General features: G+C 40.6%; 1 protein-coding gene across 1 annotated transcript; it reads left to right on the top strand.

Moving 5' to 3' along the window:
- Nucleotides 1-13,878: 13,878 nt before the first annotated feature.
- On the top strand, nt 13,879-56,338 carry LOC117346290 (vomeronasal type-2 receptor 26-like). The gene is made up of 4 exons (XM_033915689.1): nt 13,879-14,685; nt 15,855-16,082; nt 42,439-42,565; nt 55,452-56,338. The coding sequence occupies exons 1-4, from the start codon at nt 13,879-13,881 to the stop codon at nt 56,336-56,338; spliced, it is 2,049 nt and encodes a 682-aa protein (XP_033771580.1).
- Nucleotides 56,339-72,089: the final 15,751 nt, after the last annotated feature.

The raw sequence follows: 72,089 nt of genomic DNA, 5'->3' as shown, positions 1-72,089 counted from the left end.
CATACCAACTTACCACCTCTACCTCAAAGAATAAAACAGCCCAGGAATAAATGGGTCACAGTAAGCTCAGGAAGACTGCGACATGTAACACAGAAACATCAACCTTCACAAATATTACCTCTACATAATTCCTTCGCTCCACTAGTGCACTGCAATACTCAAGAAAACAGAAGGGAGGTGGGACTGGAACCAATGAAGGTAACTCAAGAGAACAAGCACACCCTAAGCACAAATAAAAAAGCCCAAAACAGAAAACTATTACTGTTGGGGGATTCCATCATCAGAGGCATTAATCTTGGAACATAAGGTGAGGAGACCAAAATAGTGAAATGTCTTCCAGGATCCTCAGCTACCAGGAGTACCAGGCAAATACAGGCTATAATTAAGGAAGAAACTAAGGATTTTAACACTGATGTTGTTATCCACCTGGGAACAAATGACCTGGCCAACAACTCCATACTTGCAGCACAGAAAGCTTTTCGGGAGCTTAGTGAGGGCGTGAAACCTTTTGTAAAGACTTTAGCTTTTTCTGAAATACTGCCTGCATATGGAAAGGGTGAGGAAAGAGTGAAAAACACAGAGGACTTTAATAGATGGCTCAAAGCCTGGTGTCATCAAGAAGGCTTCAGGTACATAGGAGGATGGGGAAATACATGGAAGGACAAGAAGCTATATTGTACTGATGGGCTACATATTACTACAGCAGGAAAAAGAAACCTTGCAGATAAATTTAGACAATATTTTTCTAGGCATTTAAACTAGAAGGTGGGAGTAGTGTATGTACGAAGGACAATTATAGAGACAACTCCCGGCAAAAGAAAAGATGTGATAGTAGTAAAGACTGAAAAATAAACAATATCAGCAACTCATTTTTTAGTATTGCAACGGAAAGAAACGAAACAAAAATCCATACAAAAAAAGGAGATTATCGCTGAAAAATAGCTGGAAAGCGATGACCACAAATGCTCGCAGTCTAAGCAACAAAGTTCATGATCTTCAAGCCCTGATATTAGAGGCAGATCTAGATATTGTTGCTATCACAGAGACATGGTTCAGTGAATCACATGGATGGGATGCAAACATACCAGGATATAACCTTTTTAGGAAGGACAGTTGGTCAAAAAGGTGGAGGAGTAGCTCTCTATGTAAAGATCAATATCAAAGTGACTGAAATGCAAGGGACCTGGGGAGAGGAAGAAGCGATATGGATCGCTCTGAAAAGAGAAGATGGAACTTCTATCTACATGGGTGTAGTCTACAGACCTCCGACTTAATCGCAGCAAAATGATAAGGATCTGATTGTGGATATCCAAAAGTTTGGAAGGAAAGAGGAGGTTCTGCTGTTGGGAGATTTCAACCATCCCAGGATACTAAGGGAGCTCAGAGAGGTTCTGGCGAGTCCTATTAAAGACTTGTTCAACAAATCTCTGGATACGGGAGTGATTCCTGGGGATTGGAGGAGAGCGGATGTGGTCCCTATTCATAAAAGTGGTCACAGGGTTGAAGCAGGAAACTACAGGCCGGTGAGCCTCACTTCAGTTGTTGGAAAAATAATGGAAGTGTTGCTGAAAGAAAGGATAGTGTACTTCCTTGAATCTAATGGGTTACAGGATCCGAGGCAACATGGCTTTACAAAAGATAAATCGTGCCAAACGAACCTGATTGAATTTTTTGATTGGGTGACCAGAGAGCTGGATCGAGGACATATGCTAGATTTAATTTACTTGGATTTCAGCAAAGCCTTTGATATGGTTCCTCATAGGAGGCTGTTGAACAAACTTGAAGGGCTGAAGTTAGGACCCAAAGTGGTGAACTGGGTCAGAAACTGGCTGTCGGACAGACGCCAGATGGTGGTGGTTAATGGAAGTTGCTCGGAGGAAGGAAAGGTGAGTAGTGGAGTCCATCAGGGTTTGGTGCTGGGGCCAATCCTGTTCAATATGTTTGTGAGTGACATTGCTGAAGGGTTAAAAGGAAAAGTGTGCCTTTTGCAGATGATACCAATATTTGTAACAGAGTAGACACCGAAGAGGGAGTGGAAAATATAAAAAAGGATCTGCAAAAGTTAGAGGAATGGTCTAATGCCTGGCAACTAAAATTCAATGCAAAGAAATGCAGAGTAATGCATTTGGGGATTAATAATAGGAAGGAACCGTAGATGCTGGGAGGAGAGAAGCTGATATGCATGGATGGGGAGAGGGACCTTGGGGTGATAGTATCTGAAGATCTAAAGGCGAAAAAACAGTGTGACAAGGCAGTGGCTGCTGCCAGAAGGATGCTGGGCTGTATAAAGAGAGGCGTAGTCAGTAGAAGGAAGAAGGTGTTGATACCCCTTGTGGCCGGGCCCGTCCCCGAGTAGGTAGGATGCCAGGCTCGGACCACAGGCAGATTTATTGTAGCGCCTTTTATGTGGCTGGATAAATTACAAACCTGGAAGTCGGATTGTCTAGGAACTGGATTCAGCTTTATTAAAGTTTTCAAAGACAAAAAAAACCAACAACTGAGAACAGGTAGTTACTTTTGCACACTCTCCAGAGCCAAGTATATGCTCAAGTCCTTGTGTCCTGCCTGGAGTTTCCAGGTTCAATAATCAGAGCAAGCTCACACAAAACCAAAAAGAGAAAAACAAAAAGGTTTGGGATTCCAAGCTCCCCGTCACATGCTTCAGTCACTGGAAGTCGTTCCCAGAGAAAAACAAAATCAATTACTTTCCTTTTACAAGTCCTCTGGAGATGGGGATCATCGTAGGCGACTCCATTATACGACATGTGGACAGCCACACCGCAGGAGGAAGAGAGGACAGAGTCGTCACCTGTCTGCCTGGAGCAAGAGTGAAGGATGTGACCAACAGGATCTCCAGGATCATAGATGGCGCAGGGGGAGAGGACACCGCTGTGCTTATCCACGTGGGAACAAATGATGTGAGCGGGCGGAAGTATGACAGGGAAGAGCTGAAGGGCCAGCTCCGCTCACTCGGAAGACAACTAAAGATCAGGGAGGTGAAGGTGGCCTTCTCTGAGATCCTCCCAGTACCAAGAGCGGATGGAAAGAGACAAGGGGAATTGCAAGTAATCAACGCCTGGATGAGACGATGGTGCGAAGAAGAAGGCTTCGACTTCATGCGCAACTGGACGGCGTTCTGGGGAAAAAGCAAGTACTACAGAAGGGACGGACTACACCTCAACAAGGAAGGAGCAAGAGTTTTGGCAGGCAACATGAAGAAGGCAATCGAGAAGGCTTTAAACTGAAAGATAGGGGAAAGCCGACAGTCGACCACCGGTGGATGGCACGGATAGCAGGATGCCCCGACGAAGAAGCCAAGGACTACTACTCCTACACAAGAGAAGACGACCTCACAGCCAATAAGGGAGAAAAAGCAGGAAGGGACAACTCAGACACAGGAGGGGACGACCACACAGCAAACAAGGGTGATAACACAGGAGCAGTAAAGATACCGTAATTGAAACTATAGGGACGGCCAAGAGTAGAAGGTCCAAAAAGGTAACACGAAGGGAACTTAGATGTATGTATACGAATGCTAGAAGTCTAGCTAACAAAATGGGGGAACTAGAGACAATAGCAAGACATGACATATTGGATATCATTGGCATAACAGAAACATGGTGGAATGAAGAAAACAAATGGGACACAGTACTACAGGGATACAAACTGTATAGAAGAGATCGAGTAGGGCAGAAAGGTGGAGGTATTGCTCTATATGTTAAGGAGGGAATAGATTCTGTTGAAATGGTTACAACAGAAATGAAAGAGAAGCTTGAGTCACTCTGGATCAAAATTCCTGGTCAATATGGCGCAGATATGAAAATTGGCCTTTACTATCGTCCCCCAGGACAGGCGGAGGAAACTGACTCAGAAATGATGGAGGAAATCAAACAAGAATGCAAGACAGGCAATGTAATTATATTGGGAGACTTCAATTTCCCAGGGATAGACTGGAAACTAGCAACCTCCAACTGTGCAAGGAGGCCAAGTTCCTGGAGGTGCTAGGGGATTGCTTCCTGGAACAAATGGTAAAAGAGCCGACAAGAGGCAACGCCACCTTGGACTTAGTCCTAAATGGCCTCACGGGACCGATAACAGAAGTGGAAGTCGTGGTTCCACTGGGAACGAGTGATCACAATATAATCAACTTTAAACTTGACATCGGGAAAGGGAAGCATGCCAAAACCTTAACCACCACCTTAAACTTTAAAAAGGGTAAATACGATCGCATGAGAGCCATGGTAGAAAAACGACTCGAGAAGATGGTGGACAAACTTGAAACGGTAGATCAGGCATGGTCCCTACTGAAAAATACTATCACAGAAGCACAAGATCTCTACATTCCGAGGATTTCCAAAGATCGGAGAACAAAGAGCAAAAGAGAACCGGCATGGCTTACCATACAGGTGAAGGAAGCCATAAAAGAAAAGAAGGACTCTTTCAAAAAATGGAAATGCATAAAGACAACCGAAGCCTGGAACAAACATAAAGATGATCAGAAGAAATGTCACAAGGCGGTGAGGGATGCCAAACAGGAATATGAGGAAAAAATAGCCCAGGAGGCCAAAAACTTCAAGCCTTTCTTTAGATACGTGAAAGGGGAAAAACCTGCAAAAGAGGCAGTGGGACCCCTGGATGACCAGGGAAGAAAAGGGTACATCAAGGAAGATAAACAAATCGCAGACAAACTAAATTCCTTCTTTGCGTCCGTCTTTACGAAGGAGGACACCTCAACAATACCTGAAGCGGAGAAAGTGTTTGCAAGAGAAATAGAAGACAGCCTCACCACAGTTGAAGTGGACTTAGACCAGATATACTATCAGATCGACAAACTTAAAAGTGACAAATCCCCTGGACCGGATGGAATTCACCCGAGAGTCTTAAAGGAATTGAAGGTTGAAATCGGAGAGTTATTGCAAAAACTTGCAAACCTGACAATCAGAACTGGACAGATACCGGACGACTGGAGGATAGCGAACGTCACGCCAATTTTCAAAAAAGGATCGAGAGGGGAACCGGGCAACTATAGGCCTGTGAGTCTTACGTCTGTCCCCGGCAAGATGGTTGAAGCACTGATCAAGGATAGCATAGTCTGGCACTTGGACGCACATGACTTGATGAAACCCAGTCAACATGGATTCAGGAAAGGGAAATCATGTTTGACGAATTTACTCCGATTTTTTGAGACCGTGAACGAGCAAATTGATAGTGGGAAGCCGGTGGACATAATATACTTGGACTTCCAGAAAGCGTTCGACAAAGTTCCACACGAAAGACTTCTCAGGAAACTACAAAGCCATGGCATAGAGGGAGATATACAAAGATGGATAGGCAAATGGCTGGAAAACCAAAAGCAGAGAGTGGGCATAAATGGGAAGTTCTACGACTGGGAGAAAGTGACTAGTGGTGTACCCCAGGGCTCGGTACTTGGGCCGATCCTTTTTAATATTTATATCAATGACCTGGAGGAAGGAACATCCAGTGAGATCATCAAGTTTGCAGACGATACAAAACTATGCCGGGCAATCAGATCGCAGGAGGATAGAGAGGAGCTCCAGAGCGACTTGTGTCGGTTAGAAACATGAGCGGAGAAATGGCAGATGAAGTTCAATGTGGAGAAATGCAAGGTAATGCATTTAGGCAATAAGAATAAGGAATACGAGTATACAATGTCAGGTGCAACTCTGGGGAAGAGTGAACAAGAAAAGGACCTGGGTGTACTGATAGATAGGACCCTGAAGCCGTCGGCACAATGCGCGGCAGCGGCAAAGAAGGCAAATAGAATGTTGGGCATGATAAAGAAAGGAATCTCGAGTAGATCGGAGAAAGTTATAATGCCGCTTTATAGGGCAATGGTCAGACCACACTTGGAATACTGCGTCCAACATTGGTCTCCCTACCAAAGAAGGATATAAAACTGCTGGAGAGGGTGCAGAGACGAGCAACAAAACTGGTGAAGGGTATGGAGAAACTGGAATACGAGGATAGACTTATAACACTAGGATTGTTCTCCCTTGAGAAAAGGAGACTGCGTGGGGATATGATCGAGACCTTCAAAATACTGAAAGGAATCGACAAAATAGAGCAGAGAAGATTATTTACATTGTCCAATTTGACACAGACTAGAGGACATGTAATGAAGCTAAGGGGGGACAGGTTCAGGACTAATGTCAGGAAGTTCTGCTTCACTCAGAGAGTGGTTGACACCTGGAATGCCCTCCCAGAGGAGATTATTGCGGAATCGACCGTCCTAGGCTTCAAGAGCAAACTAGATGCATATCTCCTTAAGAGAGGCATATAAGGATATGGTGGACTATAAATTACGCCAGGTGTACACCTGGCAGGGCCTCCACGTGTGCGGATCGCCGGACTTGATGGACCGAAGGTCTGATCCGGAGATGGCAGTTCTTATGTTCTTATGTTTGGGTTCTGCTGACTTTCATTTGATAGTTACATGTAATGACATAGAATAGGTTGTTGACACTCCTTGTACTTCCCCTGACCTGCCCACTTTTGTGATGGCTGGTAAATGCTGATATTTAGTGGCATTGCCCAGATAAGTGCTGAAGAATATTGGTGGATGAGTGGCCCTAAACAAGTTAGTATCCCCTTTTATTAAACTGCGATGGAAGTTTTTAGCACAGAAAGCAGCGCTGAATCTGCGCTGCTCCTGATACTCATAGAGTTCCTATGAATGTCGTGAGCAGTGCGAGGCATTCAGCTCAGCAGCCCGTGCTAAAAACTGCTAACGCAGTTTAATAAAAGGAGGCCTAAGTGGGCATGAGCTTCTTGAGTCCATTTAAATCACTCTGAGTGAAGTGCTTACATTTAGCTGTTAAATTATAGGACTAGGGGAATTTTGTGATTGTAGATTTCACTGGCTATCCATGCATACCCTTCACCGTTAAGTTGCAGATGTACTAAAATGTGTTACAGTGACACACTGAGCTCCAGCTTACATCATTCTAATGCATGAATAGAAAAGAACTTCCCATGCCATAAATTAATGGTATGTAAACTACAATTGTATTAAAAGTGTGCAATGAAAGAAAAACAGTGTACACTACCGATTATAGCATCAGGAGTTTTTGTCTCCCTATCTCTCTGTTGTTATTTTTCTAGATGGGGCAGACAAAGAAAATTCCATTTTCTAACTTTCTGCATCAGATAATTAATTCTGAATTTAAATCACCTTTCAGTGGAGGTAGAGAATGCAAAGCTTTTTGCAGAGGCTGGCTAACTTTTATAAATGTATTTACAAAGCTCAAAAATGCAGATGGTTCTGTAGTTGTAAATTTTTGGATGCTAATCCTTCTGTGAGAAAACTGAATGTGGAGTGATGTGAGTAGAGGAAGGGGTGATACTCAGGGGGACTACTGCAAATGAGTTTAGGGCTGCCAGTCTATCCCTTTCTACTTCCTTGCTCTTTTATTCCCGTCTCCTTTCTCCCAGTTCTGATACTTCCTCCCCTCTTTTCTCCAACCTCATCTTCTAACTTTTCCTCTTTACTTTCTCCCTTCTCCTACTCTTTAATTTCCCTCTTTTCTCATACCACACCCCATCATTGATTCCTTTGTTCTCACTTCTCTTTTTTATCTCTTCTTTTTTCTCTTCTCTGCTTTCTTCTCCTCTTCTTTCTGCTCTTTTTTTGCCTTTTCTGTCTTCTTATTGTCTCAGATGCATCTTCATCTATGGTGACTATCAACTTCCTCTAGCGTTTCTAGTGTTTCCACCTTGGTTCTGGTCTCATTTTATTAATAGTAGTGACAAACGACCACCAGCACTTTCAGACTTTACTGACTACTGCCTAGTGTTCAGCAGTTAGTTTCTGTGTTGGGTTAGATGCATATAGATGGGTAGAAAACAGAGGTGCTAGAGTCCAGTGAGCAAAGCTAAATCCATATGGGTAGGATATGCTTTTACTGCTAAGGCCTGAGAACACGGCAGGTATGAGCTGAAGATTTTGAAAAAAAACAACCAAAACCCCCATGGTGGAATAGGAGGTTAAAGATATCTGACACAATCTTTTCTTTCATATTATCAAACAAATATAAAACTTGTGACTAGTACTATTTCTAACCTTTATCCTAATCCTAATCCTATTTCACTTTTCTCTATCTTATTCATTGATTCTAATTTCATATTATCTGTCATTCATTGCCCTTACAGTCCTGTATCCTTGAACTATTACAACTTCCTGGCTTTTGTGTCTGCGGTGGAAGAGATTAACGAAATCTCAGAGCTCTTACCCAACCTCACACTGGGATTCCACATTTATGAACCTTACAACAATTTATTATTAATGTATAGAGCTGCTGTAAATATATTTTCTGGAATGGAAACCGGGATCCCAAACTACAGCTGCAAAACATCTGCCCCATTGGCTGCTGTCATTGAAGGTCTTCCAGCTGAGCATTCGAGTGAATTTTCCAGTCTTTCCAGGATATACCAGTACCCACAGGTCAGGGAAGATCTTAATTTTACTTCATATCCTCTTCTACATCCCCTTCTCAGAGAAATTAGTGTTCAGCAACACAAGACCAAATTATTAACTACTCACACTTAATAATGAGAAACTGCAAAATTGAAATTCTGATTTTGAAACAAAAGTTGTAAAATAGACTACATGAAATAATGCAGCACAGAAAAGACTATTCCAAAAGGTAATCTAACTCAGAACAAGTAGAGATAAAATGATTCCCAAAATAAAGTCTCAAGTCCAAGTATAGAGAGACGTGAAAAGTCATCAATTTAAGAAAAAATATACATTAAATTTTAAGAGGTAAACCTACCCTTTAACTTCTGAGCCTTGATCTCGTTCCATTAAGAAGCTAGATTTTCAAAAAAGAAAAAATCCAAAAAGTTGCAGATGGATGACCAAGGAGTAAAAGGGGTGCTCAGGGAGAATAAGGCCATAGTGGAAAGACTGAATGAATTATTTGCTTCTGTCTTTACGGAAGAAGCTGTAAGAGATCTACCTGAACTGGAAATGGTTTTCAAGGTTGATGTGGAGAAATTGAATGAAATCTCGTTGAATCTGGAAGTTGTACTAAGCCAAATCGACAAGTTAAAAAGTGATAAATTGCCAGGACCTGATAGTTTACATCCCAGGGTACTAAAAGGACTCAAACATGAAAATGCTGGCCTGCTGCTAAAATTGTCTGTTGTACCTAAAGATTTTAGGGTGGATATTGTTACGCCAATTTTTAAAAAGGGCTCCAGGGGATATCCGTGAAATTACAGACTGGTAAGCCTCACTTTGGTGCCGGGTAAAATGTTAGAAATGACTATGACAAATAAAATTGTGGGACGCATAGACAAACATGATTTAATGAGACGGAGACAGCATGGGTTCAGCCTAACAAATTTGCTTGACTTCTTTGAAGGTGTGAATAAACATGTTGATAAAGGTGAGCTGGTTGATATAGTGTATCTAGATTTTTAGAAAGCTTTTGATAAAGTTCCTCAAAAGTGCTCCTGAGAAAATTAGAGTCAGTTGTGGATTAGGAATTGGTTATCGGATAGAAAACAGAGGTTGGGTTAAATGGAAATTTTTCTCAATGGAGGAGAGTAAACAGTGGAGTGCCACAGGGGTCTGTACCGGGACCAGTGCTATTTAACGTATTTATAAATTATTGGGAAATTGGAACGACGAGTGAGGTGATTAAATTTGCAGATGACACTAAACTGTTCAAAGTTATTAAAACGCATACGATTGTGAAAAATTGCATGTGGACCTTGGGAAATTGGAAGACTGGGTGTCCAAGTGGCAGATGAAATTTAATGTGGGAAGAATAACCTGAATCATAGTTACCAGATGCTTGGGTCCAATTTGGGGGTTAAAACCCAAGAAAAGGTTCTGGATACCATTGTAGACAATACGATGAAACCTTTTGCGTAATGTGTGGCGGCAGCCAAAAAACAAACAGGATGCTAGGAATTATTACAAAAGGGATGGTTAACAAGACTAAGAATGTCATAATGTCCCTGTATCACTCCATGGTGCAACCTCATTTGGAGTATTGTGTTCACTTCTGGTCTCCTTATCTCAAGAAAGATATAGTGGTGCTAGAAAAGGTTCAAAGAAGAACGACCAAGATGGTAAAGGGGATTTAATTCCTCTTGTATGAGGAAAGACTAAAAATGGTTAGGGCTTTTCATCTTGGAAAAGAGATGGCTGAGGGGAGATATGATTAAAGTCTACAAAATCCTGAGTGTAGTAGAACTGGTACAAGTGGATCAATTTTTCAAAAATTACAAAGACTAGGGGACACTCGATGAAGTTACAGTGAAATACTCTTAAAACCAATAGGAGGAAATTCTTTTTCACTTAGAGAATAGTTAAGCTCTAGAACGCATTGCCAGAGAATGTGGTATAAGTGGATAGCGTAGCTGATTTTAAGAAATGTTTGATCAAGTTCCTGGAGGAAAAGTCCATAGACTGTTATTGAGAAAGACATGGGGAAGCCATTGCTTGCCCTATATTGGTAGAATGGAATATTGCTACACCTTGAGTTTTGGCCAGGTACTAGTGACCTGGATTGGCCACCATGAGCATGGTCTACTGGACCATTGGTCTGACCCAGTAAGGCTATTCTTGTGTTCTTATGTTCTCCCCAAACCTTCCAAATTGCTGTTAGTCTGCAATGCATCTAAATCTCAAGGGGGTGTGTTAGAAGTATGTCTTGGTGGGATTAGACAGACTATGAGTTGAATGTATTTCTGCAATAATTGAACATTATAGAGTAAGTCTAGGCACAATTTGGATATTTGAGGCTTGACTTGTTTTCCTAACAAAAAAGTTCCAAACAGGTGCTCACACTCACCAGATGACCACTGAAGGGATGAAGGCATGACTCCATTTTTTTCCCCTAGTGGTCATTGATCCCTACCTCTCCTAAAAGTTCCTGGAGTATCCTGGCAGGTGGTGCAGTAAACTATAGAGATGCACTGAGGACAAAGACATCTGAGAAATGGCCATTGTTGAAACAAAAAGATGGATGCTTTGTTGTTTTGAAATTGGTCATGTTCACTTCTGGATTTTTGTGTATGTTCCATAAAATATCTAAACTCAGATTTAGATGTCATATCGAAAATGTCTTTCCACATTACACTGTAAATGAGAAAGATAAAAAAAATAAAATATTTTCTTCTGATGTTGCAAAACACATCTACAGAGAAAACAAAGAAAAAGAAAGTTGTTCCAAGGCTAAAACTTTGGGTTTCAAAGTAAGAAATATGTTTCTCCTTTGCTGAGTAACAAATACATTGCCTGAAAAAATTTATATTATATGCCCTAAAAACAGCTCCTGCTTAGCCTTAACATATGTAATTTCAGGAGCTTCTATTATCCAGATCAGAAAGGAAACTTAGTAGCAATGTTGCATGTGAAGAAATTATAATTTAGGAGTCCTCCAGAAAAGCTGGTTGAGTGAAAGGTGACAGAGGATATTGATCATGGAGATCACTCTGAGGAAAGGGATGTTTCCAATGGTGTGCCTCAAGGTTCTGTTCTTGGGCCTGTTCTTTTTAATATTTTTATGAATGATATTGCTGAAGGGCTTTCAGGTAAGATTTGGGGATGATACCAAAATCTGCAATACAGTAGACACCCTGATGGTGTGAAGAACATGATGAAAGACCTGGCAAAGCTTGAAAAATGGGCTGGAATTTTGCAGCTAAAATTTAATGCTAAGAAATGCAAGGTCATGCATTTGGCATGCAAAATCCTGAGGTAATGGTACAATTTAGGAGGTGAAGAACTTATGTGCATAACAAAAGAGCAGGACTTAGGTGTGATTATGTGATGATCTCAAGGTGACCAAACAGGTTGAAAAGGTGACACGAAAGCTAGAAGGATGCTAGGGTGTATAGGGAGAGGTATGTCCAGTAGGAAAAAGGAGGTATTGATGCCCCTTTTTAAGACTCTGGTGAGACAATTCTGGAGGCTGCACCTTCAAAAAGATATAAAAAGCATAGAGTCGGTCCAGAGGAAGGCTACTAAAATGGTGTGTGGTCTTTTTCATAAGGTGTATGGGGACAGAAATAAAGAGCTCAATCTCTATACTTTGGAAGAAAGGCGGGAGAGGGGAGATATGATTGAGACATTTAAACACCTATATGATGTAAATGTGCATGAGTCAAGTCTTTTTCATTTGAAAGGAAGCTCTGGAATGAGAGGGCATAAGATAAAGTTAAGAGGTGATAGGCTAAGGAGTAATCTAAGGAAATACTTTTTACAGAAATTGTGGTAGATGTGTAGAACAGTCTCCTGGAAGAGGTGGTAGAGACAAAGACTGTGTCTGAATTCAAGAAAGCCTGGGATAGGCATGTGGGTTCTCAGAGAGAAAGAGGAAGAGATAATGTTTGCTGTGAATGTGCAGACTGGATGGCCATTTGGTCTTTATCTGCCATCATGTTTCTATGATTCAATTTTTCACATGGGATAGGGAAGTTTCCTCTTAATCTGGTCTCTCTCCTTGAAATCTCAGTACAGTTCTGCTTTTTCTGTTTTGCTTTTTACAGTAAAATTATGCACGTGGAGAGGCATAATAAAAAAAAAAAGTCTAAGTCCCTTTTTGGCCTAAGGCCTTAAACATTTGAAAGTAGAAGCAGGTAGAATGACCATTATCAAAAAAAAAAGTCCAAAAGGAGGTTTTTTTGATAATGGTCTGGTTCTACGTTCAGCTGTTTAAATGTCCAGACCACCACTAAGTCTAAACTAATAGCATATAATCAACCTAAAAAAAAGCCTAACTCCCAAACGCCCAAAACAAGAGCTTTTAGGCGTAGGAGGAGCCAGTCCTTTGCCTAAAAGCTTGATTCTGTAACCGGTGTCTGTCTAAAACAACACTGGTTACAGATCCCCCCTACAACGATCCGGGCAGGAGGGATCCCAAGCCCTCCTGCCCCGGCACCCCCAAACCCTCTGACACTATCAGGGCAGGAGGGAGCCCAAGCCCTCCTGCCCTGGCACCCCCAACCCCCCAACACTATCGGGTAGGAGGGAGCCCAAGCCCTCCTGCCCAGGTGAACTCCAAACCCCTTGACATGATCAGGCAGGAGGGAGCCCAAGCCCTCCTGCCCTCGATGCTAAGGCCCACACCTGAACCCCCAATCGCCCCCCCTGCTGACCCCCGAGCCCCCCCCTGACTCCACTTCCCTACCACCCCCACCCTCCCTCCTGTACTTTCAAAATCATTGGTCAGACGGAATGGTGCCAAGCCTGACAGTCCGACAGGCCAGCCATCGTTGAATGGCTGGCCCTAGGGCCTGATTGGCACAGGTGGCTCAAATCCCACCCACAGGTAGGGCCTGAGACACCTGAGCCAACTGGAATAGGCCCAGTAGGCTTAGGCCCCTCCTGTGGGCAGGGCCTTAAGCACATGGGCCCAACCCTTAGCATTTTTTTACTAATTAAGTTTGTCTGCTGTGTTCTTTGTTCTCATGTTTAAAGACAATAGACTGTGTTCAGTCCAATTCTTTATATGTGAGTTTGCAAACCATTGGACCCCTGAAGAAGGCGTGTTCGCCGAAACACCGACCATGTAGGGTCTGGTTGGATTTTTATCACAATATTTTTTAGCATTGTACTTTTTAAATTGAATTTTCATGGTTTTATATGTCAGTGTTTAGTAAATTATCTCCAGAACATCTGTATCCACAGTTTTTCTTTGTCTATGCGTCTAGAGGAAGGAGAAAGGCCTAAGATGGTTTTAGATATGTCTAAAACCAGCTTTGATTATGGGTACTTGGACGATCCAGCTTTTGGATCGTCCAAGTACCCATTGAGGCCATTTTTTAGACTTTTTTTTTATTATGAGCCCCTTAATATTTGATTTGCGAAAGAAATGTGATCCTTTCCTAACTAAGGTGGTGATGAATTCAACCTGTTATTTTCAGCAGATCAGTTACACATCAGGAAATCTTGACATGAGTGGCAGAGTTAAATTTCCTTATTTCTATCATACTGTTCCAAGTGAGCTGCATCTCTGTGCTGGGATAATCAAATTATTGAAGCATTTTAGCTGGACCTGGGCCGGTATCATTACATGCATTGATGAAAATAGTCTGAGGGCTGTGCAGATCCTGAAAGAAGGGATTGAGAAGAATGGAGGTTGTATTGAATTCATACAAACATTCAAACATTATATTGTGCATCAAAATATGAGTGAAATTTTCCATACTATCCATACATCTTCAACTAAAGTGATTATTTTGTATTGTAATAGACACTACACAGAATTTCTAAAACATACAATTATTTGGGATGTATCTGGAAAGATCTGGATCTTTGCAGCTGAACCATTGTTTTACTTTCCCTCATACCATAATGATAGGAAAAATGCCTTTGCTTTCTCTGTGGCAAAAAAGAATATTCCAAGTTTTCACAAATTTGTCCGTGAGGTGAATCCTGTTGTGTTTCCAAATGATTCTTTCTTAGAGATGTGGTGGAAGGACCTGTGTAATGACCGGTGCCCCGAGAGCATCCAAAGAACCTGCAGTAATAATGAAACATCTGTCTACCTCATACATTGTGATATCATAAACTCTGGGGACAGTTATAATGTATACAATGCTGTGTATGCCCTGGCACATGCACTGCACGACATGGTCACTTCTACATCAGATAACACCAAGTGGGGTGGAGAAAGTGAGAGATATTTAGAATTTTTCCCATGGAAGGTAATATCCTATGTTAGATGAATGTTATTTTCAGAAAGGAGTAATGGTATATTATTATGCATTTACATTTAAAGCAGATTAAGATCCAACAATGAGAAATGCCATATAAATAATAAATCTTTTATAATTTCTATATTTTAAGCCTTGTGTTATTTATATCAGTAGCCTAAGTTTCCAGTTTATTTGGTTTACTTTATTACAAGAGCCTCATTAATGATAAATGATATTATTGAAGGGGTAAGATTTGCATCTTTATGGATGAAGCTATAATCTGCAATAGAGTAGACATGCCGGATGGTGTGAATAACAAGAAGAAAGACCTGGAGAAGCATGAAGAATTTGGTAGCTAAAATTTAATTCTAAGAAATGCAAGGCCATGCACATGGCCGGATTAAGACCCTTAGATGACCTAAGCACCAACTAATTTTGGTTCTCCCTTACACTTGTAATTCAAAATATTAAAACAATAATAAACCATAAAATAAAATTTTATTTATCGAAAATTAAAAATGAAATAAAACTTACAGTAAGAAGTAAAATAATATTTATTTCTGTATGCTTCCATTTTTTATGGTTTAATCATTTTCTCCTACTTTTTTCTTTACAATGAAAACGAACTCAGTCAAAACATATTCAGACATGTTATAAGACTACACCACATCCTATCTTGTTCAAAATCAGAAACACATACAATGAAAGCTTGCATAATGCTAATAAAAAGTTTGCACAATACAAACTATAAAATTATATTCTTCTTCAAAACTAATAAAAAGCTTTAATGAACAAATGAGTCTTCAACTGTTTTTTAAATGACATTTTCTCTCTGCGTAATCTCAAATCCTCTGGCAATGTGTTCCATAAAGATGGACCTACAATGGAAATCGCTGTCATTTGCGATTTTTTGATGCTCTCAGGACTTCAGTGTTGTTGAGCTGCTGATACATATTCACCAATTTAACTGATGTTTACCTGAAATGTTTTTCATATATGCAATGAAAATTATGGGGTAAAAAGGTCATCTTTACAAACTTCACAAATAAGTTCCACCCTACTAATGATGATTGAAAATGAAAGCATATTACTAAAACCAGAGCAGATCATATGTGTTTTTGAAGGTAGAGATGTAACTCTGAAGTTAGCTTCACTAATAAAATTGTTTCTCTTATTAGCTTCATCGTTACCAGAAGAACCTCCACTTTAAGAATGTTCTAGATGAGGAAATCTTTTTGGATGAGAATGGTGATCTTGCCATTGGATATAATATTATAAACACAATCTACCTACCTGATGGTACAAGGAGTAATGAAATTATTGGAAATTATAACCCTTATGCTCCACCAGGGAAGGAATTTATGATCTATGAGGAGGTGATCAAGTGGGAGAACACATTCACCGAGGTCAGATTTAAATGATACAAAAACAAGATGGAAAACCCTGAACCATGCATCACATTAACAATTGCCTTTAATTTCTGATTCATCCTCATACTTAAAAGTAAAAATAAATGTATTTTTTAATGCTTAAATAAAAATACAGTAAAAACAGACCCCTTCTTTTACTAAGGTGCGCTAACCAATTAGCACACGCTAAATGCTAACACGTGCATGTTAGTCTATGGACATGTTAGAGTTTAGCACGTGCTAATTCGATTAGTGCATGCTTATTGGTTAGCACACCTTAGTAAAAGAAGGGATAAATTTTTGTAAAGGAATTTACTTGTACAAGTGTGCTTGTGAATCATTATTAAACCATGATGGCTAATTGATGTTCATTAACTGAAAAGGCAGGAAGTGGATTGCACAGTCTAAACCAGGGGTAGGCAATTCCAGTCCTTGAGAGCTGGAACCAGTTCAGGTTTTCAGGATATCCACAATGAATATGTATGAGATGGATTTGCATGCACTGCCTCCTTGAGATGCAAATCTATCTCATGCATATTTATTGCGGATAACCTGAAAACCTGACCTGGCTCTGGCTCTCGAGGACTGGAATTGCCTACCACTGGTTTAAACTAAACTATACCTTAAGTTTATATATTGCATCCTCTCCATAATTACAGAGCTTGGCACTGTTTATAAGAGCATAATGTAAGGAAGGAACAGCATAATGGGGTTGGAGGTTGAGTATAGGGGGTAAGAGAGCATTACATTTTTGTGAATAGCCAATTTTTTAGATGCTTTCAGAATAGTTGGAAGGAGCCTAGATTCTGTAGTGGGGCAGTAAGGTTATTCCAAAGCTCAGTGATTCTGAAGAAGAGAGATTTCCTTAATTTCCCTGCATAGAAGATACCTTTTAGCGAGGGGAAGGATAGTTTAAGTTTATGGTTGGATCTGGTGGAATCAGGACTCAAGGAATTCCAAGATAGTGGAATTAGGGGAGGGAGGATGCCACATAGGATCTTAAAAGCTAGGCAGGCGCTTTTAAAATGGACCCTGGAAATTACTGGAAGCTAGTGAATTTTGGACAGAAGTGGGGAAACATGATCAAATTTGCTTTTTACAAAGATTAGCTTGGCTGCAGTGTTCTGAATCCGCTGAAGTCTTTGAAGACTTTTTTTGGTTAGACTTAAATAAATGGAGTTACAGTAGTCTAGTCTGGAAAGGATGATAGATTGTACAAGGACAGCAAAATGTTGTTGGTGGAAGCAGGATCTCATTTTCCTCAGCATGTGGAGGCTAAAAAACATGACTTTACCAAGGACTTAAGATGGTCACTGAAGGAAAGAGAAGAGTTAATAATGATGCCTAGAACTTTGCCTGAGAATTCAAGCTGCAGTATGGTGCCAGAAGGCAGTGAGATGAGGGTAGGTAGCTGTTCTAATTTTGAGCTGAGCCAGAGTAGTTTCATTTTGGACTTGCTCAGTTTCATTTGAACTGTGAGGGACCAGGATTGGAGTTTCATTATGCATGCTGTTATGTTCTCAGAGAGGTTGGTGAGGTTCAAGTCTGTCTTGAGAAGGACAAGGATGTCATCAGCATATGTGTAGAGTGTTTCAAGGGAGGATAGATGGAAGAGTTTCAGGGAAGACATATAGATGTTGAAGATAATAGGGGATAGAGGTGGTCCCTGCAGGACTCTGCAAATCAGTTTCCAAGAAGAGGACGTGATGCCATTTGTGTTAACAGTGTAGGAGCGGGATCGTAAGAATTTCGAGAACCACTAAAACTGTGGAGTCAATGCCTATCTTGGAAAGTTGATAAATTAGAATATCAAGGTGGACAACATCAAAAGCTGCAAATAGATTGAATTATAATAGGACAAAAAAGAGAGTTCCATTGACATAGTGAGCTCAGCTGGATGCTTTTTAGCTGAGCTCCTGCACTTCGGGTCTCATCTGTCTTTAAATCTTTGTTTTTATTCACTTAAATTTGTAGAAAAGGCTATTAACACTTATCTGAATAGATAATCTTCAATTACAAATATTATGAGCTCTAAATGAGTCCTGCAGGAAAAGGAAAAGGAATGGGACAAACTTCAACCATTACAACTGCCTGCTGAGATGGCTGACTCAGAGTTTGTCCGGGAGATAACAGCTGCAGTAGTCAAAGCTTTGGAGCTTAGGTTTCTCACTTTTCAAGTCAGTTAGCTGGGGTTGACGCTTTGATGTCTGACTTATCTAGGAGAGCAGGAGAGCTTGAGGTAGGAGTTACTGAAATTGAGGACACAGCTACGGAGGTGAATGGTACATTAGCTACTTTGAAGGAACAGATCAAATTACAGAAACTCAAGCTAGAACAAATTGAAAATTATTCACAAAGAGATAACATCCGGATTCCTGAGTCAGTGTCAGAAACTCATTTCCATATCAGTTGGAGGATTGGTTTAAAAAAATCTGCCGCTTCCATCAGATACTGGCCCTCTCCGTTTAGAACGGGTAAACCGGGTGGGTATTAAACAAGATAACCATCAAAGGCCACGAATAATCATAGCTAAAGTGCATAATTATGTACATAAAGTGACATTATTTCAGCAATATCGCCAATGTAAAGAGACACTAACTTTTGATGGAGCTCAAATTAGACTGTTTCAAGATTACTCTGCTTCATAATCAGAGAAACATCGGCAGTTTTCCCCTATTTGTGCTGATTTAGTGAAAAGAAAAATGCGATTCATTCTGGCATATCCTGCAACATTATGCATTTTTACAAATACTGGCTGGAAATCATTCACATCTGTTTTGGAGGCAAATAATTATATACGACTGTTGTCACAGGTACTTCAACAATTCGATGCCTATCGGATCTTGAAAATTCATACTGTCATTATATGATGTTGATAAGTTATTTTGTAATAGGTTCTGTTCATATAATGTCTTGTTTTGTTTTTTCATTAAGGTGGTTTGTGCATATTGGGTGATGGAGGCTGTGATGGAGCATTTCAAAGTTTAATATACTTTATAGTTTTTTCTTTTGTCTATGTAGGGGTGTTACTGTTGATATGGGGGGCGTGAATATCTTATGTTTCCTGATTTCTAACATTTAAATATTAAAAAGTAAACAATAATAAAAACTACATGAAGACAGAGGAAACTATTATTGATAAGACTTAGAAAGTAATTCAGGAAAGAAGAGGGAAAAAATTTTTAAGTCATGATAAAGAATGGCAAAGATGGTAAGCAGAGAGGAAAATTCAAAATGATATGAAGAATGGAAAAGAAATGAGATGCAATTTATGCTTTCTGCCTTCCTGATCTACACTGAGAAGATTCCATGTGAATGTTCTGTCTATCTGTAGCATGACGCAGGAGACTTATTGACAATCGACCTAGTTCTTCCACAGGATAATTGCTATCAGTATGAATATTAGAAGAGGAAATAAATGAGATGCAATTTGTGCTTTCTATCTTCTTAATCTGCACTGAGAAGATTATATGTGAATGCTCAGCCTCTCTGTATCATGACATAGGAGACTTTTTATCAGTCTTGATATTAGAAGAGGAAATAAATCTTTAAAGATATGAGAAAGAGTGGCAAAAATGGGAAAAAGTGGAAGGTGAAGAAATAATGAAGGCAAGAAGGGGTGAAAACTTTAAAGTTCAAAAACAAATATTGAAGAAATGGAAAAGAAATGAGATACATTTTGTGCTTTTTGCCTTCTTGATCTGCTTTGAGATAGACAAGTAAATCTACATTTAGTCCATCTGACATTCTAAGTAACATCTCAGTTCAAGAAAGAATATAAAATAATTTTAAAAATATGAGAAATAGAAACGGGAAACATCTGATATTTATACACCTTGATGCTTGTACACCTTAAACATTTTTAAATTAAATTTTTATAAAAATACAGATGCTCATATTGAATATGTGGGAATGCTTTGTTGTAGTGTCTGTTGCTTTGTCTGTTTGTATCACCCTGATTGGAAAATAAAATAAAAATAAATAGTGGAAGAATCCTATTAAAGCAAAATTTAACATATAATAAAATAAAATGCATATAGCTTATATATTTCTATACATATATCATATGATTTATTATTTAATCTTCTTATTAGTACAATATTGATTTTTATATGTGCTCATTATAGCATAAATTATTATAATAAATGATTTATAAAGATTAAAAAAAATTGATTACACATGCCTATATAAAGAAAATCAAATTAGTTTTATAAAAAGTTTATTGATTATATATATATATATATATATATATATATATATATATATATATTCTAAAACCTATGTATTAGTACATTTGGACTGATGGAAATCAGAAATGTCATCTACATTATTGGGTTTTAGGAGGTTTGGGGTACAAGAAAAGAAGGGGAGGTTAAAATTGGGATGGGATGGGGTTTTTTTTTTAGAACTGAGCACATGTTAATAACATTTATAATTATTCAAATGTTGCAATATTATAATATGGAAGATTTCTTAAATTATTTTGGTGCTATTTATGTGACTGTGGGTATCTTTTGCATCTGTGGTGAAGGCTGGGCACCTGGATTTCTTATTTGTATAATTTTCCTTGCAGATCTATTTTATTTGTGTGATGACTGGGGCTAAATCATTATCGTCACTTAGAGTGGCCACTTGGAATGTATCAGGGGTAAATTCACCTGTTAAACGTACCAAATTACTTGCATGTCTTTGTCGCCAGAAAGTGGATATTGCATGTCTACAAGAAACCAAATTATCTGAAATTGAGCATATGAAACTTAAAACTGGATAGGTAGGGGAGGTTTTTTGTTCTTCCACTGATTGCAAAAAAGGTGGTGTAGCAGTGCTTATTAGCAAACATCTTCAATCACAAACCAAATTACTTGCAAAAGATGATTATGGTCGTTATGTTTACTTGCAAGTGACATTAAGTGCATTCACTTTTAATTTATTGGTGGTGTATGCTCCTAATATATATGAACATGTTTTTTTTCAAAATTTGATTGATAGTTTTGAAATCTAATTCAGTTCCTCCAATATTGGTGGGAGATTTAAATCAAGTTCTTGATCCTTCTTTGGACAGATCTTCAAGTCATCAGTCTTCTGTTCCTCACAAGGGAGTACCTTATTTATGTTCTGCTTTAAACTTAGTTGATCCCTGGAGATTGTTGCATCCTATGGAAAGAGATTATACGCATTTATCACACTCTCATTTTTCTTGGTCCCGTATTGATTATATTCTTGTTTCACAATTATTGTTTTCTTGTGTTCTTTTTTCTACTATTGGACCACAAATGCTTTCTGATCATTCGCTGGTGTTTCTGGATTTTGAGGTAGGGGGTTCTAGAGGAAGTGGATGGAGGTTTCCTTCCTATCTATATGAGGATTCACATTTTCAGCAATATATTGTAGAACATTGGGACGATTATGTTCATTTCAATGATGAACATATAGCAGAACCAGTTCTTTTTTGGGAAGCTTCTAAAGCAGTTCTTAGAGGTGATATCATTACTTATGTCGCTTCACTAAATCACCATATTGCTGCTAAAATGATCTCTTTTGAACGTCAGTTTCAATGTGAAAAACGTACTTATTTGCGACGTCCTACAGTTTCTCATAAAGAAAATATGCTTGCAGCACAAATGGCAATCAATACTCTCTTTGCATGAAAGGTATCAACGTAGTGCTATATATAGGAAATTTAAATTTTTTCATTTTGGAAAACGTCTGGTTGTTTTTTTATCGAAACTCACTAAAACTTGGAGTGGATCAAGGATGGTTCAATCACTTTGCCTTTCAGATGGGATTATTACTAATGTAACTAATAAAATTTCCAAAACGTTTTGTGATTATTTTGCAAGTCTTTGTACGGCTGATTCTTCTTCCCAACCGTCTCTTGTGCAGGCTTATTTAGAGGATGCTTCTTTGCCTAAGTTAACACCACAAATGTTAACTTCTTTAAATGTGCCTATTAGAGGAGTAGAAATCCAAAAAGTTATTAAATCTTTATCTACTTGTAAGGCACCTGGACCAGATGGATTTACAGGGGAATATTATAAATTACTTATTAATCAGATTCCAAGTACATTGATGTGTTATTATAATCAATGTGTAGAAAACAATTCTTTTCCTTTAGGAGCTACTGATGCTCTGATAACATTGATCCCAAAACCGTATAAAAATCCTCTGTTGGTAGAATCATATCATCTGATTTCATTACTCAATGTAGATCTTAAGATATTGGCAAGAGTATTGGCAGATAGACTGGCAATTCATCTGCCTATGCTGATAGGGGAAGAACAAGTTGGTTTTATAAGAGGTCGTCAATCAGTTTTGCATGTTAGAAAAGTTTTAATGGCATTAGTAACTGGTCAGACAAAAGCAATTACTGGTCTGTTGGCTAGTCTGGATACAGAAAAAGCTTTTGACCTAGTGGAGTGGTCCTTTCTCTTTTCTGCATTTTCTAAAATAATAATAATAATAATAACAGTTTATATACCGCAGTACCGTGAAGTTCTATGCGGTTTACAAAAGAACAAAAGAGAGTACAAATTGAAGAACTTAAGTGATGTGGAAACAAGTGGGTGAAAGGGCGAGAGAACCATTATGGAGGGGAAGGAGAAGAACGGGTCAGCTATCTAGATACTTCAGGAACAGGTATGTTTTTAGGTGCTTCCTGAATTCCTCGTAAGTGGTGGGCGAGAGCAGTTGTTCTAGGTCTTTACCCCATAAAGCTGACTGACGTGAGAGAAGGTGTTCATGGTGTTTTTTTAGTCTGCATCCTCTAACTGGGTGGGAAATGAAGTTCGAATGAGAGCTTCTCTTGTGTCTGTTGGCTGAGAAGGAGAAGAGGTCAGTTATGTATTTAGGGGCTAGACCATATTGAACTTTAAAGCAAAGGAAGTTTAAATGATCTTAAACTTTACGCGTGCTTCCATCGGCAGCCAGTGTAGCTGCCTGTAGAATGGTGTCACGTGATCAAATTTCTTTAGCCCGAAGATAAGTCTGACCACAGCATTTTGCATTAATTGTAAGCATTGCATATTCTTTTGGGAGATTGCTAAATAGGCGATGTTACAGTAGTTAAGTTGACTCAGCACGAGGGATTGTACCAGGATTCTGAATGCTGAGTTATCAAAATATGATTTAATGGATTTAAGCTTCCAGAGGGTGAAAAAGCCCTTTTTGATTAGGAGTCCACTTGGTATTTCATGGTTAAGCATTGGTCAAGAGTAACATCCAGTATCTTCATGGTGGGCTGAATAGGGCAATTAAGTTTATTGATGCATAGTGGTGTTTTGGTGTCAAGTGGGTGTGGCGAGGCAACGAGAAATTTTATCTTTTTCTGTATTGAGTTTGAGCTTGAAGTCAGTCATTCAGAAATAGGAATTTCTGAATGATTCTTAGATAGTCTTTGAGTTTTTTATGCCAAGCCAAGGGCCTCTATTTTGATTAATGGCACTTGTTCATCTCCTTTTACTATTTCTCGTGGGACTCGACAGGGATGTCCTCTTTCTCCTTTATTATTTATAATATATCTAGAACCTCTTTTACGTATCTTGAAACAAGATATTCACATTACTGGGATTCGGGTAATAGATCAAGATTTGAAAGTATTAGCTTTTGCAGATGATTTCATAATTATTTTGACTGATCCTGAGAATTCTTTACCACATCTTATTGATGCAATATCTGAATTTGGATTTCATTCTGGGTTTCGTCTAAATTATCAGACATCTGTAGCCCTTTCTTTCAATCAGTTCTTGAAGGAACATTGGAAAGGAAATTTCCCATTAACTTGGGCAAGTAAAGTAGTTACTTATTTAGGGATCATTATTCCACAAGATATTATCTGTTAAAATGATCTTAATATTCAACCGTTATTGAATAAGACCAAATCAACCTTATTAATATGGAGACATTTTCCTATCTTTTTAATGGGACGTATTTCTCTTTGTAATATGATAATTCTTCCTCAATGGTTATATGTATATCAAATGATACCATTGTTGTATTCTAAAGTAGTAGAATGTCAATTAAATAAATTGATTCATGGGTTTCTTTGGATGGGAAAAAGACCAAATATTTCATTAAATCAGGTGACTTTGCCAATAATAAAGGGAGGATTGGGTTTATTACAGTTGAGGCAATTTGTCTAGGCTTGTCATATGCGTCACATACATGATTGGTTTCTTCCAACATCTTATTTTACCTGGACTTCAGTAGAGTTAAAATTATGGAGGCCTCATCACTTTAGTTATCTTCTATATCCTTTAAGACCAACATATAATCATTGGCATTCTAGAATGTTACACATTTTAACAATGTAAAGTATGCAATTATCAGAATGGGACACTAGAGAGGGAAGACAATTTTTTACTATTTGGCAACCTTATTTAGATACATTAACACCACACACTCGCAGTCGCATATTATTTAATATGTAATTACAGTTCTAAAATGGGGAAAAAGGGGAGAATTGGGTATATTTGCTTTTAGTGATAACATTTATTATATATTAACTTTGTAATTTTTGGTTTTCTTCTTGAACTTGAAATGAGGTTTTTTTTACTATTTTGTTTGCATTTGAAATTTAATAAATATGATTTACATTATAATAGGACAGCAAACTTATTATGAGAATGTAGTTGTTGCACCTTTGAAATTAATGAGGCCAGTAGGGATTCGGTGCTGAAATTGGGTTTGAAGCCATATTGGTAAGTTAAGAGAATGGAGAATCTCTCAGTCTGAGTAAAAGGTTCATTCTAATCATGCCAGTCTGCAATGTTACCGGTATTTTTTAACTGTGCTTGCGCCGATGTTGATCAAAAGAATCTCTGTCATCATCATCATTATCATTATGATCCATATTTGAAACAGTGATGGTCTAATTCATCTCTTGCATCTTCATCTTCATTTTCATCATTGTGCTGTCCAGTTGCAGAGAAGGGTTTCACAAATATGGAATCATTGTCTGTTGTTCTAGCAATTCTTCATCTGACTATATACTCTAACTATACAGTATACTCTGAATATCTTTGAGATAAGAATGTCAAATGTGTAGAATTTTTTCAGTTTTAAGGCCAGACAAGCTGACTTCTCCTCTATAGATGCTACCAATCCAGTGAACAGTCCATTGGGTGACTAAAAGTCTGATCTTCTAGAGATATATACAGTATGGGGCTCATAATCAAAAGAAAAAAATGTCTATAAAGTAGCCTAAATGGCTACTTGGACGATCAAAAAGCCTGATCGTCCAAGTACCCATAATCAAAGCTGGTTTTAGACAAATCTTTCCCCTGCCTCTAAACGCACAGAGAGAAAAGAGTTGTTTTTAGAGGAGAGGAAAGGACGTGCAGTGGGCAGGAGGTGGGCCGACCTAGACCTAGGTGTGCAGCAGGTATAACCAAAACTTTAGGCAGGTTGCCTAATCGGCACTTATACGTTTTGACTTAGACCAACTCAAAACAGGTATAAGTGCTGAAAAGGGGCTGCTGAGCTGATCGTGGCTGCTGCGATCAGCTCAGCGGCCCCAGCAACCTGCCTACCCCCTACTGCAATGTTCGCTGCAGGAGAGATGGCTCATCTCTTCTTCCAGCGATAGTAATCGACCACCCCACTCTGAACCACGGCACTTTGGGGTGAGCATCGTGGCAGGGCATCTCCCCTGCCAGCAATCCTCACCCCGAAGTGCCATGGTTCGGAGGGGAGTGGGCGATCACCATCGCTGGCAGGAGAGATGAGCCATCTCTCCTGCCGCAATCTACCTTTCACTCCCCGACAACATCAGGACAGGAGGAAGCCCAAGCCCTCCTGCTCCGCGATCCCCAAACCCCCCAGGCTGAATCCATTGGGGCCAGGAGGGAGCCCAAGCCCTCCTGGCCCGGCGATATCCCCCCTACCCCACACCACATGATCTGGCCTGCAGGAAGACCAAGCCCTCCTGGCTTACGATTCCCTCTAATCCCCACCACCTACTAAAATATGGGCAGGAGGGATCCCAGGCCCTCCTGCACTTGATACAACCCTCCCAAAGATCGCTCACCAAACTCCCGATCGGCCCCCTGCTGACCCGTGACTCCCCTGCAGACCCCATGACACCCCAACCCCACCCCCTTCCCTGTACCTCAAAACATTGGCCGGATGGATGGGTGCCAAGCCTACCCATCCGGCTGGCCAGCCGTCTCCGGAATGGGGCCGGATTTCACCCAGGTGGCTCAAACCCCACCCACAGGTGGGGGCCTGAGGTGCCTGGGCCAACCAGAATGGGCCCCGGAGCCTTAGGCTCCTCCGGTGGGTGAGGCTTAAGCACATGGACCTAACCTGGCCCATGTGCTTAAGGCCCAACCCACAGAATGAGCCTAAGACTCCTGGACCTATTCTGATTGGCCCAGGTGCCTCAGGACCCACCTGTGGGCAGGGTTTGAGCTGCTGGCCCAATCCGGCCCCATTCCGGAGCCAGCTGGCCTGCGTGACGGGCGGGCTTGGCACCCATCCATCCGTTCAATGTTTTGAGGTCAATGTTTTGAGGGAAGGGGGGTGGGGGTGGGGTGTCGTGGGGTCAGCGTCGGGGTTGCGGGTCAGTGGGGGGCGATTGGGGTTTCGGGGGGGCGGTCATTGGGGGGATGTGTCGATGGCAGGAGGGCATGGGACACCTCCTGCCCACATTTTAGTGGGGGTGGGGGAAAGAATGGATCGTGGGCCAGGATGGCTTGCGCTCCCTCCTGGCCAGATCATGTGGTGGGGGGGTAGGAGGTGAAGGGACACGTATCAGAACTTTAGTAAGTGTCCTTAGGCATATGTTGTTTAAAGATGCAAAGGTAGGCCCTGTTTATCTTTCCCTTCTTTGAAGACAGGTAATGTTTAAACAGAGATAATGTGAAGTGAATTCAATTGTTTTGTTAAGCCGTATTTACAGACAGCTTTAGTTAAGAAGCTCTGCTGGTCAAGGCTTTTTCTTACCTTTTGGACTTCAATCTCTAGATAGGAAAAATGCTGATGTGTTTAAAGTTTCATGTGACCTTACGTCACATGCCATCACATGCTGGCAAACCTGATTCGTATAAATATGTGAAACTCATAATAAAAGACGGACATATTTGAAAGATGGTTTCTGGTCTTTAAGATGTGTCCCCAGGTACCTGACTTACATATGACAGAGACAGAGAAAGTATGGGGCAGGAATTGGGACCTGAATCCTTTTCAGTTGGGGGCACGTCCGCGATGGGCAGATGATATCACCAGTATTTTGTGAGTATTTCTGAATTTTTTCTGTTCTTTAATACTCACTGGGTAGTGGTGACCTGTACCCAACCCTTTATTTTAAGTTCAAGCTTTGGGTTCTATTATGGAGTTTTTTTGGGAAAAATCTCGGGGTACTTTCGGTAAGCGCCCCTCATGAATATATACGCAGCTGCCATTCTTTCGGAAAGAATGAAATTATTTATAGAACCCCCCTGCCCACTCTGTCATTTGTAAGGTTTTTTATAGAGTATAAGATTTTATTGTCTCTTATTACTGTACCTCGCTTATAAGGTAAGATAAGCAAATATTTTTGCATTGTTATATTGCTTTTGTAATGAGTCATAAAGGCACTTACTCCTAGACAAATGAGACTTGTACGGCTGTGTGTGTGTGTATGACATTTTTCCTTCAGTTCCCATCTTTCTGTGTCACCAATGTTTACCACTGAGGTAGGACATGCTGTTATGTGGAATGAATTGAAAGCGCTGTTTGAATCAGTCTAAGATCTTTCCCTTGTAGTTTGTACACAAGCACTATTTCTTGTCTTCCTTTTGATCCTGACTAATTTTGTGCGTTTCTTCTACCGGCTGCTTTCTTTGTGTTCTGTGCTGGATCATAAAAAAAAAAAAAAAAAAAAAGAAACAAGAAAAAGAAAAAATTCCGTTTTAAAGGTTTTCTTTCTTGTGCAGAGCAAAGCTAATCTGTTCTTTGCTTTCATTATCAGGGTCTGTGCATGAATGTTTTTGTCCCTTCCCCCAGACTTCTCTGTTTGGGCTTCCACTGACCCCCTATAGTGCTTCTTTGAAGTTACTCATTCTTGGTTTTATAAAGCAGTAAGGTGAGATTCCACTGCTTGTCTCTTGACTTTTCTCCGGCATTATCAAAACCACCATCTCTTCTTATAATACGCCCATCGCTCTCGTTGTCAAAGCTGATGGCATTATTAGGGCTGTTAGAGTTTTGGTAATTCTCATTGCACTTATGTTTCTTCCACCATTCCACCGGCAGCCAATGATTTTTTTCTGTCATTGTCCTAAAGAATGTTTTATTTTTAATCCCTTTGGTGAGGCTGCCTTCACCTTTAAGCAACAGTATACCTAATGTGGAATGTCCTTCGGGCTATTCTACAAGTCATGCACTGCCCCTCATGGTCCTATTCTTATTTTGTACAACTTTTGTGTTCCATAATTCTAGAGACCTGTCAGGCTGATAGTTTGTACCTTTTATAATGATTGTCTGTGTGTGGTCACAAGGTGTCATGAAATAAACTGCACTGGTGTACATCTGAAGTGAAATACCTGGGTTTTGTCCTGTCTCATGGTCAGAGGAAAATCTGCACTTTCTGCACTGCTGCTATTCTGTGTCTGCCCCGCCCAGCTACCAAGAAAGACATGCTTACTTTTCTTGCTATGATTGGTCACTGCCGCCAATGGATCTCTGCTTGTTCCTTCTATGACCAGATTTTGAGACAGACCCTGGTTTCTGAAATGACTGCTCTTATCAGATGGACTTATGAAATGTTGGACATTTAAGATGTGCTTTGGTTTCTAGCTCAAGTTTGGGTTTCCCTGCTTATGCCCACATGTTTTATCTCTTTGTTTGGGACTATTGTAACACCATGAAGGGAGAACATGGCGGTAAATTACGCTCTGTTGCCTTTTTTTATAGTCACTCCTGTTCAAGAAAGCCCTGGCTGCTTGTGCTATTGTGGTAGAGATGGTTACTTCTCTGATCCTAGGTCACCCCATTACCCTTCATACTTTTCACGATGTTCAAGCCCTTCTTTTAAATAGGCTTTTGGGTCTCACGGGTGAACAGGATTCTCTTCCTCTCTTTTTTCACAGCTTCAGTCCTTTGTTACCACCCCCTCCTCTGAATTTGATGCCTGGTATTTGGCAGGTGCCCAAAGCCGCCCTTCTGGACGGACTTTGGTGCAAAGAGGGGAAACCCTGGATACCAGCTGCTAGCTCTCCCTTATTCATTGCCCAATATCATGGTATTGGTTATCGTAGTGCTCGCTCGACATTTTAACTTCTTGCTAGTGATATTTTCATTCTTGACCTTTTGCTCCTTGATACAGAGATATATAGCTCAATAATTACAGCTGGCACGGTTGTGAATTGAAAATAAATTGGAAAATACAATTCCTTTCTATTGTTTTAGCTGAAATTAGGATGTTGCTAATTTAAAATGGGTTTTTCCGGATTTATACATAGCCATCCCAGATCCATTTTGGCACAGATATTTCTAATGTTTTCCACGGGTCCTCTTTATCACTGCAGAGATAGAGACGCTCCAAAGAGACATTAGCTTTATGCCTTTTTTCAAATATGAGATGGTTATGATATACATTATTTGTTGTTTTGGTTTTTTCTTATATCAATGTGTTTATTTGCAGAGTTAAATTCAGCCCTGCACACTTGACAGATGGAGTAATAGCTCCACGCTTAAAACTTTATGTTTTGTCTGTGTCATGTTTACTTGTTTTAGTTTAGTGGGTACCCCAGGATACATAATATTGGCCATTTCTAGAGCTCTTTTTCCACTTCTTACTAGCCTAACTGCGCAATGTTCTTTTACTTTTAGCTTTTATATTCTGAATATAGTTTAGTTAAGGGTTATATGTTTAAGAAAAAAGTTTTACTTTATACAGCATTTATTTCGTGGTGTTCCCTACATATGATCCATACATTTCTGAATACATTCAGTACATCAGTATGGTCTCTCTGAAGTGCATAATAGTTATATGAAGCACGAAAAAAACATATCCTTTTGGATTGTTCAATTAAGAACCTTAAGTAACTGAGTATTGTCGCTCTTTTGCCATGGCTATGCTAAGTGAATGAATTGGTATTGTTACATGTTGCCACATTCAGTACAGGTAACATGGTTTCTCTTGTTTTCTATCTCTTATTTGGATCACATTGGAGTACAGCTGCTGAATGATATTTGGAATGCTTTTCAAGCATTTCTTTTCAAGTATCTCTTTCTGTATGCACAGACATCTGGCTGTTCTCCCTTTGAGATTCTCACGGGATGACCTTTCCCCGCCCCATGGGTAGATTTTCCCTTGATACAGGAGGAATACGTCCAAAAGCTAATTGAAATATTAGGGCTTGTTCAAAGAAACGTGTCTTGCACTTCTCCTTTCTCTCCACAGATTCCTACCCATTTTTTCCAGCCTGGTGATTATCCAGCAGCTTTCCAAGGATCGGAAGCAGACGGATTTCCCCTTTGGCCTTCCCACTACTGTGATCGCTGTGCCCAGGCCCGCTGCACTCACTGAGGAGTTTCCTGTTTGGATCCACGCAAGTCGCTTGAAGAGGGTTAACCTAAAACCCCAGAAGCAAGTCTTCCCTGCGCAGATTTCACCTCCTCCAGTGGAACAACATGATGATCTCATTGCAGCATTCTACCAACTTTATCATTCTCTTACTGGCACTGCTGCTGCTAGTTTTTCTCCCTGTATGAATCCTTTTCACTGGGTCTACAGGGATGATGTGTTCTGGGTCCACGACACTTTCTGCCCATACCCATCTGTAAATGACACTCCTGCTGTAAACAGCACCCCCGACACCTCTTTGCGAACACGACGTCAAGCTGGACTACTCCCTCGCAAAGGCTGTCCTTCAATTGGAATCCAGAAAAGACCGATAGTATGCTACCCTTTGGTATAATTCCAGCAGTGTGCAAGTTGCCACCTTCTCCTTTGAGTATTGTGACATTGTGGACTGTTCATCAATTGATATCCCAAGGCTGTGCCATTGGTCCTCAGAAATTCCTAAAACTAAAGACATATATATATATGTTACTAACTCACGTTGGGGGGTTAAGTGTGCATTCTGGGGAGTGGTAGGGTGGAATATTAATACTGACTGGGTTTATAAACTAGAAAATACTCTGAAAAACAGTGGACCAAAATGGTAAATCACTGCTTACTTGTATGACCCTTCATAAGGTTGGACACTGTTATAGGAAAAGTGTTCCTGCACAAATTATTAAGCTTTCTCTTACTATTGACAACCCTAGACCTACTGATGAAGGTATGTACATTATGGACATGTGGTTTAAGGGTGGGTCTAGCTATCATCAGTTTTCTTACGGGATCTATCTACCTCCACTCATCCTCTCCCGCCATTTTGTGGGGGCCCCAAAAAATACTAACCCACTGGCCCCTACATTCAATAAACTTACTGACATGATGGCTATTGCCAATCCCACTTTTGAAGATATTGTGGCTGTTGAGGTAGGGTTTTCAGAACGTAACCTTTGGTTAGAATGGATGAAATTCACTGCTGATCAACATAATAAGAGTAATTGTTACATATGTGCTCAAGCTAGACCCCATCTAGGAACCGTACCTCTGGACCTCCCTCCTGGTATCCAACCATGCCTTTTTGGGTTATTTACCAGTATCTCCTCTAATTTTACCTATCCTCTTTGTGCACTGCAGTGTTCTAAATACCCTTTGTTGCCAGGACAGCAAAAGCTTGATATTGCCGTTATCATCTATAAGGGCAATTACATATGTCATGTTTCTAATCTGACACAGGGTAGTTTTGTAGGTAATTTACCCCCAGGTTATTGTTCTGTCTTGGCTCATAGGTATGCCCTATTGTTGCTGCATCAGATTTGATATTTACTGGCTTTATGGAGACTTTTGGCTCCCTGTTAAGCTACCCAGCCAGTGGATAGGCCAGTGCACTTTAGTTAAGGTTACCATGCTTCTGCATATTCTTTCTGAAAGGCATCCTTCCTATTCACATGGTTTTTCCTTTTATTTGTCTTGATATAAATCTGATCACATGTATACATAGATGCTATAGGGGTCCCAAGAGGGGTCCCAGATGAATTTAAGGCCTGAGCTCAGGTTAAGGCTGGGTTTGAGTTCCTTATTCCCTTTATTACTATTAATAAGAATGTTGATCGGATTAGTTAAAATTATTATAATCAGCAACGCTTTGTGAACTATTCTAGGAACGCCTTGCAAAGTATTACTGATCAATTAGGCTCCACTTCTCAGATGATTCTCAAAATCATATGGCCCTAGATATGATTCTAGCTGAGAATTCTGAAAAATTCTCCTCAGTACTTTATGCTGTTGTACTTTTCTTTCTGACAATATAGGTCCTACTATGGACATTCAGAAATTAGCAGACCTCTTTGCTGAGTTCAAATGTAACTCTGATTTATCTAATTTTTGGGATCAGCACTTTAGTTGAATGCATAATCTCTTATTATTTGCACTCTTATCTTGACTGCTCATGTACTGTGTTATTCGTATTACAGCTCCTAAAAGACCCCTCCTTGAGAGACATACCTAAGGTATCACTCCCTTCCAGCTCATGCTGTGTATTTGTGACGTCATTTACATGTCGTAAGAGGGGATTTGAAGGGACACGTATCAGAACTTTAGTAAGTGTCCTTAGGCATATGTTGTTTAAAGATGCAAAGGTAGGCCCTGTTTATCTTTCCCTTCTTTGAAGACAGGTAATGTTTAAACAGAGATAATGTGAAGTGAATTCAATTGTTTTGTTAAGCCGTATTTACAGACAGCTTTAGTTAAGAAGCTCTGCTGGTCAAGGCTTTTTCTTACCTTTTGGACTTCAATCTCTAGATAGGAAAAATGCTGATGTGTTTAAAGTTTCATGTGACCTTACGTCACATGCCATCACATGCTGGCAAACCTGATTCGTATAAATATGTGAAACTCATAATAAAAGACGGACATATTTGAAAGATGGTTTCTGGCCTTTAAGATGTGTCCCCAGGTACCTGACTTACATATGACAGAGACAGAGAAAGTATGGGGCAGGAATTGGGACCTGAATCCTTTTCAGGAGGGAGATTACTGAGCCAGGAGGGCTTGGGTTCCCTCCTGGCCCCAACGGATTCGACTCGGGGGGATTTGGGGATCGCGGGGCAGGAGGGCTTGGGTTCCCTCTTGCCCCGATCATTGTTGGCGGTGCCAGCAAGGCTTGGGCTCTTTCCTGGCCCGATCATTGTAGGGGGGGTGGATTCTGTAACTGGTTTTGTTCTTGACAGACAACAGTTACAGAATCTAGCTTTTAGGCGAAGGACTTGCTCCTCCTTCATCTAAAAGCCCTTGTTTTGGACGTTTGGGGCTTAGGCTTTTTTTTTTAAGGTTGATTATAGGGTATAAGTTTAGACATAGTGGTGATCTGGGTTTTTAAACAGCTGAAAGTAGAGGCAGGCCATTATCAATAAAAACCTCCTTTTGGACATTTTTTTGATAATGGACATTTTCCCTGCTTCTACTTTCAACGTTTAAGGCCTTAGGCCAAAAGGGGACTTAGACTTTTTTTGATTATGCCCCTCCACGTTAACTAAAACTGTAATATATAGCCACCGCAAAATATTCATATAATAAACCCAAAACCCAGAGATTTTGTTAAAGCAGGTTTTCAGATTAATACGGAGAAAAGACCTCAGTGTTCCCCAGGAGCATACCCAGGAAACATCTATAGCAAGTATATAGTTGTATACAGAAAGACATCCTTGGTCTAAGAAAAACTCTGTTCAAAATTAAATAAGCAACAATACAATAAACTAATTGCTTCAAATATACTTGTACAAAATAGGAAACCAGCATTTATCTTTTTAGTATCTGGTATTGGAAATATCTCTGCAGTTCGAACTAGGCACCTAGTGGTGTTTCACTTAACAATGCACGGGAGATAAGCTTAGAATTACCGACAGTCCCTGTTTTGCTTTAGTGCATCATCAGGGGAATTTCTAAAAAAACAAAAATATAAAAGATTAGTCTAATACTTCACCAATAAAAACGTTGCTTATAGCAATAAACAATAATCACATTTCATTTACTTTGAAAAAAGAGCTACCGCTTCAAAGATCTTCGAGAATATGGCGACTCGGCATCTGACTCGGCTTTAAAGAATACGTACTAGCATCATCGATAGCCAATCAGAAAAATTAAGGGAAAATCAGCCAATCATAGTTTACAGCTCATCTTGTGGTGGTGATTTAGGATCGCCACTAGTATGTGTCTGAGATCGTGCGTCAACTAGCAGATAGGTCTATCTATTCCCCTTTGGAGGAAGATCCTACTGACTATTTGAAGAAAGAAATAGCAGAAATAGTGACCCAGGGGAATAAACAAGGATTTGTGATGCAGAATGAGCTCCAGTTTTTATGTCCACAGTATCCTAATATTCCTTTTTTCTACATCTTGCCTAAGATTTATAAGAGTCTTGTTTCTCCACTTGGACGTCCAAAAGAATCTTCATGTGGCTTCCAGCTAGAAAACATTAATATGTTGACATTTTTTTGAAACCAGTTGTGCCATTAATAAAATATTTGTTCAGGATACAACCCATTTTTTGCATTTACTGTCTCAACATTGTCCTACTGGTAATACGATACTAGTGATGTTAGATGTACAGTCACTATATACGAATATCCTACATGCCTTAGCTATGACTATTCTAGAAGAATGTTTAGACCATCGGATGCGTCCCCATCAATTACCTTCAAATTTTCTGATAAAATTATCAGTTTCTCTCAAGAGGAATTATTTTATTTTTCAAGGGACATTTTATCAGCAGTTATCTGGAATGGCTGTGGGGGACATATGTGCTTCTTCTTTAGCCAATCTTTTTATGGCAGATTTTGAAGAAAAATTTGTATACAATTCTGCATGGGTTTCAAAAGTGACCTTGTGGTGTAGTTACATTGATGACATCTTTCTGCTATGGGAAGATTCGCTGCCTAATCTACAATTTTATTTTACATTTTTGAATAGCTGTCTATCTACAATTCATTTTGAAGTATCATTTGATGTTCAACAGATTTCTTTATTAGATGTACTCATTACATTTAATGGTGAAGATTTCTCTACTTCTGTCTTTCGTAAGGATACGGATAAGAATACCTTTCTAGAATTTTCTAGTTCCCATCCACAGTATCTTAAAGAAAACTTACCTAATTTCCAATTCCTTCGATATCGTAGGTTGTGCTCTATGAAAAAAGAGTTTAAAACTCAAGCTAGAATTCTGGTAATAAGCTCCTAGATTGGGGCCATCCCGAGACTTGTATTAAAAGATCGTATACACTAGTTTTGCATAATCAGAGGGATCTCCGACTTCAGTATACTGAATCTGAACCAGAGACTGATAAATTAGTTTGTGTTTTAAGATACTTACAACAGGCACAATTTTTTGAAAAAATCCTACAAAAACATCTAGTCATTCTTGTTTTAGAGTGCAAATAACTACGGCATATTCTAGAAAAAAAAAGTTTACAAGAACTTATTTGCCCAACAAGTAGGGGAGCTTTTATATATGATGATGCCCATGACAATCAGGATGGGTCGATAGGACACCATATGTGTGGGAATTGTTCGATCTGCCATATCTCAAGTTTATTAAATCAAGTTTATTAAAAACTCATTTATCAATTCAACGGATAATGGAGAGTAAATGTTGAAATCCTCTACGACCTGTGAGACAAGCAAAGTGATTTACGTTGCCCATGTATGTAATCTTTTATAAATTGGACAGACATCTACACCTTTCAAGGCCAGAATAATTGAACATAGGTCCTGCTTGACATGTTACAGAATTGAAGCCTCTAAGGTGCAGCACTGCCTGGACTTACACCATTCATTTACAGAGGTGTGTTGCTGGATTATAGAAAAACTTTTTCCATCAAGCAAGGGAGGGGATTTTAAAACGTTCTAGGCAGCGCAAACAAAAATAGGTTTTTAAATTGCAAACCTGTACCCCTTAAAAAAAATTCTGTGCACAAGATGATCTGTAAACTATAATTGGCTGATTTCCCCTTACTTTTTTTTGATTGGCTATCGATGACGCTAGCATGTATTCTTTAAAGCCGAGTCAGATGCTGAGTCGCCGTTTTCTCAAAGATCTTTGAAGCGGCAGCTCTTTTTTCAAAGTAAATGAAATGTGATTATTGTTTTTTGCTATAAGCAATGTTTTCATTGGTGAAGTATTAGACTAATCTTTTGTATTTTTGTTTTTTAGAAATTCCCCTGATGAAGCACTAAAGCAAAACACGGCCTGTCGGGAATTCTAAACTTATCTCCCGTGCATTGTTAAATTAAACATCACTGAGTGCTTAGTTTGAACTGCGGAGATTTTTCAAATTTTGAACAGTTTTTCTTAGACCAAGGATGTCTTTCTCTATTGCAACTGTATACTTGTAATAGAAGTTTCCTGGGTATGCTCCTGGGAAACACTGAGGTCTTTTCTCTGTATTAATCTGGAATCTTGCTTTAACAAAATCTTTGGCCTTTGGGTTTAATATATGAATATCTTTTGGTGGCTATATAATAACTTTTTGATATTCTGCTTGTAACTGTAACTAGTTTCAACTTTGTCTCCTCTTCAACATAACCCAACTTATCACTGTCCTTTTGTCTGGAGAGCAGTAACCAGTTCAAACGTACACCCTAGAGCAGGGGTGCCCACACTTTTTGGGCTTGCGAGCTACTTTTTAAATGACCAAGTCAAAATGATCTACCAACAATAAAATAAAAAAAAAAAACACAAAGCACACTGTACGCATAGAAAATGTTAATTATCATTCCTATTCCAGGGTTTTTCAAAGAGGTCAAAGCAGATGACTCTATGCACTATCACCTCAGTAACAACCATACAAAAATAGACAAATATACCCCCCTCCCTTTTTACTAAACAACGATAGCAGTTTTTAGCGCAGGGAGCTGCGCTGAATGCCCAGCGCTGCTCTCGACACTCATAGGCTCCTTGCACTAAAAACCTCTATTGCGGTTTAGTAAAAGGGGACCTTAGTGTAAAATATAGACAGCAGATATAAATTCAGACACATTTTGATCACTAAATTTAAAATAAAATAATTTTTCCTACCTTGTCTGGTGATTTCATGAGTCTCTGGTTGCACTTTCTTCTGACTGTGCATACAATCTTTCTTCCCTTCTTTTAGCCTGTATGCTTCCTCTCCTCCAGACCTCATTCCTTCCCTGCCCTTTCTTTCTCTCTGCTTCCCTTTCTTTTTATTCTGTTTCTCTTCTTTCCTTCTGTCTCCCTGCCTGCCCTTTTTCTTTCTTTCTCCCTGCCCTCCTCCAAGCCACTGCCATTGCCATCGGGGACCAGGACCCAAACACCACCAATAACAGGCCCCAAGCTCTCCCTGCTTCGGCCAACCAGCATTCCTCACCCCGACGTCAATTCTGCCGTCGGGAAGAGGATGGCTGATCAGCCCAAGATCGTGATCAACCTGCCGGGTCCTGCCTTCGCGGAAACAGAAAGTAGGCAGGACCCGGCAGGAAGAAGAACAAATGCTTCACTAACCTGTCTCCCGCATTAGCCCGTAGCGAACGCTTGCTTCAGGGCTCTCAACATGTGCGTGCCGGCTTCCCTTCTCCCCCTCCCTCCCGGACATAACTTCTGGTTTTGGAGGGAAGAGAAGAGAAGCCGGCACGCACACGTTAGAGCCCGGAGCATAAGTTCGCTATGGGCTGAAATTTCCAAGCTGTTTTCTTGGGGTTTTTTAAGGTTCAGCAGCGGCAGATGACAGCTGGGCGGACCGCCCAGCTAAAAGGCCCTAGGGAGAACACTGGAGAGGAAGGCTGATCAGCCCGTAGATCAGGACGGCATAACGAGTCTATCACGGAGCCCGGGATGGGCTCCGCGATCGACTCATATTGCCTTCCTGAGCTACTGGTCGATCGCGATCGAAGTATTGGGCACCCCTGCCCTAGAGGAAAGGAGAGACAGGGGAGATATGATTAAGACGTTCAATTACTTGAAGGGTATTAACGTAGAACAAAATCTTTTCCAGAGAAAGGAAAATGGTAAAACCAGAGGACATAATTTGAGGTTGAGGGGTGGTAGATTCAGGGGCAATGTTAGGAAATTCTACTTTATGGAGAGGGTAGTGGATGCCTGGAATGAGCTCCCGAGAGAGGTGGTGGAGAGGAAAACTGTGACTGAATTCAGAAAAGCGTGGGATGAACACAGAAGATTTAGAATCTGAAAATAATATTAAATATTGAACTAGGCCAGTACTGGGCAGACTTGCACAGTCTGTTTCTGTGTATGGCCATTTGGTGGAGGATGGGCTGGGGAGGGCTTCAATGGCTGGGAGGGTGTAGATGGGCTGGAGTAAGTCTTAACAGAGATTTTGGCAGTTGGAACCCAAGCACAGTACCGGGTAAAGCTTTGGATTCTTGCCCAGAAATAGCTAAGAAGAAAAAATAAATTAATTAATTAATTAAATTGAATCGGGTTGGGCAGACTGGATGGACCATTCGGGTCTTTATCTGCCGTCGTCTACTATCTTACTATGTTAAAGATGACCTGTATAGGAACATTTCTCAAGACATTATCCAATCAGCCTGTATGACTAATTTTAAGTCAAACATAGCTCATATTCTACTGAGTAGATTGTTAATGAGAAGAAAATTTATTGGGCAAAACTGACTCAGTTTTTGACAAAAAAGTAACATTCTACTTGAAAAGTCATACCCCAGAGTTGCTGGTTTTAAGAAAGGTTTGGACAAGTTCCTGGAGGAAAAGTCCATAGTCTGTTATTGAGAAAGACATGGGGGAAGCCACTGCTTGCCCTGTATTGGTAGCATGGAATATTGCAATATCTTGAGTGTTTGCCAGTAACATAAACATAGTAGATGACGGCAGATAAAGACCTGAATGGTCCATTCAGTCTGACCAACCTGATTCATTTTAAATTTTTTTAATTTTTTCTTCTTAGTTATTTCTGTGCTTGGGTTCCAACTGCTGAAATCTCTGTCAAAACCTACTCCAGCCCATCTACACCTTCCCAGCCATTGAAGCCCTCTCCAGCCCATCCTCCCCCAAATGGCCATATACAGACACAGACCGTCTGCCCAGTATTGTCCTTAGTTCAATATTTAATATTATTTTCTGATTCTAGATCCTCTGATCATCCCACGCTTCTTTAATTTTGTCACCATTTTATTCTCCACCACCTCTCTCGGGAGCACATTCCAGGCCTCCACTAGCCTCACTATAAAGTAGAATTTCCTAACATTGTTCTTGAATCTACCACCTCTCAACCTCAAATTATGTCCTCTGGTTTTATCATTTTCCTTTCTCTGGAAAAGATTTTGTTCTACGTTAATACCCTTCAAGTAGTTGAACATCTGAATCATATCCCCCCTGTTCCTCCTTTCCTCTAGGGTATACATATTCAGGTTTTTCAGTCCCTCCTCATACGTCTTCTGGCGCAAGCCACCTATCATTTTCGTCACCCTCCCCTGGACTGCTTCAAGTCTTCTTACATCCTTCGCCATTTACGGTCTCCAGAACTGAACACAATACTCTAAGTGGGGCCTTACCAATGACCTGTACAGGGGCATCGACACCTTCTTCGTTCTACTGGCTATGCCTCTTTTTATACAGCCCAGCATCCATCTGGCAGCAGCCACCGTCTTGTCACATTATTTTTTCACCTTTAGATCTTTGGACACTATCACCACAAGGTCCCTCTCCCCGTCAGTACATATCAGCTTCTCACCTCCCAGCATATACGGTTCCTTCCGATTATTAATCCCCAAATGCATTACTCTGCATTTCTTTGCATTTAATTTTAGTTGCCAGGCATTAGACCATTCCTCTAACTTTTGCAGATCCTTTTTCATATTTTCCACTCCCTCTTCGATGTCTACTCTGTTACAAATCTTGGTATCATCTGCAACAAGGCACACTTTTTCTTCTAACCCTTTAGCAATGTCACTCACAAAAATATTGAACATGATCGGCCCCAGCACCAAACCCTGATGGACCCCACTACTCACCTTTCCTTCCTCCGAGCGACTTCCATTAACCACCACCATCTGGCGTCTGTCCGACAACCAGTTTCTAACCCAGTTCACCACTTTTGTTCCTCACTTCAGTCCTTCAAGTTTGTTCAACAGCCTCCTATGAGGAAAGATATCAAAGACTTTGCTGAAATCTATGTAAATTAAATCTAGCATATGTCCTCGATCCAGCTCTCCGGTCACCCAATCAAAAAATTCAATCAGTTTCATTTGGCATGATTTACCTTTTTATAAGCCATGTTGCCTCGGATACTGTAACCCATTAGATTCAAGGAAGTGCACTATCCTTTCTTTCAGCAACATTTCCATTATTTTTCCAACAACCAAAATGAAGCTCACTGGACTGTAGTTTCCCACTTCATCCCTCTGACCACTTTTGTGAATAGGGACCACATCCGTTCTCCTCCAAACCCTGGGAACCACTCCCGTCTACAGAGATTTGTTGAACAAGTCTTTAATAGGACCTGCCAGACCCTCTCTGAGCTCCCTCAGTATTCTGGGATGGAACCCGTCTAGTCCCATCGCTTTGTCCACCTTCAGTTTTTCTAGTTTCTCATAAACACTCTCCTCCATGAACAACGTAGAATCTACTCCATTTTCTCATGTAACTTTGCCAGACAATCTCGGTCCTTCTCCAGGATTTTCTTCTGTGAACACAGAACAGAAGTATTTGTTTAGCACATTTGCTTTTCCCTCATCACTCTCCACATATATGTTTCCAGCATCTTTTAGTTTAGCGATGCTCACCCCGAAGTCATCTCTCCTACAGTGATAGTGTCAGTAGGCAGTTATACCTGCTGTATGTCTAGGTGTAGGCCGGCCCACCTCCCACCCTTTCCCCTCCTCTAAAAACGTCTATTTTTGTTCTATGTGTTTAGAGGCAGGGGAAAGGCCTAAACTAGTTTTAGATACATCCAAGTAACATTTAGGCCACTTTTTAGACTTTTTTTTTAAATTATGAGCCCCATATTGTCTAAATTTCTCCACAAGGTTTCTTTTTCCTGCTGTAGTAATATGTAGCCCATCAGTGCAATATAGCTTCTTGTCCTTCCATGTATTTCCCCATCCTCCTATGTATCTAAATCCTTCTTAATGACACCAGGCTTTGAGCCACCTATTAAAGTCCTCTGTGTTTTTCACTCTTTGCTCTCCCTTTCCATATGCAGGCAGTATTTCAGAAAAAGCTAAAGTCTTTACAAAAGGTTTCAAGCCCTCACCAAGCTCCCGAAAAGCTTTCTGTGCTGCAAGTGTGAAGTTGTTGGTCAAGGTCATTTGTTCCCAGATGGATAACAACATCAGTGTTAAAATCCTTAGTTTCTTCCTTAATTATAGTCAGTATTTGCCTGGAACTCCTGGTAGCCGAGGATCATGGAAGACATTTCACTATTTTGGTCTCCTCGCCTTGTGTTCCAAGATTAATGCCTCTGATGATGGAATCCCCCAACAGTAATAGTTTTCTGTTTTGGGCTTTTTTATTTGTGCTTAGGGTGTGCTTGTTCTCTTGAGTTACCTTCATTGGTTCCAGTCCCACCTCCCTTGTTTTCTTGAGTATTGCAGTGCACTAGTGGAGCGAAGGAATTATGTAGAGGTAATATTTGTGAAGGTGGATGTTTCTGTGTTACATGACGCAGTCTTCCTGAGCCTATTATGACCCATTTATTCCTGGGCTGTTTTATTCTTTGAGGTAGAGGTGGTAAGTTGGTATGATTTTGTGGAGCGATAGAAGCTGCTTTAATTGTATTCAATTCCTGTTTAAGTTTGCAGAGCTCCTCCTTAATACTAGCAAGTTGAAGACAGATGGGGCAAGCCTTAAGCCTCCAAATAGTGTGTCTTGGAATTAAATCACCACAGTGATTGCATAGAATAAAGGTCATCTTAATTGGTTGTGAAATGACTTGATTTGAGTAGTCCTGAATATTTGGGTCTCTATATATGAGCAGTGATCCCTAGGGTGGATGGGACTATAAGTCTTATCCTGATTCCTATCAAGAGGTAAAGGAAATTAGATTTAACAGAGGAAAGAGAAGGGTTTATTTTTTATTTTTTTTTAATAAGAAACACGGAAGAGAAGAAGAGAAATTAAGCAGATATACTGCTGAAAAACAGAGAAAAGAGCAGAATATGAAATTCTGAGTAACTTAGCTTTTAGAAGTTCACAGGGAAGTCTTGTTCACAACACTGTCCCAAAGTTAATGATACTGGGCTTGATGGAACATTGGTTTGACCCAGTAAGGCTATTCTTATGTTCTTATGTCTCAAGTAATTCATATTTTTTTTCTCAATCATTAGATACCACCACAGTCCAGATGTAGCCTGAGTTGCCTTCCTGGGTTCAGGAAATTAGCCAGAGAGGGAGAGCCCATCTGCTGCTATGACTGTATCCCCTGTCCAGAGGGAGAGATCTCCATCCATACTGGTGAGAGATTTCATGTTATAATGTGTCATGATCTTGGGCACTTTTTATTTACTTTCAGGCTTATATTCAGTCTTTATTGAAGATTCAAATAGGCCAGCGAATAGATATGCACTCCTGATTTTTCAAAAACTTTGAGCCAAGCAACAGAGAAATTCTACTCTGCACAAGTCCCGGGGAATTCAAAGAAGAAACAGAGTGAGCCTGGTCTTCAAATTAAATCACACTTTAATAGCCCATGTCGAGTCCACTGCATGTTTAGATGACATTCTGTATATTCTACATTGGTTGCTATTAAACTGTGGTTTGATTGAAGACCAGGATCATTCTGCTTCTTCTTTGGTTTTCAAAAACTTCACCAGAATTGAGAAGGTTCTGATCGGGACATCTAACTTGAAATCTCAGTGGTTTATGTAAAATGGGTTTTCGCATGCCCTAGTTGGAATACACTATGTCTAATGTAAAAATATGAACTGGATATCACTAGCAAAACTAATCACATTCCTATTGTGTAAGATATATGGAATCTTTGGAAAACATTCATACATTGTAAATGAAAGCAGAAAAAGACCTGAAAAGTCCATCCAGTTTTACCAATAGTTAACAGCATTATAAATTCATGATTAAAATAAATTGCATTTTAATTTGATATTTCTGGACCATTGACTGTAGAAATCCTTCCAGTACTATCTTTATTTTATTTATTCAATTTTCTATATAGTTTTCCCAGGAAAGCTCCGAATGGCTTATACGAATTTATTCAGGAACACAAGTATTTTTCCCTGTTTGTCCTGGTGGGCTCACAATCTATCTAATGTACCTGAGGCAATGGGGGATCAGATGACACATCCATTGTCACAAAGAGCAGTGTAGGTTTGAACCCACAAAGTCAGGGTGTCAAGGCTGCAGTTGCAACTATTGCACCACACTCTCAGACATAGTATGGTAAACATTGTCTGACAAAATAGCAAAACCTAGTTAACAAAGCATGGTAGAAACATAATATGACAAAACATGGTATGGTGAGACAGCATGGTGAGCATATTTCAGCAAAACATAGCACGGTAAACACAGTATTACAAAGCTTGGCTAATATAGTATGATACAACTTAGAAAAAATTGTAGAGCAAATGTGCCTGATGAAAGGAAGCATGGAAGACAAGGAATGGCAAACCTTGAATGGCAAACATGTTATATAGTATAGTAGGACAAAGATAGCGAATAGTATGGCATAGGGTGGTAGAATATTAAATGACAGAACAAGGTATGATCAGTCATAGGTTGAATTACATCAGCATTTGAGATTCGAGACAAAGGAAGGTCAGGGCCCTTTGTCAGAAGATCTGCGGAGCTGGATAGATGTACTCTCTTAAAGGGCCAGGGGAAGTGGTGAGCTTTTATTGCCTTCCTGCAATTCCATAGACCTTCTAGTGATCTAATGTATATAGGTATTTTGTTCTAGATGTGCAGCAAGAACTTTCCCGGGCATTCTCAAAGTGAAGGATGCTGTTGGTCCAGAGGAAGGATACTAAAATGGTAATTGGTCTTCATCATAAGGCGTATGGTGACAGACTTAAAGATCTCAATCTGTATACTTTGAAGGAAAGGTGGGAGAGGGGAGATATGATAGAGATGTTTAAATACCTATGTAATGTAAATGCACATGATTTGAGTCTCTTTCATTTGAAAGGAAACTCTGCAATCAGAAGGCTTAGGATGAACTTAAGAGGTGATAGGCCCCAGAGTAATCTGAGGAAATACTTTTTTTATGGAAAGAGTGATAGATGCATGGAACAGTCACCAAGAAGAGGTGGTGGAGACAGAGACTGTGGCTGAATTCAAAAGGGCATGGAAAAGGCACGTGTGATATCTCGAAGAGAGAAAGTGATAATGGGCAGACTAGATGGGCCATTTGGCTTCTATCTGCCATCATTTTTTTATGTTTCTATATAATTGCTTTTCCTCTTGCAAGTGAAGTAGTTAGTTTGGGGCAATGGGCAGAATTTTGGAGGCCATATAGGCTGGTACCATGCTGTAGAAGAGTTTGTAGACCATTACTAGGACTTTAAATATATATCATTTGTCAATCAGCAGCCAGTGGGCAGAACGCAATGCCAGGGTGATTGGGTCTCATTTGCAGAGATTCTTTAGGAGTTGGATAGAAGCATTTTGCAATCATTGTAGTTGATGGAGGATTTTGTAGTGATCCCATTTAGGAGTGCATTCCAGTGGTCCCTAAGGGAGAGGACGAAGGCATAGAGTAGCTGAGAGAAGTCTGGTTCTGTGAAGTATCTTTAATATTTTCCATAGCTGCCAGAAGTAGTAGAATGAAGCAGGTACTATATGGGAGATATGGTCAGAGAGTGAAAAATTGCCATCAAGGATCACCCCTGGGCTACATACTTTGCCCTTGGTCATCAAGGTGGCTAATTTCCAAGAGATTAATGAGCAGGTGAGTTTGGAGTTCCTCTCCATATCCAGAGAAATTTATTTTTTTGCCACATTTTTTTGCATCTTGTTTTGGATCATCCAGTCTTTTATTTCTGAGAGGCAGTTATGCAGTTTGGAGACTTGAGCATCTTGGTTTGAGCCTAGCAGTAGGGACAGTTGTCAATGGAAAATGAGTAGAAAATGAGTGGAACTTTATTTGGTATTTTAAGGTGATGTTTATCACTGGTTTGATATAGAGGTTGAATAGCAGAGGGGAAAGGAGGGCGCTCTGAGGTACTCCATATTTTATTGTTTTAGTATGTGATAGAGTACCGCAAGGTAAAGGCGGAATAAAAATCACTAATGTAATGTAATAGAGTATATGTTAGTAGTACACATTGGAGTGTTCGATTTTTTATTACAATATTTGCAAGTCTGGTGAGGAGGCAGGGGTGATTGTTGGTATCGAGGTGGAGTGATCGATGGTACTGAAGGCAGCACTGAGGTCTAGAATGATCAGTAGCCCATCATTTCCTTTGTCTAGTATGTTCCATCAGTCATCAATAATGTCCGCTAGGACTGTTTCTTTGCTATGAAATTTTCTGAACCTAGCTTGGTAAGGGGAAAGGGCATTCTGTCTGACAACAAAGGCCTGGAGTTCTGATAGTATGGTCTTGTTAAGAAGTTCACTAGTGTCCTGGTTGTCTTGGGATAGTTTGTAAAGTAGTGATAGTTTATAAAGTTGTGGTAGTTTGTAAAGTTGAAGTCATCAAGGGAGACAGATTCAGAACAAATGCTAGGAAGTTCTTCTTCAGCCAGCGGGTGGTGGATACCTGGAATGCGCTTCTGGGGGAGGTGGTAGAGCAGAGTATGATTTTGGGTTTCAAAAAGGGGTTGGACATGTTCCTAAAGGAAAAGAGGATTGAGGGGTATAGCTAGAGGAGTACTATAAAGGATAAAATGTCTTAAGTGAAAGAACACTACAGGTCATGGACCTGGGGGGCCGCCGCGGTTGCGGACTGCTGGGCACGATAGACCTATGGTCTGACTCGGCAGAGGCGATGCTTATGTTCTTATGTTCTTATATTGGTGGGAGATAATTAACTTGATGATGACTGGAGGAAAAGTTCATAGTCTGTTATTGAGAAAGACATGGGGGAAGCTACTGCTTGCCTTGGATCGGTAGCATGGAATGTTGCTACTCCTTGAGTTTTGGCCAAGTACTAGGGTCCTGGCTTGACCACCGTGAGAACGGGCTACTGGGCTTGATGGACCATTTTACTGACCCAGTAAGACTATTCATATGTTCTTATAACTGTTATGAAGTCACTTGGCCATTCATGGGAAGCTTGGGGCTCTATAGATCAGGGAAAAGGTGTGGCTTCTGGTATGACCAGTGGAGAAGGTGAGGCATTCAATGCCATTTAGTGTGATAAGGTCTATCAGTCTTGGTATGATGTTTTTATTTTAAAATGACTGCTACTCCTCATCCTTTTTTTCTGTATGAGAGCATGCTAAGGCTTCATAGCCTGGGACGCATGTCATGCCTAATGTGACTGCATCATTATCTTTAAGCCAGCTTTCAGTTATCAGAATATACAAGTTTCAAGTTTATTAGTTATTTGATTAATCGCCTATCACAATTGCTAAGCGATGTACAAATAATAACATAAATTTTTAAAATATACAAAAAATACAAGGTAAACAAAAACAACAATATAAAAATCATTAAAAACTGACAAATTAAAACAAGGTAATTAAAACTATTACAAGGAAACAGTGGGGTAGAAGGGAAAGAAATACAATTTATGATAGGAAAGAGTGAACAATTAAGGTAAAATGCAAAAGGAATGGGAAAAACATAAAAGTATTAGTAATAAAATACTTAAAAAGGTAAAATAGAGAGCAGATAGAAAGAGCAATTAGCGTTTCAATTAGATATTGAAAGCATCTTTAAAAAGAAAGCTCTTAAGTTGGCTCTTGAATTTATCCAGATTCTTCTCCTCTCTTAAATAAAGTGGAAGTGAATTCCAAATCTGTGGTGCCGTAACAGTAAAAACGTATTGTCTTCGAGTATTTATGGTTTTAAGAGTGGGAATGACTAATAAAAGCTGTTCATTGGATCTTAAAATTTTAGGAGAAGTATATGGAATTAAAACTTTGTAAATAAAAGCTGGGGTTTTGTATAGTAGCGATTTAAAAGTGAGTAAGGATAATTTATATAAGATTCGGTGTGCAACTGGGAGCCAATGTGCCTTTTGGAGTAATGGAGAGACATGATCAAACTTCTTGGCTCCCATAATTAATTTGATGGAAGCATTTTGGATAATTTGCAATCTTCTAATTTCTTTTTGAGCCATTCCCTTGAATAAAGCATTACAATAGTCAATTTTAGAGATAATCATTGAATGAATTAGTATATTTAAAGATTTAGGACAAAGGAATTTTGAGATAGATCGTATTTGACATAATCTATAAAAAGTGGCCTTAACCACGTGACTGACGTGGTCATGATAGGTTAGATTTTCATCTAGGATGACACCTAAAATTCGAATCTTGTTTATTTGTTTGAGCGCAGTCCCTTGGATATTAATGGGAACCGCAATTTTCTGATTATCTTTCCAGGGGAAAAGTAAAGTGTTAGTTTTATTAATGTTTAAAGACAATCTATTATTGTCAAGCCATAGATGAATCTGATTAAGTTTCTCATTAATAGCAGCAATTTCTGATGGACTGTTAGGGTCGAGAGGATGTAAAAGTTGTATTTCATCAGCATAAGCAAATACTGAGAAGCCAATAGATTGACAAAGAGTCATAAGAGGGGAAAGAAAAATATTAAACAGGAGAGGAGACAGAATAGAACCTTGTGGAATGCCATAGGAGACGGAAAAACTCGAAGAAGTGGAATCATTAAAGGAAACTATAGAGGTACGATTGTCAAAGTAGGATCTAAACCAAAGAAGGACCTGCTCAGAGATGCCTATGGATTGTAATCTATAGACCTTAAACATCTGCTAGCACTGTCCTAATTTTTCAAATTACTGGAGCTCCTCATGAAGCTCTCCCCAACTTATCTGCAACCAAATTGTCTGTGCAAATTAATGTATAAATTTATACATTAATTTTCTAAATAGAGATCCCATGCTTTTTTGAATTCTGCCACTTTTTTCATCTCTACTACCTATCTCTGGAGGGCATTCCAAGCATCAACCACTCTCTCCATGAAAAAGAATTTCCTAACTTTACACCTACTGTAAGTTTACCACCCTTCTCTGGAAAACATTTGGTTCTATATTAATAACTTTCAAGAACATATTTCAACCATGTATCATGTCTTCCCTGTCTTTCATCACCTTTAGAGTATACATATTCAGGTCTTCCAGTATCTTCTTATATGTCTTTTTTACCTTCCTCCAGACTGCTTCAAGTTGACTTATATACTTAAACCAGATACAGCCTCCAAAAATGAAAAAAGGCATCAACACCTCTTCTGCTTGTTATATCACTCGTTCTATAGAGCTTAGTATCCTTCTGACTACAGCCACTTCCATGTCACACCATTTTGTCACCTTCAAATCCTTAAAAAATATCACCCTATAGTCCTCCCCATATATGCATATCAGCCTTTCGATTCTTAGCACATACATCTCCTCAAATTTCTATTCCCCAATATGTATCAATCTACAATTCTTGAATTTAGTTTTGAATATTGAAATAAACACTTTCACCAAAAACAATATGATATATGTCACAAAAATCAGTGCTGCTGCAGTTTCAAATAAAGGAAGTTTCAAATGAAAGGAGGAAAAAGCCTCAGATTGGAACCCTTCCACCACCACAATGGTGGTCCAAGGTGGTTGGGCGAACACCTCACTGGCAAAAAACCTCCAGACCAACTCCCAATAGTAGTAAACTTGAAGCAGGGCTGTGTTGTGCAAAAGATAGAGGAAATATCCACTTATCTAAATTGGTTGATCGGTACACCAACGATGGCCAGCGTTTCACATATCTGCTGCCTCAGTGTGTAAACAATCTGATCAGACTGAAACCAGAATAAAACAAAACAAAACTTGAGTTAATAATCTGGACAGTTGCACGGCTTTAATGAAAAACTAAAGAAAAAGCCATAGAGACATACCTTTAAACTGGACGCAAACCGCATCTCATGATCAAAAGATGGCTGCACCACGATTGTACTGGGATTGATATAGCACTCCCGGGTGACAAACCCGGAAGTGAATACGTGGCAAAAATGCTACTGAAAAAAATGAATAAATGCTGACTCGTGCTAAACTTCAAAAATGAAAAATGAAAATTGAAAAATGAAAAACTCACTGGCCAGAAAATGTAAACCTTCATATGTAAAACAAAACAGAACATCTCCTCTTGAACTTAAAGTCTCAGGCCAATTGGATTTCAAAGTTTAATAGAATATGTTCCATTCCAGTTTTGAATTGAGTCCATCTGGTTCTTCGCTATTTAATCTGTGAATCCACTGTTGCTCTGCACGCAACAGACGCCGCTGTCTGTCTATGCACTCTTCACTGATATGGTCGATCACACAGCATTGTAAATCTGTAAACTGATGATTATGTTCCAGACAGTGTGTGACCATAGGTGCTTGTAGTCTGTTATTTCGTATGCAGCTTTTATGCTCTGTTACCCGTGTTTTAAAAGGACGGGTGGTCTGACCAACATAGATCAGTGGACAAGGGCAAATAAAGACATAGACTACAAAAGTGGATGTGCAAGAAGTCATATGTTTCAAATGGAAGATTTGACTTGTTAACGGATGGATGAAAGCATCTGAAAGTTCCAAAGTTATGGTACAAGTGGAACATTTTCCACATTTGAAATGTCCTGTCACGTGTGTTGCTGACAGACAGGGATCTAATATATCAGATGGACTTAAAAGTTCTTTAAAGTTTTTTTGCCGTGAATATGCTATTCTAAAGTGAATGTCTCTAAACGTAGGGTGGAGATCCATTAATTTCCAGTGGCGTCTTAATATCTGTGTAATCTTATTGATGTTGGGAGAATACTCCAAAGCAATGTTGTCCATTTTCTCAGTTTCCCGCGGTAGAAAAAGGAAATCCCTGTTGATAAACTTCGCTCTTTTGTAGGCTTTCTTTAAAACTACTGGGGGATACCCCCTGTCCTTTAGTCGGGTATATAGTTGTTTACTCTTGATTTTGTAATCTCCAGTGTCTGAACATAACCGACGATAGCGGAAAAACTGAGAGGTTGGCAAACTGCGTTTTAAAGGATTCGGATGATTACTTGAAAAATCAAGAAACGTATTTCTGTCAGTGTTTTTCCTGTACAATGTAGTTTTGATGAAGTCACTCTCTTTAATGACTAAAACATCAAGAAAAGAAATGTGATTCGGGTGACAAGTCATGCTAAACTCAACTTTCAGATGTCTAGAGTTTAACCATGTAAAAAAGTCATCCAGATCCCCTTTGGAGCCTTTCCAGGCTACAAAAACATCATCAATAAAACGTAGCCACAGTGCTATTTTATCAGAAAAAGGATTGTTGATAATCCATGTGTTTTCAAATTTTTGCATGAAAAGATTGGCAACTGAGGGGGCCATGGTCGCCCCCATGGCAACCCCCGATACCTGTTGAAAAAACCTATCCGTGAATCTAAAGTAATTCCTCTTCATGGCTAGAGACATCAATTGTATTATAAATTGGATGGGAATCCTATCATTGCTCAAATTGTTTTGAAGAAATTCTTCGGCAATGATAAGAGTCTCATCTTGAGGAATAACAGTGTACAATGACTTAATGTCTAACGTGACGAAAAAAGTGATTTCTTCAGGGTTTTCAATCTCTGAGAGTCTGATCAAAAATTGTGAAGAATCTACAATTCTTTACATTGAATTTTGGTTGCCAAACATTAAACCATTCTTCTTTTACAAATTCACTCCCTCTGTTTCCACTCTATTACAAATGTTGGTATCATTTGCAAAAAGGCAAAACCTACCTTCTAATCCTTTCATAACGGTGCTCATTAACATATTGAATAGAATCAGCCCCAGTACCGATCCTTTCCTTCCTCCAAATGAATGCCAATAAACCACAATACTCTGGCATCTATCCATGAACAAGTTCTAATCCTATTAACCACTTTGGATCCTAGCTTTAGCCTGTCAAGTATATTCAAAAGCAACTTATAAGGAGCCATGTCAAAGGTTTTGCTGAAATCATGTCCTCGATCAAATTCTCTGGTTGCCCAGTCAAAGAATACAATCTGATCTGTTTTGCATGATTTACCTTTAGTAAAACCATATTGCCTTGGATTTTGTAACCCAATAGAGTCTAGGAAATTCACTATATTTTTCCTTCAGCAACACTTCCATTATTTTGAAGTGAGGCTTATTTTCTTGTAGTTTTCTGCATCATCTTTGTGACCACTTTTGTGAAGAGAGATTTCATTCACTTTCTCCAATCCTACACCCACCTCCAAGTATTTGTTGACCAAATCTTTGAGGACTCACTTGAATTCTCTAAGTTCCTTTAATATCCTGGGATGGATCCCATCTGGTTCCATGTCTTTGTTTACCTTCAATATTTCAAGTTGTTCATAAACACTTCCTTCCATGAATGATGTAGTATCCACTTCATTCTCATGTGTAACTTTGCCAGCCAATAGTGGTCCTTCTCCAGGATTTTCATCTGTGAACACAGAACAAAAGGTTTTAACACCTTTCCTATCTCCCAATGAGCTTTCTGCACTGTAAGTGGGTTATTGGTCCCATATACCTCACGCAAACATACCGAGCCAACCATTTTCTGGTCAAAAGTAGTTGAAACTATCCAAGACTGCGACCCAAAAGATTTCATCTCTCATTGGAAGAATCTGACCACCAACATCCTTGATGAACTGGCCCCACTACAAACCAAAACCAGAACCAGCAGGAAATCAGACCAATGGTTTGACAATGAATTGCTCCAACTCAAAAGACAGTGTAGAACATTAGAAAGAAAATGGAGAAAAACTAACCTAGATCAAACAAAAAATGACTGGAAAAAAATCAACAAACAATATAAGCATCTGCTAAAGGACAAGAGGAAAACTCATTACACTAATCTCATAGGCACAGAAACCCAAGATTCCAAAAAACTATTCCAAATCCTGAAAGATCTAACAGACACTAAACCCTACACAACCACCAACAACACCCCTCCCCCCTTAGCTATCCTCTTAGCAGAACACTTCAAGAACAAAATTTCCAGCGCCAGAGCCACCCTCAATCTTACCCCACCCTATCAAAATGCAATCACAATTCACCCCTCAGAAAAAGAGTCAACTGCAGCAGACAGAACATGGTCTCAGTTCCCCAACATACAATGGTCCGAACTCAATAAACTCTACAAAAAATACAGCCATGCCTCCTGTTACCTCAACCACTGCCCTTCATATCTCCTACCTCCAGTGTAAAATTCTGTACCATCCTTCTACAATGGATTCAATCCATTCTCACAGATGGCATTTTCCCTACTGACCTCAGCGAAATCGTCATCACCCCAATCCAAAAAGACCCAAAAGAACCACCAGACCACCCATCCAACTTCAGACCTATTGCCTCAATACCGCTATACGTCAAAATTACAGAAGGCCTAGTAGCCAAACTCCTCACCAACTACCTAGATGACCAGAACCTACTCCACCCCATGCAATCAGGCTTCAGAACTAACTTCAGCACAGAGACACTTCTAGGCTCCCTAATGGACACAATCAGACAACACCTTAGCACAGGGAGAAAAATGCTTCTCATACAACTGGACCTAACGGCAGCATTCGACCTAGTTGATCACAACATCCTTCTACAGATCATGGATGCAATAGGTATCTCAGATAAAGTATACTCTTGGTTTGAAGGCTTCCTAAAATCCAGACCCTACATTGTAAAATCAAACAATGAAAAATCAGAACCTTGGTCAAACCCCTGCGGCGTACCACAAGGATCCCCACTATCCCCTACCCTCTTCAACCTATACACTGCTTCTCTAGGAACACATCTGGACAATCTAGGCATAACCACCTATAGTTATGCAGATGACATTTACCATGCTTATCCCATATGATCAGCCTAAACCCACCATAACAAACACACTACACCGAACACTAGAAACAGTCACGACCTGGATGAAAGATCACAAACTTAAACTCAACCCAGACAAAACCAAATTCATCCTCCTCGAAAATGACAAAGTCCAAACCATAACCAATTTAGAACTCAACTCAATCAACTATCTCATCCAAACCACCATAAAACTACTTAGCATGACCAAAGACAGATGCTGCACCATGCAACCGCAAATAAATAAAACAATACAGAAATCCTTCGCTATCATGAGAAATCTGAGATTAGTCCGGAAATTCTTTCAAAGAACACAATTCCAACTTATAGTACAATCCCTAATTCTAGGTCTGCTGGACTACTGCTACATCCTCTTCCTTCCATGCCCTGTTACTATGACTAGACAACTTCAAACAATCCAAAATACAGCTTTGATACTCATCTACTCATTGAGAAAACATGACCATATCACAGAAGCCTACATCAACTCACATTGGCTACCAATCCAAGAAAGAATACAATTTAAATTCTACTGCATGTTATTAAAAAAACCCTAAATGGAGACAGCCTCATCCAAGCATCCACTACCAGACACAGAAAAACGCACTCCCCATTCATATCTCCCCCGATCAAGGAAGTAAAACGATCAAACCTACACGACGGCCTCCTAGCCACTCAAGCCACAAGACTGGACAACCAGATCTCCAACCTTCTGACGACCACCCCAGACTACAAGACATTCAGTAAAGAAATAAAAACTATACTTTTCAAGAAATTCCTGAAGCAGCCATAACATCACGCACTCTTAATAACTCTAAAATTGACAATTGATCTACTCTTTACTTCACTAGTAACAATAGTGCTTCCATTGTTACCACCTTTTAATTCTTTTGCAAGCCGCCTTACCTTTAACAACCCGAGAAATGTTAAAAGATCTACTACTTACCTCTCTAGTTAATCAATAGTTCTCCCTTTGTAACCCCCATTTTATTAATCTTTTGTAAGCCGCCTTGAACCGCTTTGAATCGCAAGGTAATGGCGGAATAGAAATCCCTAATGTAATGTAATATAATAATTTGTTTCCAGGTGGATAATGCCATCAGAATTAAAGTATTTGCCTGGCACTCCTGGTAGCTGAGGATTCTGGAAGGCATTTTATCAGAAATATTGAGATCCAACTGAATAATACCTTGGAATTTCTCAGAGTAATCCTTGACCCTGATCTAAAATGAAAACCCATCTCCCTCATTTACTTAAGAAAATCTTTTTGAACTGAAAATTATCAAACCCCTGAAGAGAGTATTATCTGATGAGAATTTCAGACTTGTTGTCCAAAGCACCATCATACCTCTCTTTGACTAATGCAATGTTTACTAATGGGAGTTCCCCCAAACACCCAAAAACTCTGCAATCTGTACAAATTACTGTAGCCGGGTTGATTCATAATATCCCAAGACATGAGCATATCACACCAACATTGATGTATTTATACTGGTTGCCAATAGAGTATTGCATCTGATATACAGTGAAACAGTGATTCTGGTTGTCAAAGCATGATGGGTATGTTATCTCCTTTATTGGCATCCACACTATTTAGCCATCAACCTACTTGACCACTATAGTCCTCAAAAACTAAATTCTTTGACATACCCTCCAATGAAAAAAATCCACCTTGAAGAATGCAAGAACTCTATTTTTTTATATTAAGGGTGCCCAGAGGTAGAACCTGCTCTCAGAACAAATTCAGTTTATATCTTAAGGCATTTAGAACCTCAGTGAAAATATATCTGTTTAAAGATGCCTATACCACATATTCATTGGTGATGGAAAATCACTAAGCAGAAATGAAGGGTTAGGTTATAGAGCTAGAACCTTAACCTGAGAGTTGAAATTACTTGGCTAATTGTACCTTGTCTTGTCTCTAATGTGATTATATCCCTTTATATCTCATCCCACGCTATACTTGTTACCCCTGAAAATTTTGTTATTTCCCATCTTAAATTATGTATGTAGTACTGTAATCTACCTAGAAACTTACTGATTGCATGGAATATAAATCCTTCAAATAAATACAATTTTGGGCTCCTTCACCTTTGTTCCAAGGTTAATGCTTCTAATGATGGAATCCCCTAGCAGGAATAATTTCCTGATTTGAGATTTTTATTTGCTCACTGGGGTGCTTTTTTCAATACATTTCAAGTACCTCTTAGAGAGATACAGTACATGATTGCATAAGCAGTAAGCTCATTGTCTATTACATGTTTAATATTTCTGCAGTCTGTCATTCTGAAACATGCCTTATAATAATGAAAAGTGTTCATTTGATGCTATTTATGACTTAATAGGAGAATATTTTTTCATTCTCAGATATGGACACCTGTACAAAATGCCCAGATGACCAATGGCCCAATCAAAAGAGAGATGCCTGCATCCCAAAAGTGATAATTTTCCTATCTTATGAAGAAACTTTGGGGTTAACGTTGACTTTCATTTGTCTTTTCTTATTTCTCATTAATGTTGTTATTTTGGGGCTCTTTGTTCATTACAAAGATACCCCGATAGTGAAATCCAACAACCGGGAACTCAGTAACATTCTCCTCATCTCCCTCATGCTCTGCTTTCTCTGCTCCTTGGTATTCATTGGCCATCCTGACAAATTGACTTGTATCCTCCGACAGACTGCCTTTGGGATCATGTTCTCCATCGCTCTCTCCTCCATATTGGCAAAGACCATCACTGTAGTCCTGGCCTTTCATGCCACCAAACCTGGAAGCAAGCTTCAAAAATGGATGGGTACCAGGATTTCAGTTTCTATAGTCCTTTTCTTTTCCCTTATTCAAACTGCTGTGTGTCTTGTCTGGTTGAGCATTGCTCCTCCATTCCCATATCTTAATATGAAATCAGAAATTGGAACAATATTGAGTGAATGTAATGAAGGTTCAATAGTTGCATTTTATTGTGTTCTGGGTTACCTGGGCTTTTTGGCTGGCATCAGCTTCATCGTAGCTTTCCTAGCAAGGAATCTACCTGACAGGTTCAATGAGGCCAAGTACATCACTTTCAGCATGCTGGTGTTTTGCAATGTCTGGATCTCTTTCATCCCAACATATCTGAGCACCAAGGGCAAATATATGGTTGCGGTAGAAGTATTTGCTATCCTGGCCTCCAGTGCTGGACTTTTGGGCTGTATCTTTTTCCCTAAGTGCTATATTATTCTGATAAGACCTGAAAGGAATAGTAGAAAACGCATATGAAAAAAATTAAATTATTAATATTTGTACAAAGAATGGATTAATTTAATATTGCTATCAGGCATCAGTGATTGGACATATCAAAAGTAAATGCCCTTTTTATACCTAGAACTTTATCACTAGTAGAGGTCATCCTAAATTTCATTATTTTTTTTATAACTAAAGGCCCCTTTTTCAAAGCATTGATAGTGATACTGCCATGGAATTGAATGAACTTTGGTGCTCATTATATTATACACAATTGCAATATAAAATTTAAGTAATTATTATGGTTATTAATAAAGTTGTTGGTGATACTTTTTATTGGAATAAATTTACTTATGTACACATGGATCGTATTATTTAAATTTGCATACACAAAAGGTGCATAAATTTATGAACATAAGAGCAAAAATTCTGCCATATTCGGACAGAATGAACATTTGTTAATCCCAATATCATGTTTCCAAGAGTGGCCAATCTGAGTCACTAATACTTGGGAAGATCCCAAAAGAGAAAACAGATTTTATGCTGCTTTTCCTAGAAAACACAGTCCCATAATCCCATACAGTTTCCAAAATCTTGCAAATTTCAAAAAGGATTCAATGTGTTTTACAATAAGATTCTTAAACAATTAAGGCCCTCTTTTACAAAGGCACGCTAAGCGTTTTAGCATGGATTTAGTTCACGCTAAATCAATGTATGCGCTAACCACTAACACATTCGTAGGCTAACATGCACCCATGCCAAAAATCTTAGCGTACCATTGTAAAAGAGTGGGTAAATACGGTCAACAGTTGATGGATTAAAGAGAGAAAAAGTATGTTCTGTTCATCTCAAAGCACTTGGACATTTCTGAAGCAAATACTTGCAACATAACATTAACCCCCCTTTTACAAAACTGCGAAAGCCATGAGCATCAGAGCAGCGCACAGCATTCAGCATGCAGCTGGCGCTTAAAACCACTTTCACGGTTTTGTAAAAAAAGGGGGCGTGGTATATTTTAAAGCCATACTTTGTGCTGGTCTGCATATGTTGACAGTTTTACACAGAATAAGAAAGGAAACGTTAAAATGTTTAATGATACTTTAATATTCCATGACTTATTTTATTGCTATTTGTTCAACTGGTAAAGTTATACAGGGTGGGCCATGGAAAAGTAGCCCGCCTCCAACACTGGTGTCAGAAAGATGGTGTTCTCCCTGGAACAGCAAATAGTGATAATGGAAGGCTATATGCCAGGAACAAAACCACCAGCTAAGCGTTGTATTAAGAGTCTGGTTTGGAAATGGCTCGTTCATCTCACTATACTATCCCCAGAGGCGGGCTACTTTTCTTTGGGACACCCTGTATATATCAACTTTGTTTTGAACTGAGGTAGACATGAAATTGGAATCTCTGTAAAGAGGAGTTCACATTTTCTTAGGGCTCCTTTAACCAAGGTACGCTAAGGAGTTCATAATCAAAAGAAAAAAAGTCTAAAATGGGTCCTAAATGGCTACTTGGATGATCAAAAAGCCTGATCGTCCAAGTACCCATAACCAAAGCTGGTTTTAGACGTATTTAAAACCAGCTTAGGCCTTTCCCCTGTCACTAAACACACAGAGAGAAAAGGGGTGTGTTTAGAGGACGGGGAAAGTGTGGGCAGTTGGCAGGAGGTGTGCCGACCTACACCTAGGCGTATAGCAGGTATAACCAAATCCTAGGCAGGTTGCCTAGTCGGCACTTATACGTTTTTGACTTAGACAAAGCCAAAACAGGTCTAAGTGCCGAAAAAGGGGCCGCTGAGCTGATGGCGGCTGGCACGATCAGTTCAGCGGCCTGGCAACCTACCCACCTAACCACTTCAAACATCACGGCAGGAGAGATGCCTTATCTCCCCTACCATGATACGATCACCCCTCTTCTTGAACTGTTGTGATCCGCGGCAGGAGAGATGCCCAATCTCTCCTGCCGCGGGTTGTGGCAGTTCGGGTAGAGGAGTGATCGCATCACGGCAGAGGAGATGGCCAATCTCTCCTGCCGTGATACATCACCCCCCCATGAAAATATCAGGGCAAGAGGGAGTCCAAGCCCTCTTGCCCCCGTGGCACCCCGACTCTACGATTAAGATCGGGGCAAGAGGGAGCCCAAGCCCTCTTGCCCTGAGGCACCTGCAGCACCCCCTGATTACGATCAGGCCAGGAGGGAGCCCAAGCCCTCCTGGCCTCTTGCCCCCCCCACCCCCCTACATGATTGGGCAGGAGGGAGCCCAACCCCTTCTGCCCAGTTGTACCCCCTCCCCCCACTACAATACAGGCAGGAGGGATCCCAGGCCCTCCTGCCCTTGACACTAGCCCGCCCAACGACCGCCCCCCCAACCACCGATTGCCCCCACTGACTCGTGACCCCATGACCCCCCACCCCAATCCCACCCCATACCTGTAACATGTTGGCCGGACAGACGAGTGCCAAACCTGCCTGTCCAGCAGGCCAGCGACTGCAGAATGGGGCCGGATTGGCCCAAGCATCTGAAACCTCACCCACAGGTGAGGCCTAAGGCGCATAGGCCAACCAGAACAGGAATCTAGGGAGGGATGATTGTGCTGGCATGGAACACGGAGGAATCAAAGGCAGAGTCCTCTTGTGCTGCAACATCCACCCTGTAAAACTTAGCAAAAGTGTATAGCATGGACCAAATCACTAATCTGCAGATCTACACTGGAAAGACAGCTCTGGCTTCAGCCCACGACGAAGCTATACTTCTAGTTAAATGCACCTTAACAAAAGTAGAAAACTGTGTCCCACATACAAGTTAGGCTGATGAAATGGCCTCATAGGTGGTAGGTTCAAGAGTAATGTTAGGTAATTCTTCTTTATGGAGAGGGTGGTTGATGCATGGAATACGCTTCCGAGGGAGGAGGTAGAAAAAAAAATCCGGTGATAGAATTCAAACAAAATGAACACAGAGGATCTCTAATAAAGGGTATATATTGAAGGAACTAAGGCCAGTACTGGACAGAATTGCACTATCTGTGTCCCATATATGGACATTCAGTTGAGGATGGGCTGGGGAGGGCTTCGATGGCTGTCATGGTTAAGATGGGCTGGAGTGAACTTTGATGGAGACTTCAGTAGATGGAACCTAAGCACACTATCGGGCAGGGCTCTTGGTTTCTGGCCCAGAAATATCTAATATAAAGGACCATTTAAACTAAATAATTTATGGAGCATCTATGGTTGGGCAGACTGGATGGACCCTTTGGATCTTTATTTGCTGTCATTTACTATGTTACTATCTGGAGATTGTGGCCTCGGAGGCAGGCGTGCTTTGCTTAGCCTAACGAGTCAGCCCAAACAGATTGTTAGAGAGTCTAAACTCTGTGACCTGTAGATAGCGAAGAAGCACTCTTCTCATTTATAACTTGAGCAAAATGCAGTCCTGTGTCTTAGAACATGCAGTTTGGAACACAGGCAAATGGACCTCCTGATTCACAAGAAATGCTGACACCCCCTTCGGTATAAAAAAAGGAACACGCGCTGTTGTCACTGCTACCAGAAACCTACCTGAAGAGTCAAGTCCATGAGGGATGAGGGGCAGAGCCTTGAGAACTACATTGAAGACCCATAAAGGGAAAGGTGTGTTTGATCGGTGATCAAATTAAGAGAGCACCCTTCAGAAATCTTCCAACGTCAGGAGAGATGCTAGCATAGATCTATGATCCTGGACTCTGAAATAAGAGAGCCCAGTAACTTGGATGTAAAGTGAAGCCATGGTGAGACCCTTGTCACACCACTGAAAATGGAGTGGAGAATGGCTCCATACATTCCTGAGCGCACCACTGCTAGAAAGTCCTCCATGCCTTAACATATTCAGAGACTATAAGTGGCATCTGAGACTGGAGAGTGGTAGCAATGACCACATGTGAATATCCTTTGTGCTCAAACGTTTTATGTTCAATAGCCGTACCGTAGGAGCAAAGCAATCCAGATCCTTCATGCATACTAGACCCTGAGAAAGCAGATCTGGATGCACCTGCAATTTGACATCATGGCCTGTGTGAAGACGCATCAGATCTGTATACCAAGGCTCATGAGGCCAACCTGGAGCCACCTGAATGACTCATCCCTGATGAGCCACAATACGTTGAAAGACTCGATCTATCATGGTCCAGGGATGAAAAACAGACAACAGAAGGTCTTGGGGCCATGATTGGACTAAAACATATAGACCTTCACTTCCAGGCTTGAATCTTCAACTGAAGAATTGGTCTGCTTTCTTGTTTTCACCATGAGGTTGAAGCTATCGAGAAATTTGAGCTTATAAACACTAATAAAACACACTTACTAAATACAAAAAATGGCACAATTAGAATTTTTCAGTTGGAGGGATTCAGGGAAACATGCAGAAACTCCCTCAGAACCTATATTTCAGGACTCCCCCGATTCACCTCACAGACTGTAACAGCCTTACTCACTGTGACCTGTGCTGGACATGTGCTGTAGCCTGCTTCAGCCATTTACAGTAACTGGAAAAGAGAAGAATTACTACTTCATGCTTGAAATGCCTCTTCAACACTGAATCTTTGGACTGCCAGTCAGACACAGCTTCTGACCGCATCACCACCCCTGTGGACCAACAGGCATACATAAAGAAGTATTAAGAGGTGCTAATGAGTGGAGGAAACATGAAATTGATTAAGGGAGATAAAGAAAGTGAAGGGGAAAGGAGGAGAATGAGAGAGGTCAAGTACCTGATGGAGGCAGAGTTCCATCATAGTAACATAGTAAATGACCGCAGATAAAGACCTGAATGGTCCATCCATTCTGCCCATAAGTTATACATTCTGTCTTCCAAAACTTACAGGAGGTCAGTATTCATTCAGCATAATAACTGGATTAAGTTAAAACCCTGCACTGATGTCAAACTAATCTACAGAGTTAACACTATTATTCATCTAGGCTAGGGCAGAGAATCTCACTGACTTTATTTGTTTAGCTTAGATCTACTAAATCACAGTTCTTCAACCGCCGGTCCGCGGACCGGTGCCAGTCCGCAGAAAATTCCTGCCGGTCCGCGCAGGACCGGCGAGATGGACGCCGTTAAATTTCCTGCCACGGAAATCTTCTGTTCCTCCCAGCCTCGGGCGATCAGGACAGGCTGCCGACATCGGGCATTCCCTCTGTGAGTCTCGCCTATGCGGAAACAGGAAGTTGAAACAAAATAGGCGTGACTCATAGAGCGAATGGCCGACGTCGGCAGCCTGTCTTGATCGCTGCCCCTGCCGAGTCGCCGAAACATAGAAACATAGAAAGATGACAGCAGAAAAGGGCTACAGCCCACCATGTCTGCCCACTCTACTGACCCACCCCCTTACTAGGCCTCTGTAGGGATCCCACGTAGATGTCCCATTTATTCTTAAAGTCAAGCACGCTAGTGGCCTTGGTCACCTGCTCCGGAAGTTTGTTCTAGCGACCCACCACTCTTTCCGTGAAAAAGTACTTCCTGGCATCACCCTTAAATTTCCCTCCTCTGAGTTTGAGTGGGTGCCCTCTAGTGGCTGAGGGTCCCCTGAGTAGGAAGATGTCATCTTCCACCTCGACACGACCTGTGATGTACTTAAACGTCTCTATCATGTCCCCTCTCTCCCTGCGTTCCTCCAGAGTGTAGAGCTGCAATTTGTTCAGTCTCTCTTCGTACGAGAGACCCTTGAGCCCCGAGATATTTCTAGTGGCCATCCGCTGAACCGACTCGACTCTAAGCACATCTTTGCGGTAATGTGGCCTCCAGAACTGCACACAGTACTCCAGATGAGGTCTCACCATGGTTCTGTACAGTGGCATTATGACCTCAGATTTCCTGCTGACGAAGCAGGTTGAGGCTTTGATTAAAGACAGCATTGTACAGCACCTGGATAACCATGACCTGCTGAGAGGTAGTCAGAATGGCTTCAGGAAAGGGAAGTCATGCTTGACAAACTTACTTCAGTTTTTCGAGGGAGTGAACAAACAAGTCGATAGCGGAGAACCGGTTGACATAATATACTTGGACTTCCAGAAAGCGTTCGACAAAGTACCTCATGCGAGACTTCTCAAGAAACTACAAAGTCATGGAATAGAAGGGGATATACTGAGATGGATAGGAAAATGGCTAGAAAACAGAAGACAAAGAGTGGGCATAAATGGGAAGTACTCAGACTGGAAGAAAGTAACTAGCGGTGTGCCTCAGGGCTCAGTTCTTGGGCCTATCTTATTCAATATCTTCGTAAATGACCTGGAAGAAGAAACGACCAGTGCTATCATCAAGTTTGCAGATGACACAAAACTATGCTGAGCAATCAGGTCACAAAAAGACAGCGAAGAACTCCAGAGAGATTTGAAGCAACTTGAGAGATGGGCAGAAAATTGGCAGATGAGTTTTAATGTAGAAAAATGCAAAGTGATGCACCTGGGCAGTAAAAACAAGGAGCATGGGTACAAACTGTTAGGTATAACATTGGGGAAGAGCGATCAAGAAAAAGACCTGGGAGTACTGATAGATAGAACCCTGAAGCCATCGGCTCAATGTGCAGCGGCGGCAAAGAAAGCTAACAGGATGTTAGGCATGATAAAGAAAGGAATCACGAGTAGATCAAGGGAGGTCATAATGCCGCTTTATAGAGCAATGGTCAGACCACACCTGGAATACTGTGTCCAACACTGGTCTCCATACCTGAAGAAGGATATAACACTACTGGAGAGGGTGCAGAGGAGAGCGACAAAGCTAGTAAAAGGTATGGAGAACTTGAGCTACAAAGATCGCCTCAGAAAACAGGGACTATTCACCCTCGAGAAGAGAAGACTGAGAGGGGATCTGATAGAGACTTTTAAATTGCTAAAAGGAATTGACATAATGGAGCAAGCTCACTCACCAACAGGGGGAAAGGATGGTGAGCAAGAAACAGCGTTATTCACATTGGCAAATGTAACCCAGTCTCGGACCAGAGGTCATGGCCTGAAGCTGAGAGGGGACACGGCCAAGACAAACGTCAGAAAGTTCTGCTTCACACAGCGAGTGGTGAATGCCTGGAACTCTCTCCCGAAAGAGCTGGTGGAGGAAACCACCGTTCTAGGATTTAAGGGAAAATTGGACGCACATCTTCTTGCAGAAGACATTGAGGGATACGAGTGACATTGTATTCGCCAGGGTGTGCCTGGCTGGGCCTCCGCGTGCGCGGAACGCCGGATTAGATGGACCCCGGGTCTGATCCGGTGCAGGCATTTCTTATGTTCTTATGTTCTTATGATACATCCCATCATTTGTCTTGCCTTGGATGATGCTTTTTCTACCTGATTTGCAGCCTTCATGTCTGCACTGATGATCACTCCCAAGTCTCGTTCTATTCGAAGAGGGCCTCGGGGAAGGTGCAGGTAGAAGGTAGAAGGTAGATGGTCAGCGTGCACGGGGGGGGGGGTGTCAGCGTGTGGATTGGGGCCATCAGCAGCGTCTGTGCTGAGTCTGCCCACGTGCAGGATGCGGCGGGTAGGGGCCTCCGGCTCGTCTTAGGCGGCAGAGCCTGCGGTGCAAAGCTGTTTTTGCCGGCTAGGGGGGTCGCAAATGTGCAGGCACAGCAGGAGTAAGATCATGGGGAGCCTTCAACAGTGGCTGTCTCCTCTCCTAGCAGCTCTGTACTTACCAGGGCAGTGATTCACTTTGGCAACTTCCCCTTTCCTCAGAGGCGGCAACGGACCCAAGGCTGCCTAAGGAAATAACTGCTGCAGGCAAGTACTGAGAGCTGCTGGAAGGAGAGGAAGCCACTGTTGGAGGCTGGGAAGCTGCTGGATAAAGGGAGAGCTGCTACTGCACCTGGAGGGAGGTAGGAGAGATGCTGCTGAGAGGGGAAGAGGGAAAGGGATGGGAAGAGAGCTACTGTTGGATAGGGGGGAGGAGGGAAGGAAGGAAACAGCTGGCAGGGAGGTTAGAAGAGGAAAAGGGGAGAGACAGGAATGAGAAAGTAGAGAGATTGATGCTGGAAAGGGGGTCAGCAGAGAAATGAGAGAGGGATAAAGATGCTAGATCTGGTGTAGGAAAGATAAAAATGAAGAAAGCAGTGAAGCTGGAATGAATGATGTAAAAAGGAGAGAGGAGGCACAGGCTGGATGGAAAGGGGAGAGGGGCATAGAAAGAAGTCAGATACATATGGAAGGGGGAGAGGCCAGACAGTGGATGGAACGGGCAGACGCTGGAAGGAAAAGAGTGGAAAGAAGATGAAAGCAGAGACCACAAAAGGTAGAAAAAAATCATTTTATTTCTATTTTGTCATTAAAATATATCAGATTTGAAATATATATCCTGCTAGAGACATAACTGGGGACTGCAAAGCCTAACACTAATCCTATCATGTGTGATTGCAGTATTCTGTTAGCATGATATTTCTGTGTAGCATTCTGTAATAATTTGGCTTGTTCAGTTTTCTTGATATATTTTGATATATCCCCTCTTGATATTTCGTGAGAGTCTATGAGATTACGTACACATGCACAAGCTGCACTAACTCCAATGGATACCTTACGTTCTGTAACATTGCCGCCTCACTGGTGTAACCTCATGTTTGCATTTTCCTGCCTCTGTATGCGATTGTCCTCTCCACTCCACCTCACAATTGCATACAGATACAGGAAAGCACTTGTGTGAGGTTACAGCAGTGAGGCGGGCAATGTTCCAGAACATATATGTGGGGATATATGTGAAGAGGAGGGGAGACAGGGGTTTTGTTGTTCCTTGCTCTGAAAATTTATATTTATAAAATGACAATTGTACAGAATATTGTTTCTTTTTATACTTTAAATCATAAAATCATAACTGAGGCTTGTGCAGATGGGATCAGATGGTTTGTGGGGACCGAGCTTGCGGAGATGGGGCGGAAATGTGTTTTTTATTTCGGTCTTAGTAGTTTGCCGGTCCACAAAATAATTATTTTATTTTTTCCGGTCCATGGGTGTAAAAAGGTTGAAGAACACTGTACTAAATAACTCTATATCAAGCAGATTTATTTTACTTTTTATTATAACGTGTTGTGGTTACATGTTAAATATACATATACAGCACTGCATATGCCTTTCATCGCTTTAGAAATGATAAATACTAGAAGTAGCAGTGGTTGGAGATAATGAAGGTGGGCTGCAGGCTAGTACAAAGGCTTTATTACATGTATTTTGTTATATTGGGTGATAGATTACCTAGAAAGGGTCACAGTAGACTGTTCTGGAGAGATAATTTGTATGGATCACATTCTGATTGAAATCTGAGAAAGTATCAAAGGCAGAATGGCCACAATAACTGTGCAGACCAAATGGACTTTCCTGTTATTATCAACCATATTACACTGTCATGTTATTAAACTATATCCCATACAAGCATTGCAAGTAAATTACAATTTGATTCTATTTTAATAAATGTATATGATCCATAAGGTTATATTTAAAAGAAACAACCTATATTTCAAAGAAATGCAGATGTCATGAGCAGGTATCCCTTAATGCTGAGCAGCAGGAGCCATCAGAGACCACATGGTATCCTCACAGGTGTTGATAATCTAGAAATAGAGCGATCACCTCAATGTCATCTTCAGTACAATTTAACACTTAATCACTTCTTCCCATCATTCAACTATTCAATTCGATAGCACCATCAAGAACTCTACATCATCCTGCCTCAATGATCAAGTGTAACAACTGGAGTGGTAAGAGACAGCGTCATCACGAAAGAAACTTTCACAGTCTCAATTAATTAATAATGGAAGCTCATCTGATTCTGACTTTATTGATGCTCTGTGACATCCTGTGGAATATGGCTGTGGGTCAGTGTACACTTAGAAACTACCCACCAATACAACCTCTACCAGGATACCATAGAGATGGGGACATCATGATTGGGGGACTTGTAACTGTGACAAATTTTTATCCATATGTCGGTGCCTCCTTCACCACTCCTCCCTCATTTGAAGGAAATGGCTTGTAAGTAGCATACTAGCTTTAACTCCTTATTTGAGATATGCTTTTGGCTTTTATTTTGGATGGTTACTTCCTAACCCTTCAGATATAACAATCACATGTTAGAGCAGTGGTCTCAAACTTGCGACCCGGGGGCCTCATGCAGCTCACCAGGTTTTATTTTTTGGGCCCTTGGTATGTTACCATTGTTCTGGAACATTGCCCGCCTCACTGCTGTAACCTCACACAAGTGCTTTCCTGTATCTGTATGCAATTGTGAGGTGGAGTGGAGAGGACAATCGCATACAGAGGCAGGAAAATGCAAACATGAGGTTACACCAGTGAGGCGGCAATGTTACAGAACGTAAGGTATCCATTGGAGTTAGTGCAGCTTGTGCATGTGTACGTAATCTCATAGACTCTCACGAAATTCGGCACCTCTCCTAGGGTGACTGCTTGATGTAAGAAGGCGGTTGGGTCTTGGTGCTGGAGGAGGTGAGAGCTAAAGGCAGTAGCGGACACGTCCACTGGACACTTAAGGCACAAGTTTTCCAGGCACAAGTTGGATATTGAATCTCCCCTCTACAAAAAAGCCTAGAGGTCTACACCAAAATCTTGTCTCTTGCAGTTGATACTTTAGAATCTAAATCACAATTTTGCAAGAGGTAAAACTCTATATAGTTTATAAATCTTTCCTTAATTGCTATTCACAGCTAAAAGTAGTACAATATGCAGAAAGTGAAAAACTAAACTTCATTTTCTGCATGTTGCACTGCTTTCAGCTGTGTATAGCTGAAATTATCAGAAGCAATTAAGGAAAGATTTATAAACTATAACGAGTTTTACCTCATGCAAATTTGTCATTTCTTTAATAAGACATTAACTATTTTTTCTGCAGCCCTCCAAGTACCTTCAAAGGGTTTGAGTTTGAGACTGCTGTGTTAGAGAGATCTTTGGATGTGTACGTTCAGCTTGAAATATTACTTTACCTCCAACCACTGTATAATTTGAGAAACTATGAAGTGAATCACAATTTAACAGTTCTAGGTTGGCAGTGAAATGCTGCAAATAAATTACTCATTATTTCAAGGCAGCAATATTAGTTTGCCATGGATTGGAATATTTATAGTCAGAAAATGTTTTTGTGTTCTTTACTGTGTCGTTTGATGGAATTTAAGGTTTTTTTTAATTTATTGGTTTAGTTGTTAAATTTACATAACAAAAACACAGGTATATCCAGTAAAAACATAGCATATAAATTATAATCAAATAAAGTCAAAGGCAATAGTTTATCAATGATCAAGTCCCCTTAAATGGCCGAGAGTGTCAAAGCTTAAAAGAAAAATGTAGAGTAAAAAAATTTAACATCTTGGCAGGCTAAGAGATGTGGCACATTTTTTAAATCATCAATTAAACTCTCCAGCAAACAAATAATAATTTAAGAAACTATGTGCAAAGGTTTATGTCTAAGAAAATCTAACAGGACTGGATCCAGAAACACATATTTGTCACTTGCAAATGAAATAAGGCATTTACAAGGGAATTTTAAAAAGAAGGTCGCACTCACTGGTAAGGCCTTAGGCCTAAGCAATAGAAACTGCTTCAACTTTATCTGAGTCTGCTTAGAAACATCAGGAAATATTAACACTCGGCCACAAAACAGAGCTTGTTTCTTAGTAAAGTACAACTTCAAAATAACCTATTTCTCTAGTTCTGTTTTGAAAGCTACTAAGAATGTAGCACGTTTTGTAATTGTGCCCTTAGAGGACTCAAGAAAATGAGACATAAGAACATAAGAACTGCCGCTGTTGGGTCAGACCAGTGGTCTATCGTGCCCAGCAGTCCGCTCCCACGGTGGCCCCCTGGTCAAAGACCAGCGCCCTAACTGAGACCAGCCCTACCTGTGAACGTTCTAGTTCCACAGGAACTTGTCTAACTTTGTCTGGATGGTGTTTTCCCCTATGACAGCCTCCGGAAGAGCGTTCCAGTTTTCCACCACTCTCTGGGTGAAAAAGAACTTCCTTACGTTTGTACAGAATCTATCCCCTTTTAACTTTAGAGAGTGCCCTCTCATTCTCCCTACCTTGGAGAGGGTGAACAACCTGTCTTTACTAAGTCTATTCCCTTCATTATCTTGAAGGTTTCCATGGATCCAAACTGTCTGATGATACTAATTTATCTATTTCTCCCTCATCTACCACCTCCCTAGAAGCCCTCAGAATGTAAAAGAGGTTATCAGGCTCAACCTTATCCACATTAGAGTACTGCAAAATCTCCCTCATATACATAGAAACATAGAAACATAGAAATAGACGGCAGATAAGGGCCCACGGCCCATCTAGTCTGCCCACCTTAATGTCCCTCCCCTACCTTTGCCCTGTGAATAGATCCCATGTGCCGATCCCATTTTGCCTTAAAATCAGGCACGCTGCTGGCCTCAATCACCTGTAGTAGAAGACTATTCCAGTGATCAACCACTCTTTCAGTGAAAAAGAATTTCCTGGTGTCACCTCGTAGTTTCCCACCCCTGATTTTCAACGGATGCCCTCTTGTTGTCGTGGGACCCTTGAAAAAGAAGATATCTTCCTCCGCCTCGATGCGGCCCGTAAGATACTTGAACGTCTCGATCATGTCTCCCCTCTCTCTGCGCTCCTCGAGCGAGTATAGCTGTAATTTGTCAAGCCGTTTTTCGTATGGTAGATCCTTGAGTCCCGAGACCATCCGGGTGGCCATTCTCTGCACCGACTCCAGTCTCAGCACATCCTTGCGATAATGCGGCCTCCAGAATTGCACACAGTATTCCAGGTGGGGCCTCACCATGGATCTATACAATGGCATAATGACTTCCGCCTTACGACTGACGAAACCCCTTCGTATGCAGCCCATGATTTGTCTTGCCTTGGACGAAGCCTGCTCCATTTGATTGGCAGACTTCATGTCCTCACTGACGATTACCCCCAAGTCTCGTTCTGCTACCGTTTTTGCTAGGATCTCGCCATTAAGGGTATAAGACTTGCATGGATTCTGGCTGCCCAGGTGCATAACTTTGCATTTTTTGGCATTGAAGTTGAGTTGCCATGTCCTAGACCATCGCTCCAGTAGGAGTAGGTCGTGCATCATGTTGTCGGGCACTGAATCTTCGTCTGTTGTGCATTTGCCCACTACATTACTCAGTTTGGCATCATCGGCGAATAATGTTATTTTACCTCGAAGCCCTTCTGCCAAGTCTCTTATAAAGATGTTGAATAGGATTGGGCCCAAGACTGAGCCCTGTGGTACTCCACTAATCACTTCCATCATTTCGGAGGGGGTGCCGTTCACCACCACCCTTTGGAGCCTACCTCCAAGCCAGCTCCCAACCCATTTCGTCAATGTGTTACCTAATCCTATAGAACTCATCTTGCTCAGTAACCTGCGGTGTGGTACGCTATCGAATGCTTTGCTAAAGCCAAGGTACACGATGTCCAGGGACTCCCCAATATCCAGCTTCCCCGTCACCCAGTCAAAGAAGCTGATCAGGTTGGATTGGCAGGATCTCCCCTTAGTAAATCCATGTTGTCGGGGATCCCGTAGATTCTCCTCATCCAGGATCTTATCTAATTGGTGTTTGATTAGAGTTTCCATTAGTTTGCTCACTATCGATGTTAGACTCACTGGTCTGTAGTTTGCTGTCTCCATCTTTGAGCCTTTCTTGTGGAGTGGAATGACGTTAGCCGTCCTCCAGTCCAACGGGACGCTGCCTGTACTAAGGGAGAGGTTGAAGAGCGCGGACAGTGGCTCCGCCAAGACATCACTCAGCTCCCTAAGCACCCTGGGGTGCAAGTTGTCCAGCCCCATTGCTTTGTTAACCTTGAGCTTTGACAGCTTTGACATTCGTAATAGCTCCAATGGAGATAGGTAATGAGTGATGGGAAAGTTTAAAAAACAAAGATTTTTAGCTCTCATATAATTCTCCATTTTTTCCATCTTGGCATGAATCGTTATACTATTTTTAATGTTAGCAGAGGCAGTACTCTGTAAATTATCCAATTTATTTCCTAGATCTGTTATTCGAGTTTCATGGTCATTTATTTTAACTGCTGTATCAGAGGAGAACTGGCACAATTTCAAAACGTGTAGCTAGCTTTGAAGTTGGTGGAAGCTGTTGCAAGTAGGTATGATGGGCAGTTGTTCAGGTCGCATGAGGACTTGCAGTATTTTTTATATAGCCTGTTCAGTTCTGACCACTGGGTTGTAGGGAAGTTGGTCCAGTACCTGTCTGCTGAGATGGCTTCATCTGTTGTGGGTTTTATTAGGATATCTTCTATGTTGTTTTGTGAGTTATTGAATGTTGTTCTGATTGTGGTGATTTTATTTTTGAAGTGATCTGCTAATTGAGAGGCTGTTGGTGTTAGGTTTCCCTGGGTGGCTAGGCATGGTTTGGTATCGGTGAGGTTTCTTACTAGGTTGAAAAGTTTTTTTGTGTCTAATTTGTCAGTGCCAATGAGATTGGAGTAATAGTTTTTTCGTTTTTCCTTCAGTTTGATTTTGTATTGCTTGATTTGGATTTTTCACCAAAACAGAATGGAAAATCCAAATCAAGCAATACAAAATCAAACTGAAGGAAAAACGAAAAAACTATTACTCCAATCTCATTGGCACTGACAAATTAGACACAAAAAAACTTTTCAACCTAGTAAGAAACCTCACCGATACCAAACCATGCCTAGCCACCCAGGGAAACCTAACACCAACAGCCTCTCAATTAGCAGATCACTTCAAAAATAAAATCACCACAATCAGAACAACATTCAATAACTCACAAAACAACATAGAAGATATCCTAATAAAACCCACAACAGATGAAGCCATCTCAGCAGACAGGTACTGGACCAACTTCCCTACAACCCAGTGGTCAGAACTGAACAGGCTATATAAAAAATACTGCAAGTCCTCATGCGACCTGAACAACTGCCCATCATACCTACTTGCAACAGCTTCCACCAACTTCAAAGCTAGCTACACGTTGTGGTTGCAAACCACACTCAGGGAAGGCCAGTTCCCACCAGACCTTGGAGAAATCATAATAACCCCTATACTGAAAGACCCCAAAGGTCTAATAAATAACCCGTCAAATTACAGGCCAATCGCTTCTATCCCTACATACGTCAAAATAATTGAAGGTCTAGTGGCACAACAGCTATCCATGTACCTAGAAGCCCACAACATCCTACATCCATCCCAATCTGGATTCAGAACTAACCACAGTACAGAAACTCTCCTGGTATCTTTACTAGATATAGCCCGAAGACACCTCAGCCAAGGAAACAGATTGCTAATCATCCAACTTGATCTCTTAGCGGCTTTCGATCTAGTGGACCACTCCATACTTCTCCAGATTCTAGACGCAATAGGAATCTCAGGTAAAGTGCACAACTGGTTCCAAGGCTTCCTTAAAACAAGAACATATAGAGTCAAGTCAAAAGAAATACTATCAGAACCATGGTCTAACCCCTGTGGAGTGCCACAAGGCTCTCCCCTCTCTCCCACACTGTTCAACCTATTCATTGCTTCCCTAGGCAGCACCCTAGATGCCCTAAACATAACATCATTCAGCTATGCGGACGACATAACCATCCTCCTTCCATTCGACATCCACGACCCCATCTCCACAGGACGCCTGAAAACTACAATGGAAACAGTAGAAAAATGGATGACAAATCATAAGTTGAAGCTGAACACGGACAAAACTAAATTCCTACTACTAGAGAAGGACAAAAAACCATCCCTAACTGAACTGGAAGTAAACTCAATCAAGTACCCAATACAGAGTTCCCTCAAAATC

Source organism: Geotrypetes seraphini, chromosome 12, assembly GCF_902459505.1.
Source record: "Geotrypetes seraphini chromosome 12, aGeoSer1.1, whole genome shotgun sequence".
NCBI lineage: Eukaryota > Metazoa > Chordata > Amphibia > Gymnophiona > Dermophiidae > Geotrypetes > Geotrypetes seraphini.
The sequence above is the reverse complement of the archived record's forward strand: the minus strand, read 5'-3'. Positions and strand labels throughout refer to the sequence as shown.

Coding starts and splice junctions, on each gene's coding strand:
- LOC117346290 (XM_033915689.1), top strand. CDS start 13,879: ATGAATTCAACCTGTTATTTTCAGCAGATCAGTTACACATCAGGAAAT. Junction 16,083..42,438: donor GGGAGAACACATTCACCGAG/GTCAGATTTAAA, acceptor CTCAATCATTAG/ATACCACCACAGTCCAGATG. Junction 42,566..55,451: donor AGAGATCTCCATCCATACTG/GTGAGAGATTTC, acceptor TTTCATTCTCAG/ATATGGACACCTGTACAAAA.